This window comes from Chenopodium album, chromosome 17 (genome assembly GCF_948465745.1).
Source record: "Chenopodium album chromosome 17, dcCheAlbu1.1, whole genome shotgun sequence".
NCBI lineage: Eukaryota > Viridiplantae > Streptophyta > Magnoliopsida > Caryophyllales > Amaranthaceae > Chenopodium > Chenopodium album.
In genome coordinates this window covers 13,641,120-13,713,208 of record NC_137850.1, presented here as the reverse complement: position 1 = coordinate 13,713,208, position 72,089 = coordinate 13,641,120, and the positions used below count along the sequence as shown (strand labels likewise).

General features: G+C 37.1%; 2 long non-coding RNA genes across 4 annotated transcripts; both read right to left on the bottom strand.

The window, feature by feature from the left end:
- Positions 1-37,637: 37,637 nt before the first annotated feature.
- Positions 37,638-40,347, bottom strand: LOC145587623 (uncharacterized). The gene is made up of 2 exons (XR_014101328.1): positions 39,685-40,347; positions 37,638-37,919 (listed from the first exon to the last, which is right to left on the bottom strand). It is a non-coding gene; the product is annotated as an uncharacterized LOC145587623 (long non-coding RNA).
- A 5,540-nt stretch (positions 40,348-45,887) lies between these two features.
- LOC145589510 (uncharacterized) lies at positions 45,888-59,255 on the bottom strand. Of its 3 annotated transcripts, none has more exons than XR_014101700.1 (6): positions 58,725-59,255; positions 56,079-57,387; positions 55,678-55,802; positions 55,275-55,350; positions 54,883-54,978; positions 45,888-46,094 (listed from the first exon to the last, which is right to left on the bottom strand). It is a non-coding gene; the product is annotated as an uncharacterized LOC145589510 (long non-coding RNA). The 3 variants fall into 3 exon arrangements; XR_014101701.1 differs by having other exon boundaries at positions 56,079-56,385; XR_014101699.1 differs by having other exon boundaries at positions 56,079-59,255.
- Positions 59,256-72,089: the final 12,834 nt, after the last annotated feature.

Genomic DNA, 72,089 nt, shown 5'->3' with positions numbered 1-72,089 from the left:
TCTGTCAAACCTTTAATCCTTAGATAAGTGAGTTTGAGTTTGTAAGTAATAAAGTAGATACAAAATAAGTAGTAGTAAATAAAATCTCTTAAAGTAAATACAAATGAACTTACATGAGATTCGAACCCACATCTTTTATTCATTTGCACAATGTTCTAACTCTTGAGCTAGTAGGCAAGTGTATATAAAGTTAACAATAATAAAATGAGTAAAAACAACATCAGAAACTTTAAAATCAGTTGCTAAGACCAGATGAAATTTCCAGTTCACAAGCCTTGGAGGCTCCAGAGAGACGAGTGATCCATGTTTCATCAAAATCTATAAATGGAAACTTAAGACGGTATAGACCTTCAATTGGATACAGATCTCTTATTGCTGCCTCGTATATCTTTAGCCGAAAATGAGAATTGTAAAACTTTCTCAGTAGCAATCACAACTAAGTAATGAGCATTAGGAGATATTGTAGTCCTACAAGAGAGTATAGGAAGTCTTACACTTCAGGCATACCTTGTTTTGTCAGATAATAATATGCATTCAAATGCATTATTACTGAAGCATCTAAGCACGTGCTACCAGAAACAACTTCCTCTCATAAAACCCACACAAATCAAAGACTCAAGGCCAGGCAAAATAAAGTCATCAACAAGACATGATAGTTTTTATTGAAGTTAACAATAATAAAATGAGCAAAGACAAGATCATACCTTCTTCCCAAGCATCACAAGCCCCAAAGTAACTTCAGGAGTAGTGTTGGTTACAAACAGAACATCACATATTCTGCTAGTTACAAGTCCTTTTTGAAATCTTGAGTGACATGAGTGTGTGCAACAACAACAATAAAGCCATCAATATGACAATCTAACTGACAGTCCCATATAGCTGCAATGAAATTTGCAATACATTTGCTGTTTCTACCAAACAATAGCCTTATACAACAACTTTACAACGACCATTAACCAGCAGCATGACATAAGTATACACTGGGTTGTTCAAAGTATATGGACTTAAACCATAAACATCTTAGTTAAACTGTCCCAACATCTGATAGCAACTCGTTGTTGCCACAAAGCAATGCCATGGCATCAATCAAGATGAAACTACCCGAACTTCCATCCACGACTCAACTCTGAAAAATCGCTATAATTTATTTGTCTTATAAGAATTAATGAGACAAAAAGCGAGAATGAACATCCCAATTTCTGCAAAATTATTAGATAATATCCCATCCCTACGACCCTACCATCTAGTTTTAGCTTATTATAAGCTGCAATATGATATAACCACTCAAGCATCCAACAATAAAATCAAAATCAATAAAAACTCTATAATAAACAAGAATGATCAGAGAGACAGGGACAAATTCAATTGAAAACCAAATTAAACACAAAAAAAATCGATTAAAACCCTTATTTTAGAACATCAAATAAAACCTCTAAAATAAATCAAATTCAAAGAAACCAAACAAATAGCTTACTTGACGAAGAGATCAGCAAGGTGTAAAGAAAAGATGTAGTAAAAAACATAAATCAATCAAACAATAAATAGCAAAAATCCCTAAATTCAAACTTGAATTAATTATAACCAATTTCGAAAGCAAAACTTAAATTCAAGAAAACTAAAAAGAAGGTAAAATTGGTATAAACCACCTTTTTTTCCGACTTTTTTGAAAAAAAACACCTTTTAAGTTTTTTTTTTTTAACTAAACCACCTTTTAAGTACCTAAATTTTTTATTGCACCACCCCTATTTCAAATCTAACATATTGTATCTCAACCATCCACTTCCAAATCATCAACCATAGCAAATCTTTCCCTTCCATCTCAACCATCCACTTCAATTACCTCAATTTAGGTTTTGAGAATAAACAAATACTACAATTTAATTTTTGTAGCAAAATTAAGTTTGGTTTTTTAGAGCTTTACTCAATTTAGTTATGCATATATATAAAGGGGAGGGTCAAATGTTTTTGGAGGTGAAAAAAATACATGATTTAGGAGCGAAAGTCACAAGTTGTGGGCCCCTTTGACGTTTTTAGTTAATTTTTTGTCATAATTTGAAATAGGGGTGGTGCAATTAAAAATTTAGATACTTAAAAGGTGGTTTAATTAAAAAAAAAAACATAAAAGGTGGTTTTTTCAAAAAAGTTGAACATAAAAGGTAGTTTTTACCAATTTTACCTAAAAAGAACTACAAATTCGCAGAATTTAATTATTCCTAAAAAAACCCTAATTGAATAAATACAAGAGAATAAAAAAATACACAAAATCAAAATTAATACCTCTTCAGATTCGATAGATAACAGAAAATCGAAGAAAGTTGATGAAAAAATCGAATAACTTGAGGAAATCAATTTGCGAAGTCGAAAAGTCAATGAGCGAATTCGAAGGAAATATCTTCCTTCACATAATTGGAAGGAGGAAAGAGAAAGTCCAAAGAAGAGAGAGAAAGAAAATGAAGTGGGCTATGATTCGGAACTATAGACACCTGATTATGTCTCCCCAAAAACCAAACCCAGTGATGAGTACCTTTCATGTCATTGAATATCGACTAAGGTGAAATGTTGAAGAGTCTTGTGAATTTTTCTGTTTTCTAAAATATTTTAATAAAAAATTCATATTTCGAAAGTCATTCATTTTGTATCCTATTTATGAAAAACACCAAATTCAGTTTATTTTGGTCCATAATGTAGGTCCAATAATTATGTACTTGTATGGGGCTTGAAAAGACCTTTCCAACGATATTTTATAAGCCCAATTCCGAGTTATGACGAGGAAGTTATGGCCAAAATACTAAACTGGGTCCTATAAGGAGGGTGTGCCCATCGTAGGGGATCCTTCTCCTCTATGCCCATGGTCCTTTAAAATCCTAGGACTTTAAACTTGTTAGGGTGTATTAGGATTTGAATTCCTGACTTTTTGGGGACCTTGAATTAGAGTTGATCCTATCATTATGCTTTTCTGTAAGAAACTAGTAAGGAGTCGCCAATGAGTTTTAGGAAAACTCATAAACCTCGTTCATGTCTTTCTCCCAAGTACAGTTCAAGGCATATTTTGCACGAATCATAAGTTTACCCATGCCCAAATTGGTCTGCTTGTACCAGAAATGAGTTCGGGAGCGAGGGTACTAAAATAGTGTTCCCTTTAGGGGGGAATCGCTATTTTAGCTCTAGTGCGGCATGTACTAGCTCTTCCTTTTTCACAATTTCATCACCAAACAATATATGAAACGTGATACCTAAAACTAAATTAATTGATTTTATTTACAAGCATTAATCACATAGGAATTACATTGCAAAAGTCGTTATTCTTTATTTAATCAATATTCGTGAAAGTAATAATAAATAAACAAAGATTCGCCTTGGCTTAGGTGATCAATCAACAATTAATTATTCAATTTTTACTCTTTGATTAACGAAAGAATACTATGTGAAATTAATTAATTAAAATTTTATTTTAAGTGACCAAGCAACACTAATAATTGATTAAAGGTGATTTAAATAAGAAAAGAAAAGGTGATTGATCTAAGTGCTCGGGAATTTACCACTTTTCCTTTCTAGATCTTCATTTAGAACATTTATGGACTCCTTCTTGTTCGGGAACCTCCACCATAATAACATGTAATAAAGGCGGGTGAGTGTTTAGGACAAGAGGGTTGATAGTACACAAGTTTACAAATTTTATACCAGTATTTCGGGTTAATTTCCGTTCGTTTAAGCCTTGTATTAAGCCCCTATTTATAGGGAAAGAGTGTGTTTAGGGTTTCGAGTGTCCTGCCGCAATAGGTGTCGCGCGCATCTGAATGGGTTGCTCGCGCCTGCTCTGTTGCAAGTGATTTCGGTGCGCTGCTACGAGTAGCGCAACAAAACGCCTTGCGCGCGATATTACGGTAAGATTCAATTTTATATTTTTATGAAATTTTGAATCTTCCGTGAACGCATCACTAGAGGATGTGTTGGGTGTCACGTGAAACCTTATGCGTTGCGCACGCCAGACCAGCGCGACTCATTGAGATGCACGTGGATTTTTCTGCGGCAGCTTTAATTTTTAACCTAGGCGCCTCTAAGTCCGTCAAAATTAGGTTTTAACTTTGGGTTTAAGCCTAATTACTGTTTATTGGTCTTTAATTCATTTTGTTTTGGGTTAGGCTAGTTGTTTTGTATTCTTGTTGCTTAATCGGTTGTCCATAAGTATTCTTCACATTGATCGAGCATAAAGATGGTTTTATTTTCGTCATAGCACTTCCAGTTGGGTCAGGAGGCCAAAAGTAGATGTCTATATTTAGTCCCCACTTTGATCGAGTCTTGAATAAACGAGAATCAAAGTAGCCAAGGAAATAAATCAAAGACTTATTTTGCGAAGTTCCCTAAGACTAGAGAATTTTTCGGTAGTGTTAAGGATGTCAAAGCTATCCTTGATTCGCTAAGTGTTTGAGACAAGTAGCTATTAAGGCTAGAAAAAGTATTTTCTAAACTTAACGCGCTAAAAAATCTAGATTGATCCTTTGCAAATGTAGAACACTTTTACAATTAAAGGTTGTCCTAATTGATGTCACGTCATGAGAAGATATCGGTTTAAAAAAGAGTAAAGAGGATGATATCTTCTCAATTATGGCATTGTTGATCTAAAGTCCCTCGATATGTCGTTGAAACTTTAGTCCATGATTTTAACAAGTTAAAAGATGATAAAAAGAGAGGTGTTTCGGCGTTCGGAGCCTAACACGTGAATAGAGGTTTTGACATTGGCTTGCCAAAACAAAGTGTTCGGGGTCCACAAGATAGAAATACATGTCTCAGGACTGGAGGCATATATCCAAATCTAGTGAGAGAGAAGAAAATCGCCGACTCTCTCAGCACTTTTGTCCACAAGATGAAAACATGCGTCTTAGGACTGGGGGCATGTGTCTAAATAGGTGCAACTTCGACATGTCGCTCTTTATACAGGGGGTGGACTTACACCCTAACTGTCCGGTAAGCTAGTAAGCTCACTAACTATTGTATTTGCTTCCAATCGAGAATGTGTCTGTTCACAATGGTTCGGCGTGCCAGTCGACTCATAAAGCTAACGCCTAAATTTGAAAAGAAGTCCTACCGTTTTTGTTATGAGAGAAAGATCACGTTGTTGGGGAAGAGGATGCAATTTTACGCAGCACCTACGCCATACAATTTTACGCTGTACGATAGGCCATACAATTTTACGCTGTACGATACGCCATTCTTTTTGCTGTAGACGCCAAAAATATATGAAAAGAACGTGACATTTCTAAAGTCAATACAGTAAAATTACAAACATGTCTATGGGAGCTTTTACGTAAAGCACCACCACGGAACGTTTTAAGACACACTCACGAAAAACGTCCAAAACGTATGCTTAGGTCAGGCACAAAGCACGGTGTGCATGCAGGATGATGTAAAAAACTATCAAAGAAGAAAATAAACTACAAGATGTGAAGTAAATTAAAAGATTTTGATAATTTGCACGTCATTTCGTCTAACAACGATAAAAACCATTAGGAATAAATCGAAACTGATCGAAATCAAAATACCGGTCTTTTAATTGACCAGTATCCCCGCGCAACTCAATGGATCGTGCTGGCCGGGCGCGCGCATCATTCTGAATTGCGCTGGGATGTCACGCGCAACAGATTCAGTTGTGTGCGACTCTTGAGTTAGTAAAAGAAATCGTGAAGCACGATTTTCATTTTCCCTCTCTCTCCTTCCCTTTTCGCCATTTTCGACTCTTTCTCTCTCTACAAATCTCAAAATTATTTGCTTTTTGAGGCTAAAGGAATTAGATCTCGTCCTCTATTCATATTTGCCACAATCCAATGTATGTTTTTGGTAGTTTTATTTAGTTTTTTGGCTGAATTTCGAGGAAAATCGAACCGTAAAACCCCAAATTTCTAATTTGCGGGTTTTTTATTTGGCTCATCATTCTTGAAATTGTTTGTTCCATGTTGTTATGCTATGATTAAGGAGTGTTTTGCGACAAATTTCATGAAAAATGGTTGAGTATTGAACCTTATATGAGCATTTCTTTGTTTAAGTGCGTTCTTGGTATTTTTCTTCGAATTGTAGTTCGAATTTGTTGCTTTTTCTTTGCTCATTTGGTTATACATGTTGATTATGAAGTGAATTATAGTATTAGAACTACAATTCCTTTCATGAATCATGTTTGGGAAAATTTTGAATACAAAAAATGGCGCAAAGTATATACTTTATCTTGTTTTTTCCATGTTCGAACCTCAAGATTCTCTGGTAGACGATAATTATGTTTATGTTATTATTATTCACCTAAAAATAATTGATTATTTGAGATTTATGAATATAATTTCTAGGATGGCTTTTATGGGTGTTAAAAGTGACAGGATAAAGTCATATCTCCTAATCAAAAGAATTATCTAAGTCCTCTAACTAATGTAGATAGGGAAGTAGGGTCAAACCACAGGGAAACAAGTCAATTTATTCCTAATTAATTAAAATAATTTAAATTATTAAGTAACCAATTTATTGTTATGAAAAGAATTAAACTAAGAAGATTAAAGTATAGGGAGAAATCAAATAATAAAAGCCTAGGGTATAGGTTCACCAATAAACAATATTCCAGGGTAAAACATATAATTAATCATCAATGCAATAATTAATCAGATCATAAAGGGCTTTCGCTACGTATTTCAATCACAGAATTAATCTACGGGTATTAAATCGCATCTCTCGAATCTTGACTTAACCATTTATAAATTAACCAGCCTATTGAAACTAAGCCTAAACATCAATTCTCATCTCTCGAATCTCGAATCAATATTGTATAACTCATACAATTAAACCAGGCCTAATCTAATTGTATAGCATTAAATCAATCAATTGGAAATTAATCAAGCATTGACAATTAACAATAATAAATTACCCCTTCATATTATTTATGGATCCCCACAACCCTAGAAAATAATATACTCACACATAATTAAATCTAAACTAATCAAAGCAATTAAACAAAACATGATGAATAAAAGCAAATAAATTAATGAAAATAAAAGGGAAGAAATTGTTACCAAAATTAACGGAAATAATGAATTGTATAAAAACCAAGAGTTGTAGAGAGAGAAACAAGAGAGAAGTCTAAGGTTAAGAGAGAACTTTAGCTAATGAAAGAGATAATTGTATCAAGACTAAACAAAACATATATTATACAAAGCTTAAAAATCCTAATTAGAAAGTAAAATCGTCAGAAATCCTCTAAGAAACACGCGCCCGGTCGGGCGCGCTGTTTTCTAAGGGGGTGCTTCTATCGCGCCCGGTCGGGTGCGAGACAGGTCGACGGGCTGCTACTTGTTCTCCACCCCACCCGGTCGGGTACGCCTCAGGGCGAGGGCTCACCGATCGGGCGGTCTGTCTTTGGCATCTCTTGGACTCTCGTTTGGGCTAATAACTTGGCCCAAATGCTAATTTCCTCTTTGGGGCTTTAATCACTCGGTCCAATGCCTCGTTTTCTTCTATGTCGAGTCCTTAATCACCGGTTTGATGATTCTAACTGGCCTTGGGCTATGAAAGATGGTCGTGCTTCTCCAATGCTCGTATTGGTTCCAAATAAATCCGAAAAAATGCTCCAAAATCTACAATTTCCTACAAAACACTACCAAAACTACGAAAACACTAGAAAACACATATTAGAAAATACTCCTAATTATGACCAAGGGACGGGGGTAAATCACTATAGACATATCAAACTCCCCCAAGCCAAACCTTTGCTTGTCCCAAAGCATAGAGCTCATCAATGAACTAATAAAACATACTTCCCCCCACATTAATCAAAATAAAACATAACCAATTCAAAGCAAATCCAATAAGTATGCATCTGTAGACACCTAAAAATATCTCCCCGAAACTAAACTCAATGATGAACAACCTTTCACCGCCATTATTGGTCGGGTTGAGTATTTAATCCCGGGAGTGCTTAAAGTCCATGTTCAATCAAACTCAGTTCACAAAATAGTCAACGGATCAGTCCTAATGTTTGGTCAAAGCATAATCCAATTTGTATTTTGGTCCGAACCTTTTTAATCCATTTCATATGATTTATTAATTGAGCCCGATTAATGAATAATAAACATAAATAACACGAAATTATGAAACGACACTTGAAAATGCTAAGCATAATTAGGTTAAAAAATGAATTTGGACGCATTTCGAGAAAAGCAGTGCACCGTGACACTGCGCCACGTGCCACGCCACGGTGGAAGTTGCCGCGCCATGGCAGTTTCTGCCGTGTCACGGTACCCATGCCGCGTTACGGGATCTTCCCGTGTTTTCTCCGCGTCTGTACCTGCAGAAGCTTTATCATTTTAGGGCAAAAATTGCACCCCGACACGGTATTCTATACCGTATCACGGCACTTATTGCCGTGTCGCGGCAACCACTTCCGTGTCACGGTGCCCTAAAATTAGGGTTTTATCTTTTTAGGGTTCCATATGTTCCCTCTACTCATTTTCTCTATAAATATGACCCTCATTTCTGCAGTTCGGGGCATCAAATAATTTCTATTCTCTCTTCTATGCTCTAGCCTAAACACTAGCCTGCCTTATTCTTTCACAATACTTCCCCTAAGCACTCCAAGGAGTCCATACTTTACCCGAGGTTCCATCCTTAAACCAAGGCGCGAAAGGTAAAACTGTTTGAGGGTTTGGCCCCAAATCAACTTAATTTAATTTAATTTTAATTATTGTTTTATTGATTTCCTTGAAGTTACTAACGCGCTTATTATTTTGTAGTTGCAAGCAAACAAAATCAAAGTAAGGAATCATGTTCCTTTTATTTCTATTATTATTCTAACGATTGTTATTATGCTTGTCATATATTAATTGTTGTATTATTGTTAAATTGCTTCCAATATTAATGTTTATTTTATTGATCACCATATTGCATGTTTATAGGGAATATGTAATTGAAAATCACGCCTAATAAGATAATTTGGACGATCGGTTTAGGATCCTTTTTAATCTTGTTATTAAATCAAGTGATCACAAATATTTTAGAATTATATGTTGCATTAATATTCAACCAATTTAGCATAATAATAGTTTGGAGCAAATTGAATCTTTGTTTGTATGCCTTTGAGATCGTAGAAATAACTTTTCACTATAAGAATCGAGTAGAGGCCAATACGGGCGATTGTGACTCCATGACTCACTTCGTACCGTCATCCCCGATCCTCCATTCGTGGTTCCGAAACATATGGAGTTAGTAATCTCATGGATTATGAATGGGGTGTAACCTTCACGGGTCAATTGTTGTTGCCTATCGTTGTCCTTTATCGTGGTTGCCTTTTATGATCCATGAACGGTTTACAAGTTCCTTAAAAACTTGTTGGCAGCTCCCTACTTTCCTTGTCCCTAATTGTATATGTCAATTCCTACTTCCTATGAGTGCCAAGCATATTCACACATGCTTAACGTAGGCGCACTTCAAACGACGCCTACAGTATCAAAACCAACCAATCAAAACCATCCAATCACTCATCCTCCCTAACAATTGTCAAATAGTGCAAACCACAAGAGCATATAGAATTCAAGACTAGTGCTCACACACTCAACTCTCTTTTTTATGTGGCGGGTATCAAATGTATCCGATTGCTCTCCATCCCAACCCCTTTATGTGAACAATGCCCTCCCAACTCACAACACTCGTGTGTTTGAAAGACATGCACTCAACCTAAATAGTCGACTCGAAATATATCAAATCATTCTTTGCATTGATAAGAAACTAATTTCACATTCACACAACTCTATGCACAAAGGTCGGAAGGTCTTTAAAACATGTAATGTAAGGCTTAGGGTAAAGGGTAGGAAATATTTGGGAAAATGTGAGAGTAAAGCCACGCATGCTTAAAGGAGCCATAATCCTAATAAACCAAGGTCAAAAATAAGTAATGACCAATCATCTCCAACATAACTCAACACTACAATTCATCAAACATCCAATCATATCGAGAACAATAATTCCCATTACTTACAATTACACTCATAAAAATACAACAATGGAAACTTGAGTGAATAAACAAACTTTGACTCTTCAACTTGATTTTTTTTCTTTTGCTTTCAAAATTTTTTCTTTTGAACAACCTTCACTTTGAACAATCTTTCTGCTCTTTTTTTTTTCCTCCTTTTTTTTTCTTTTGAAGTTCACTTTTTTTTTTCTTTTCTTGAACTTCTCTTTTTTTTTCACTATCATGCTTTATTTTTTTTGTCAAGAAATTAAACTTTCAAAATCATCAAAAATAAACCACAATAAAGAACAAATAACTTCTCAATACCACCCCAAATTGTGCTAATAAATAGCACACCACAAAGTCCCTCACCTCACTCACTAATAGCTCCCCCAAACCAAGCTTGGGACTAGTAACCAATGGGGAAAATTCGGCTTGTAATATGGTTAATAATAAAAAACAAAAAGTCAAGGAAACCACATGGGTAGCAAGAAGGGAACAAATGTATCTAGATTCATCTGAAGGCTACCTAAAAGAACAAATGCCTTCTTCCTCCTCAATGTGCATAATAATGAGTCATATAAACACTACTCAAAGTTGCAAACCAATACTCAAATTCATTGACATACCAGGAACTAACACACATTCCTAACTAAATTAATTAGTCAAGCGCTATATTCACAAGTAGTTGGGCAAAATTGACTCATGTTAACGCATCCAAGCAATCAAACATCAAATCATAGCTAGCCTATCTGCAATACTCATCATCATATACCAAGAATCCAAACAATTTTCATGTATGGGCCACAGGGCATGATTTATCATTCATTGGCTCGTGTTTTTGTATTTTTTTTATTTTTCTAATTTTTTTTTGTATTTTTCATTTTTTTTCAAAGCAATAAAATCTATACTAGAAAACAATAAATCTATAATAAACACACCAAAAATAAAAAAATGAAAAATAGAAAAAGAAAGAAACCTTACCTCAAAGTCCCCTAAGCCAAAATTCGACAATTTCCTCATTGACTCGGAATTAGCCTAGCACGACTAAGCATCACCTGGTATTAGAAAGAGAAAAGATATAGAGGAAAAAGAAAAAGAAAAAGTTCAAGATATAGAAAAAGAAAAATAAAACGGGGGGAAAGGGGGGAGGCGTGCCCGGTTGGGCTGCCTTTTGCCTGGTCGGGCGATTAGGGGCAAATTGTATTCGCTATTCTCTCGCCCAGTCGGGCGGCTGTGAATAATCGCTGAGCTTGCAAGGTAGAACTGCTGTCATCACTGATTCTGGTTCTAAAGAAGCTTCTAAATCACTAGAATCATATGGGGAGTCTCTAGGAATATCACCCCCTGAACCCGCCAGTATTTACCTGAATAGATTCTTTTGTCTATGAAAAGAGCGCCTTGATCTCAAGATCGAATGGAATGTAACCTTATCTAGAACACCTAGGCATAAATAAGGAACTAGGCGACAAATATGAGAACTGTCCCAAAGAACTCACGTTCTTTGGGGCGAGGGAGAATAATCTAGACTACAAAAACAATTAGAAATAAAAATAAAACCGTATCCCTGGAAATGGCGCAAAATTTTGACAGGATAAAGTCGTATCTCCAAATCAAAAGAATTACCTAAGTCATCTAACTAAAGTAGATAGGGAAGTAGGGTCGAACCACAGGGAAACAAGTCAATTTATTCCTAATTAATTAATATAATCTAAATTATTAAGTAACCAATTTATTGTTATGAAAAGAATTAAACTAAGGAGATTAAAGTATAGGGAGAAATCAAATAATAAAAGCCTAAGGTATAGGTTCACCAATAAACAATATTCCAGGGTAAAACATATAATCAATCATCAATGCAATAATTAATCAGATCATGAAGGGCTTTCACCACGTATTACAATCACAGAATTAATCTACCGGTATTAAATCGCATCTCTCGAATATTAACTTAACCATTTATAAATTAACCAGCCAATTGAAACTAAGCCTAAACATCAATTCACATCTCTCGAATCTCGAATTAATATTGCATAATTCATACAATTAAACAAGGCCTAATCTAATTGCATAGCCTTAAATCAATCAATAGGAAATTAATCAAATATTGACAATTAACAATAATAAATTACCCCTTCATATTATTTATGGATCCCCACAACCCTAGAAAGTAATCTACTCACACATAATTGAATCTAAACTAATCAAAGCAATTAAACAAAAATTGATGAATAAAAGCAAATAAATTAATGAAAATAAAAGGGAAGAAATTGTTACCAAAAATAACGGAAATAATGAATTGTATAAAAACCAAGAGTTGTAGAGAGAGAAACAAGATAGAAGTCTAAGGTTAAGAGAGAATTTTAGCTAATGAAAGAGATAATTGTATCAAGACTAAACAAAACGTATTTATACAAAGCTTAAAAATCCTAATTAGAAACTAAGTAAAATCGTCGGAAAATCCTCTAAGAAACACGCGCTCGGTCGGGCGGTGCATCGCCCGGTCGGGCGCGCCGTTTTCTAAGGGGGTGCTTCTATCATACCTGTTCGGGCGCGAGACAGGGCGACGGGCTGCTACTTGTTCTACGCCCCGCCCATCAGGCACGCCTCAAGGCAAGGGCTCACCGATCAGGCAGTCTGTCTTGGGCATCTCTTGGACTCTCGTTTGGGCTAATAACTTGGCCCAAACGCTAATTTCCCCTTTGCGGCTTTAATCACCCGTTCCAATGCCTCATTTTCTTCTAAGTCGAGCCCTTAATCACTGGTTTGATGATTCTAACCGGCCTTGGGCTATGAAAGATGGTCATGCTTCTCCAATGCTCGTAGTGGTTCTAAATAAATCCGGGAAAATTCTCCAAATTTGCATACTCCTACAAAACACTATCAAAACTACGAAAACACTAGAAAACACATATTAGTAATAAAAGTGGCTCTAAAGAGCCAAAAAATACTCCTAATTATGACCAAAGGATGGGGGTAAATCACTATATAAAATAGACATATCAAACTCCCCCAAGCCAAACCTTTGCTTGTCCCAAAGCATAGAGCTCATCAATGAACAAATAAAACATACTTCACCCTAAATCAATCAAAATCAAACATTACCAATTCAAGGTAAATCCATCAAGTATGCATCAAAACTAACCAATCAAAACCATCCAATCACTCATCCTCCCTAATTATTCTTAAATAGAGCAAACCACAAGAGCATATAGAAATCAAGACTAGTGCTCACACACTCAACTCTCATTAATTTGGCGGATATAAAATGTATCAAATCGCTCTCCATCCTAACCCCTTTATGTGAACAATGCCTTCCGAACTCACAACACTCGTGTGTTTGAACGACATGCACTCAACCTAAATAGTCGACTCGAAATATATCAAATCATTCTTTGCATTGATAAGCAACTAATTTCACATTCACACAACTCTATGCACAAAGTTCGAAAGGTGTTTAAAGCTTGTAATGTAAGGCTTAGGGTAAAGGGTAGGAAATATTTGGGAAAATGTGAGAGTAGAGCCATGCTTAAAGGAGCCATAATCCTAATAAATTAAGGTAAAAAATAAGTAATGACCAATCATCTCCAACATAACTCAACACTACAAAAATTTATCAAACATCCAATCATATCAAGAACAATAACTCCCATTACTTACCGTTTCATTCATCAAAATACAACAATGTAAACTTGAGTGAATAAACAAACTTTGACTTTTCAACTTGATTTTTTTCTTTTACTTTCAAAATTTTTATTTTGAACAAATTTCACTTAGAACATTTTATCATTGAAAATTTTCTTTCTTTTTGCTCTTTTTTTTTTCCTCCTTTTTTTTTACTTTTGAAGTTCACTTTTTCTTTTCTTGAACTTCTCTTTTTTTTTTCACTATCATGCTTTAACTTTTTTCTCAAGAAATTAAACTTTTAAAATCATAAAAAAATAAACCACAATCAAGAACAAATAACTTCTCAATACCACCCCAAATTGTGCAAATAAATAACACACCAAAAACTCCCTCACCTCACTCACTAATAGCTCCCCCAAGCCAAGCTTAGGACTAGTAACTATAGGTGTCGTTCGAAGCATGCCTACGTTAGCATGTGGTGAATATGCTTGGCACTCATTGGAAGTGGGAATTGACATAATATGATTAGGGACAAGGAAATTAGGGAGCCACCAACAAGTTTTTAAGGAACTTGTAAATCGTTCACGGATCATAAAAGGCAACCACGATAAAGGGACAACGAAAGGCAACAACGATTGACCCGTGAAGGTTACACCCCATTCATAATCCATGTGATTAATAACTCCATATGATTCGGAACCACGAAAGGAGGATAGGGGATGATGGTACAGAGTCATGGAGTCACATTCGCCCGTATTGGCCTCTACTCGATTCTTATTTTGAAAAGTGATTCCTGCGATCTAAAAGGCATACAAACAAAATATTCAATTCGCTCCAAACTATTATTATGCTAAATTGGTTAATATTAATACACACATAATTCTAAAATATTTGTGATCACTTAATTAAACAACAAGATTAAAAAGGAACCTAAAACGGTTGTCCAAATTATCTTATTGGGCGTGATTTTCGATTACATATTCTCTTTAAACATGCAATATGGTTATCATAACAACAATAGAATAAACATTAACATTGGAAGCAATTTAACCATAGTATCATTAGTCAAATCAAATAATAAACCTAATCATGATACTAGCAACAAAGAATAAAATAAGAGTAATTAAGTAAATTAATTACTCACATTCCGCGTGTTCCTTTAAATTGCTACATCATGAATAAATTGTTAGTAAATTCAATAAAAATATAAATCAAATGGAAATTAAATGAAATTAAAAGTGGAGTTGATTTGGTCCAAACCCTCAATTAATTATACCTTTCACGCCTTGGTTTAGCGACGGAACCTCGGGTCAAGTATGGACTCCTTGGAGTGCTTAGGGGAAGTATTATGGAAGAATAAGGAGGCTAGTGTTTAGGCTAAAGAGGGAGAAGAGAATAATTTTTGGTGTAAGGAGAAAGAGAATGGTTTTTGGTGCCCCGAAACTAGAGAAATCATGTTTGTATTTATAGAGGAAATGAACAGGGGGATGCACGGAACCCTAGAAGTGAAGCATCACGAAGAAAAAACCCCAGAAAAGCACCGTGACACGGTGTTGTCCACTGTGGCACGGTATAGTACACCGTGTCATGGTGTACCGTATATCTAAAAATGGGTCCAAATTCATAAGCGCGTGTCACGGTGAAAAATACCATGTCACGGTACCAGGCGCCGTGCCACGTCAGCATACCCTGTGATGAGGCAATTTCTGTTGCCCGGTAATTCCAGTTTTTACGCGTTTTTAAAACTATGATAATTTTTGATCCGTAACTCGGAATAAGGCATATAATATATCATTGGATAGCTTACGAAGTCTACTTTCGAACCCAACTAGAGGCAGGTCAAAATCATTTGTAGAGTTTAATATATGGCCGTTTTAGTGAAAGGGTGTCGGTTTTTTGCCGAGTTTAGTATTTTGCTCATATCTTTTTCGTTTTAAATCGGAATTGGGCTTATGATATATCATTGGAAAGCTTATTTCAAGGCCTATCCAAAAAATAATATTTGGATCAAAATTATAAGGCCAAATAATCAGTTTCTCTCGGTTTGGTGATGTGGACACGGAAAGTGGAAAGTAAGTTATGGTTTAGCAAAATGGGCTAAGAATTGGGTTGGTTTTTAAAATGTATTGGATTGAATATGGATTTAAGCACTCCAAGATTAAATACTCGACCTGACCAATAATGGCGGTGAAAGGTTGTTCATCATCGAGTTTGGTTTCGGAGAGACATTTTTAGGTGTCTATAGAAGCCCCCACTTTGACTGAATTTGTAGAAACGTCAGGTTCAAAAACGATAGTCAAAGTAGTCGATTGGGATGGAGAATGATTTAAGACGTTCTGCGATCCTAAATCACTCTTTATACGCCTATACTTGCAAAAAAATGTTAGTTCCACAGACAAAAGAGTAAAGGGATAGAATGCTTATTCGACACCATTGTATCGGTGGCAAATGAGATTGGTAGCTTTTTATGCTTGAAGAAATCCATCGGATGAAGATTTTTGTGATTAATCACTGAATTCTTCGCCTTGAGAGGTGGCAACGACCGACAATTTTCCATGATTGAGGAAAAATTTGTCTGATGATGAGATTACAAGTCCCTGTGTATCGAGAACCTTGCCCCGTGAATCGTCTTCGCTTGGGAGATGATCGCTAAAAATGATGATGGTTCGATTGTCCCCAAACATGGACCGTAGATGGTTCGATTGTCCTCAAATGTGGGTTGTAGATTGTTCGATTGTCCCCGAACGTGGGCAGTAGATGGTTCGCTTGTCCTCAAACGTGGGCTGTAAATGGTTCGTTTGTCCCCGAACATGGGCTGTAGATGGTTCGCTTGTCCTCGAATGTGGGCTGTAAATGGTTCGCTTGTCCCCGAACATGGGCTGTAGATGGTTCGCTTGTCCTCGAACGTGGGTTGTAGATGGTTCTCTTGTCCCCGAACATGGGCTGTAAATGGTTCACTTATCCCTGAACGTTGGCTGTAAATGGTTCGCTTGTCCCCGAACGTGGGCTGTAGATGGTTCGCTTGTCCTCGAATGTGGGCCGTAGATGGTTCGTTTTTCCCTGAACATGGGTTGTAGATGGTTCGCTTATCCTCGAACGTGGGCTGTAGATGAGACCTGCAAAATGAAATCTACCAAGGGACTCGCATATACTATGATTGACTTGACCAACTAACTTGATCAAGCTTGACTTGACAAGACATGACATTTGTATGACTTATGGTTGTGTGTGTATTGAGTGAGTGTGTGCAATGACACAAGCAACTGATAATGCAAAAGGCAAAAAAAATTTCCATCATTTTTGTCATGAGTGATGGGTACCGACTTTCTCTCGAGAAAGAAAGACTTTAAAAATGAAGTTTTGTTTTTGAACTTCCCTTGATGAAAAAATTTTGAAAAAGTTTTTGAACTTCCTCAAAATAAAAGACATGAAAAGGGGAAGAAGTTTTAAACTTCCTTGTCGAGCAAATAGATAAAAGCAAGGTAAATCACATGAATATTCTATTTGTCGCATTGAATTGCTTATCTTGAAGATAATGTATGCATGATGAATGTTCTTAGGCCAGGAGGCTAAGGACAATTACATCATGTGACACGATAAATAAATGAACTTAGGTCATGGAGCTAAGCATTATATATGGTGTAAAGAAATGATCTTGAACGTCACTTAGGTTTAGAAGCTAAGCACGCATATAGATGAAGTGATTGTTGAGTATTGCATAATGAATGTTGCTTAGGTCAAGGAGCTAAGCACGATATGCTTTGTATGATTACAAATCATTGATATATAAATGTTGCTAAGCACATTATGCGATGCGTGAAACAATGAACATTGCTTAGGTCAGGAAGCTAAGCAAGTATATAATGTTTCTTCTAATGAATGTTGTCTTGAAAGATGATGAAGCATGCGCAGTAGGGAAACAAGAATTCATGATAAAGGGTTACTAAGGGAGAGATGATATGGCTATGTATGTTTCAAAGAAGTGTGTGAAAGTGATACTAAGGTGAGGTTGCAAAGGCTATGGTGATGGAAAAAGATGTGAGAAGAGTCGAGATGGTGACTCTTTAAGCTAGGTAAGCTAAGTGACATGGATTCAAGCCCCCAAGTCTATCTCTATATGGGTAGAGATAAGAATTGGAAATGACTCGATCATGCATGGATATGAATATGAATGTGGCCGCACCTCAATGTGAGGTTGCCTACGTATCCGTTAGGAATCAGGCCGAACGTAGCTCTAACCGAACTTTGCACAAGTGTATGTACACCTCAAAGAGGTATTTTGAGGGTTGTAACATGGTTAAGCTAATGGTTTGAATAAGAAAAAAGGATAAGGCCCAAGACCCGAGAAAAGCCCCCAAGATGTGTAATTGTGAATTTGAAATTTATTTGAACTTTGCAAGTTTTATTTTTTCACTTTTTTTTGTTTTTTTTAATGTTTTTTTAATTTTTTATTTGAATCAATGTGGGAAATCCCGGATCATGCGGTCCATCATTCATTAGCATTCATGTTTCTCAGGCATAGTACCAAGCACTCGATGAGAGATGCAATTCGAGACGTGTTCATATCAAAGACATTGGAACACTTGCCCTTAGACATTGTTTTATTTTACTTTGCTTTTTTTGTTTTTATTTGAAATTGCCTTTTGAATGTTACACAAATTACACACCTTCCCATCCCAGGGTTAGGTGAATGTGGGTTGAATAAATAAGGTCAATCATTAGATGAAGCTCAAAGTGGTTGATGAAGAACTAGAATGTATGTTTGAATGGTTAATGGGAATAATGGTAGGTGCCTCAAGTCATTGGTGTACCTTGTGTTTCATTCGGCAATTGATTTTTTTTTTTATAACAAAGACATGATCGAGATATAAAGGAATAATGCTCATATTATTGATGGAAATGGTGAATAAACAAACACAATGATCAAATAACAGAAATGGAAATCTATGCTAGACTTGAATGGGGAAAGGGGATTGAATGAAAAAAAAATCATGAAATCTTGCACGAAGGGCTCGCTATGCGCTTGTCTTCATTGTTGTTTATCATCTCTAGCCGCCTGGAGGGACAAGAAGTTTCTTGGCATCAACTAGATCTTGAATAACGTCCTTCAAACTCCAATATTGCTCAGTAGTGTGGCCCCTTCCTTAATGGAACTTGCAGTGGGCATTGGGATTCCACTTAGTGCTCCTTTCTTCAGGTTTAGGCTCTGGAAATGGTCCAATAGGTGTGATCAAGCCTTGACCGTAAAGGCGATCAAACGCCGCATCATAAGTCATTCCTAAAGGAGTTTATGTTCTCCTTTTCTTAGGCAATGGAGCATCAAGAGCTAACACTTCATTGAGATCGACTTGGCTTATATTGTTGGTAGTATTTTCGTGCTTAGAAGACGAAGAAGGAAGGTTGTTCTTCTTGTTTTTCCAAGTGTTTTTATTGTTACTATCAGCAGTCTTTATTAACGAGTCCTCGATATTGATGCCAATGTCATATACAGCTCCGAAAGTGTTCAAGGGGAGAATTTTGAGATGTTGCCTGTACTTGTAAGTTAGGTTCTGGATGAAGAGGCGAACCATCTCTCTTTCTTTGGGAGGATCTAGCAAGAGTGCAGCCGTTTCCCTCCACCTGTTCAGATAAGCGGTGAAGCCTTTATTCTCTTTTTGTTTGAGAATGGAGAGTTCACGTTCAGAAGTTCTAGTTTGAATGTTACACTTGTAACGATTTATGAAACTGTCGGTGACATCTTGCCAAGTTGTAGTATGCTTGGCATCTAGGGAATAAAACCATTGTTGGCAAACATGCTCTAAGAAGAGAGGGAACACTGTAGGGAAGAGTGTTACGTCCAATCCCTTGAGAGCCATGGTTGCAGAGAACACCTTTAAATGGAATATTGGGTTGTTAATAGGCTTGAACTTTGGAATATCAGTAGTGGAAAATTTTTCAGGGATCCTGTCCTTCAAATCCAAAGGAGTGGGAGGCTGTTCCACATAAGTGAAATCCTTCGTAATCTTGCTCATCTGTTCTTTCAATTTGTCAAGGGTAGCAACAGTGATCTTGTTTTGTTCCATGGTGGTGACCCTAGTGGTAAGGCTTTGCATCATGGCATACAGTGCCTCGATAGATTTGTTGATGTTATCAATATCTTCCTTAGTGGCCATTGGAACGAACTGAAAGTAGTTTGAAGGTGATGAGTAATGTGGAGATGGCGAAGTTTTCTTTGAATGCCTCTTAGATCCAAGAGATTGTTGCGGTAATGACTCAAACCATATTAATCTACCCCTGCTCCTTGACCAAGTACTGTGAAATAAAACAATTCACTTAATTTTTTGACTCATTACACAAGATAGGAAAGGAAGGGGAAAAACTATACATTTGAAAACAGGTGAGAAGAACTCCACTCATTTTTTATTATGACGAAAAACAGGTGCATGAACCTAGTATACGATCATAAACGACATGGTGCATGACTCGAGTCAGAAAATAAAGAAAGTGTGTGGACTATTACTAGACTCGTGAGTGAATAAGTGATTTTATAACACTCGTGGTATGATCGCATGGCTAGACATGTAAACAGTAACCAAAATGACTGACGCAAGGACTCAATAAACACGGAAGACTAAAAAATGAGCCGACTGGACTAAACCCTGACTGCCTTGACATGGTGCTAATTGTCGTGGCGCGGTAATCAGCTCAAGGTTCTGTTTTGTGCATTTTTCTAGTTTTTGTCAGTTTTAGAGTTTGCGCTAATTACTAAATGAGTACGGTCCATTGGCATTCGTTAGTCATAAAATAAACCACCATAGACAACGAAAGATGGTTAATGTTAGGATCAAAACGATCAAATATATACACATAGGGCACGTAGGCACAATGATGCAAAGAAGAGTTCGCAACCTAAGGTCAAGTTCTATGATCCACTATGGTCAAGTTTATTTGGTGTCAAAAGGGTACCATGGTTAAGAGTTTGGACACGTTAGCAAGCCAGCCTTCGTTGAGGGTGTATGCCAACGGGCGGCTCCACAAGTTCGTGATAAATCGAACTCGACTCCATGGTTTGGTTGAATTTAATAACTCAGATGAACCCTTATTGCCATGAGCGTTTTTAGGTCGATAGAGCTTAAATTCCCCGGGCCTAAGACGTATGTAAAACACACACGTTTTTTCAGAAAAATCGAAGGAAGCTAATAATGAGAAAAAGAACAGAACCACTGGAAGAATTTTACAAGCACCGTGTCACGGTGGAAAATGCAGCGACATGGTGGAAAACACCGCAACACGGTACAGTACACCGCGTCACGGTGTTTTGTACCGTGTCACGGGGCCTCTTCCGTTACACGGTGTTTGTAAAATTCAAGCAGTGCCTTGTTTTCTTCAATCGTGATCAGGTTATCTAATTTTTCCTACGGGCGAACCTAAAAGACGTTAAAAACGTCAATTTAAATGCAAAAATGCCAATTTAATCACAGGAATACGATTCAAGAATCTTTCAAGTCTCATCCATCCATCTTAATTAAATACCGATCACTCAAATCGATAAATAACCAAGAATCCTCCCCAGTGGAGTCGCCAAATTGTAGGCGTCGTTCGAAGCGCGCCTACGTTAGCATGTGGTGAATATGCTTGGCACTCATAGGAAGTGGGAATTGACATAATACGATTAGGGACAAGGAAAGTAGGGAGCCGCCAACAAGTTTGTAAGGAACTTGTAAACCGTTCACGGATCATAAAAGACAACGATAAAGGGACAACGAATTGAAAGGCAAAAACGATTGACCCGTGAAATTTACACCTAATTCATAATCCATGAGATTACTAACTCCATATGGTTCAGAACCACGAAAGGAGGATCGGGGATGATGGTACGAAGTGAGTCATGGAGTCACATTCGCCCGTATTGGCCTTTACTCGATTCTTATTGTGAAAAGTGATTCTTGCGATCTAAAAGGCATACAAACAATATATTCAATTCACTCCAAACTATTATTATGCTAAATTGGTTAAATATTAATGCACACATAATTCTAAAATATTTGTGATCACTTAATTAAACAACAAGATTAAAACAGAACCTAAACCGGTTATCCAAATTATCTTATTGGGCGTGATTTTAGATTACATATTCTCTTTAAACATGCAATATGGTGATCATAATAACAATATAATAAACATTAATATTGGAAGCAATTTAACCATAATATCATTAGTCAAATCAAATAATAAACCTAATCATGATACTAGCAATAAAGAATAAAATAAGAGTAATTAAGTGAATTAATTATTCACATTCCTCGCGTTCCTTTAAATTGCTACATCATAAATAAATTTTTAGTAACTTCAATAAAAAATATAAATCAAATGAAAATTAAATTAAATTAAAAGTAGAGTTGATTTGGTCAAAACCCTCAATTAATTATACCGTTCACGCCTTGGTTTAAGGATGGAACCTTGGCTCAAGTATGGACTCTTTGGAGTGTTTAGGGGAAGTATTATGGAAGAATAAGGAGGCTAGTGTTTAGGCTAAAAAGGGAGAAGAGAATGATTTTTGGTGTAAGGAGAGAGAGAATGATTTTTTGTCCCCTGAAACTGGAGAAATCAGGTTTGTATTTATGAAGTAAATGAACAGGGGGATGCGCGGAACCCTATAAGTGAAGCGCCGCAAAGAAAAAACCCTAGAAAAGCACCGTGACACGGCGCTAGGCACTATGACACGGTGCTGTCCACCGTAGCACGGCATAGTACACCGTGTTGCGGTGTACAGTATGTCAAAAAATGGGTCCAAATTCATAAGCACGTGAGAAAAAAAACAGGAAAGCACCATGACATGGTGAAAAATACCGTGTCACGGTACCAGGTGCCGTGCCACGTCAGCATACCCTGCGACGCGGCAATTTAGCTGTTGCGCTTAATTCCAGTTTTTTACGCGTTTTTAAAACTATGATAACTTTTGATCCATAACTCGGAATAAGGCACATAATATATCATTGGAAAGATTATCAAGTCTAAATTTCAACCCAATTAAAATCAGGTCAAAATAATTTGTAGAGTTTAAGATATGGCCGTTTTTGTTAAAGGGTGTAGGTTTTGGGTCGAGTTTAGTATTTTGCTCATATCTTCTTCGTTTTAAATCGGAATTGGGCTTCTGACATATCATTGGAAAGAATATTTAAAGGCCTATCCAACCAAATAATATTTGGATCAAAATAATAAGGCCAAAAAATCAGTTTCTCTCGGTTTGGTAATGTGGACACGAAAAGTGGAAAGTAAGTTATGGTTTAGCAAAATGGGCTAAGAATTGGGTTGGTTTTTAATATATATTGGATTGAATATGGACTTACGCACTCCAAGATTAAATACTTAACCTGAACAATAATGGCGGTGGAAGGTTGTTCATCATCGGGTTTGGTTTCGAGGAGACATTTTTAGGTGTCTACAGAAGCCCCCAGTTTGACTGAGTTTGTAGAAAAATCAAGTTCGAAAACGATAGTCAAAGTAATTGACGGGGAAGGAGCTCACCCCACTCACTAATAGCTCCCTCACCACAATCACTAATAGCTCCCCCAAGCCATGCTTTGGACTAGTAACCAATGGGGCAAATTCGGCTTGTAATGTGGTTAATAAACAACAAAAAGTCAAGGCAACAACATGGGTAGCAAGAAGGGAACAAATGTATCTAGATTCATCTGAAGGCTACCTAAAAGAACAAATGCCTTCGTCCTCCTCAATGTGCATAATAATGAGTCATATAAACACTACTCAAAGTTGCAAACCAAGACTCAAATTCATTGACATACCAAGAACTAACACACATTCCTAACTAAATCAACTAGTCAGGCACTATATTCACAAGTAGTTGGACAAAATTGACTCATGTTAAGGCATCCAAGCAATCAAACATCAAATCATAGCTAGCCTATCCGCAATGCTCATCATCATATACCAAGAATCAAAACAATTTTCATATATGGGGCACAGGGAAGCATGATTTATCATTCATTGGATCGTGTTTTTGTATTTTTTTTTTTATTTTTCTAATTTTTTTGTATTTTTCATTTTTTTCAAAGCAATAAAATCTAAACTAGAAAACAATAAATCTATACTAAACACACCTAAAACAAGAAAACGAAAAATAGAAAAAGAAAAAAACCTTACCTCAAACTCCCCCAAGCCAAAATCAGACAATGTCCTCATTGACTTGGTAATTAGCCCAGCACGGCAAAGCATCACCTGGTATTAGAAAGTGAAAAGGTATGGAGGAAAAAGAAAAAGAAAAATAAAACGGGGGGAAAGGGGGGAGGTGTGCCCAGTCAGGCCGCCTTTCGCCCGGTCGGGAATTAGGGGCAAATTGTATTCACTATTCTCGCACCCGGGTAGGGCGGCTGCGAATAATCGCTGAGCTTACGTGGTAAAACTGCTATCACCTCTGATTCTGGTTCTATAGAAGCTCCAAATCACTAGAATCAGATGGAGAGTCTCTTGGAATATCACCCCCTAAACCCTCCAGTATATACCCGTATAGATTCTTTTGTCTATGAAAAGAGCGCTCGATCTCAGGATCGAATGGAATGTAACCTTATCTGGAACACCTAGGCATAAACAAGGAACTAGACAACAAATATGAGAACTGTCCCAAAGAACTCACGTTCTCTGGGACGAGAGAGAATAATCTAGACTAAAAAAACAATCAGAAATAAAAATAAAATTGTTTCCCCTGCACCGGCGCCAAATTTTGACAGGATAAAGTCGTATCTCCAAATAAAAATAATTACCTAAGTCATCTAACTAAAGTAGATAGGGAAGTAGGGTCGAACCACAGGGAAACAAGTCAATTTATTCCTAATTAATTAAAATAATCTAAATTATTAAGTAACCAATTTATTGTTATGAAAAGAATTAAACTAAGGAGATTAAAGTATAGGGAGAAATCAAATAATAAAAGCCTAAGGTATAGGTTCACCAATAAACAATATTCCAGGGTAAAACATATAATCAATCATCAATGCAATAATTAATTAGATCATAAACGGCTTTCGCTACGTATTACAGTCACAGAATTAATCTACCGGTATTAAATCGCATCTCTCGAATCTTGACGTAACCATTTATAAATTAACCTGCTGCCTATTGAAAATAAACCTAAACATCAATTCTCATCTCTCGAATCTCGAATCAATATTGCATAACTCATACAATTAAACCAGGCCTAATCTAATTGCATAGCATTAAATCAATCAATAGGAAATCAATCAAGCATTGACAATTAACAATAATAAATTACCCCTTCATATTATTTATGGATCCCCACAACCCTAGAAAGTAATCTACTCACACATAATTAAATCTTAACTAATCAAAGCAATTAAACAAAACATGATGAATAAAAGCAAATAAATTATTAAAAATAAAAGGGAAGAAATTGTTACCAAAATTAACGAAAATAATGAATTGTATAAATCCAAGAGTTGTAGAGAGAGAAACAAGAGAGAAGTATAAGGTTAAGAGAGAATTTAGCTAATGAAAGAGATAATTGTATCAAGACTAAACAAAACGTATTTATACAAAGCTTAAAATTCTTAATTAGGAACTAAGTAAAATCGTCGAAAAATTCTGTATGAAACACGCGCCTGGTTGGGCGGTGCATCGCCCGGTCGGGCGCGCCTTTTTCTTCGGGGGTACTTCTCTCGCGCCCGGTCAAGCGCTAGACAAGGCGACGGGCTGCTACTTGTTCTTCCGCCCCATCCGGTCGGGCATGCCTCTAGGTGAGGGCTCACCGATCGGGCGGTCTATCTTGGGCATCTCTTGGACTCTCATTTGGCCTAATAACTTGGCCTAAACGCTAATTTCCTCTTTGGGGCTTTAATCACTCGGTCCAATGCCTCGTTTTCTTCTAAGTCGAGCCCTTAATCACCGGTTTTATGATTCTAACCGTCCATGGGCAATGAAAGATGGTCATGCTTCTCCAATGCTCATAGTGGTTCCAAATAATCCGAGAAAGTGCTCCAAATCTGCAATTTCCTACAAAACACTACCAAAACTACGAAAATACTAGAAAATACATATAAGTAATAAAAGTGGCTCTAAAGAACAAAAACCACTCCTAATTATGATTAAGGGACGAGGGTAAATCACTATATAAAATAGACATATTAAAAAGACCCCATTTACTGAGTTTAACTACAGGTATCGTAGCCCCCAAGCATGGGTGGCATTTGATTTTTGTGCTTTTCCCTCTCGACAGTCGTTATGCACCCGAAATGGTTCTAAGACACACATATTAGTTCCTTAGGAAAGTATACTAATAACGAATTTTATCGATTATAGTATGGACTCCCCTCCATTTGTCAATGATGAGGAGGATTAAGGAAGACCAGTGCCTAACGAGGCGATTCGCCCTCGAAAGAGGATGATGCGCCCTCATGAGGAGGTTCGAGAGCGACGCGTAGGGGCTGATCGACGTCGTTCTGAGGATGTGGTTTAGGAGGCTCCTCCCAACTGGGACCCTCGGGTCCTAAGGAGGGACCCAGACCATCACGTTTCGATCCGGAGCTGGCGTGGCATAGTGAGTTCTTTTGCGCCTCCGTTTTTTTATCATTTCTCTCTCTTTTTTGAAAGGTCATAACCATATTTTCTTATACATTTTCTTTAGAGCGAGCCTAGCATGCGTCTGTATGGCTCAGGTGACTTGAGGGGTCGTTTTGAGAGTTTACCCAACATGGTAAAGGAGGTAGTGGAGCTTTTGGGGATTAGTCCCCAGCTGGCAGTTCTTCGAGATTTATCGAGTCAGCCTACGTCATCAGCTTTCCTTCGCGGGTTACTGTAGTTTTAGTGGGATTCCACCAACACTTTCCATTCCTCGTGGGGGAAGATGACGGTTACCCCTTACGATTTCTCTATGATCACGGATTTTCCTTTCGGAGGTGAGCCTGTGGTTATGGAGACCTGAAGGGGTTAGACGAGAGACTACATGACCTTGTAGGGGACCGTCTTGTGGCGGCCCTCCATATGTACATGTAGTCTTGTCCGTAATCAGTTCTTGCCGACGAGTTATCGGCTGACGAGGTTGATCGGCAGTGTACTCTTGAGCAACTGGCTCGGATATACATTGCCCACGTTCTTTCCATCACTATTCTGAGTGATCGAGGAAAGTGTTTCGCTATTGGGTTACTTATTTACCTTAGGAATTTGGGGCAAGTGGGTAACTTGAGTTGGGCGGAGGTGTCGTATGCCCGTATGCTTATAGTTATGCGAAAGGCGACCTGGGTGATGGATTCTGCGGCACCTACTGAGGTGCCTTGGATCTCCATTTGTGGCATGGTCGTATCCTTAAGGTGCGTTTTTACCTTAATCTTTTGTTTCTTTTAATCACCATTTTGGCTCTTTTGATCACGGTGTGTTTTTTTTAGGCTTGGGGGTACTCGTACCTACCTTTCCTAGACCCCAAGATACTTGGGGAGGCTCTTTTTCCTATCGGCCATTGCTTGGTCACAGTAAAGAAGAAGCGAGCTACTACAGCCGGCGACTTTTGCTAGAGGATTCTTTCGGCGACTCGTGCATCGGTGAGTGTGATTTTGGCAACACACATATGTATATTTCTTTTCGAGTGACTTTCTCATATGGTTGTGTTCTGTAGATCGATCTTCGTCCTTGGAGTTTGATCGTCGGGGTCCCTAAGGCCGTTCAAGCAAGCGCAGTTTGCTGCCGTTTTCGAGCCCTCTATCGGGGACTTTCTGTGCTCTAGAGGACAGATGCTTGGTTTTAAGGCGAGCGTGTTCTCTGGCAGTTTTCGTCCGAGGAGCCTTTGGTTCCTGCGGATCCTCCGATCCGGATGCTACATCCGGATCTGCTGTCTACCGAGGATCGAGCTTAGGCGATCCTTGGTTATCCAGCGGAGCAGTTAGTGCCACTGGATATATCTTACCTAGCGTTTTTTGCATCCAGGCTATCTCCTTTTCCAGCTTTCTACCCGGTAAGCATTTTTCTTTTCTTTTTTCTTTCTTTATCTATTGTTCGGAACTTTGACTCCTTTTATTTTATATTATTAACGAGTCGAGCTGGGTGGTTGGGTGCCTCCTATGGCGGAGGTGACGTATATTGACGCTTTGGGTCGGTAATTCGCGAGACACTTCCTGCGGCGGAGGATAAGGACATACCGTTTGTACCAGAGACGGTTGAGTCGGTATGTTTATTCTATACATGTATACCTTTTTTTCATATATCATATACATTTTTTATAACTGTCCTTTGTTGTTATTATTTTTGGAACAGGTTCAGCGGGAGACCGTGAACGGCATGGTGAGGACTTACGTGCTTTCCGAGCTGCTTATCTGAGAGCCCTCGTGGCTTTGTCATGCCGTGATCGTCGGATGGTCGCGGTAAGTCTAGTTTATTTTCTTATCAAAGTTATTACACATACGTGTATTAATCTTTGTTTTGGAATTTGCATGATGTACAACAGCCTTTTGGGAGCCGCCGAGCATCTTGACATCCATTATTACATTTTTTTTCCTTATTGTAGGGAATATTTCAAGCATCCAACACTTGAGCCCCACTATGATCATACACTTAAGCATGGTGGTGTCCAAAGGGAATTGGAAGCTAGAGCAAAAGAGTCGCCAACAAGTTTTAAGAACTTGTAAACCGTTCACAGGGTGAAGGTTACACACCTTCACGATACATGAGATCGCTAACTCCATAGTGGTCCTGAACCATGACTGGATATTCGGGGATGAAGTTACAAATTCAACCTAAAAGAGATTGAACCTACCCTAAAAATAGGCCTCTACTTTGTTCTTCTCGTATTCATGTGCGTTTTCTGTCTACCATCCAATCAATATATTAATCCTAAACCTATTTAATCTATGTTGGTTAAATATTGCTGCACAAATAAATCTATTATTGGCGATCACATGAATTAAAATCATATTAGCCTAAATAAAATTATTAATTATCTTATTAAGCGTGATTTCAAGTACAAATTCCCTTTAAACCTGCAAGAGAGGGCGTGATCAAGCAATAACAATAATATCAAGCAACATAATAATGTTGATACAACAAATCATCATCGTCATAATAATCTCATCAAAGCATAATAATATTAGCAAGATCCTAGGCATGATACTAATAAGAGTACTAACAAACCCTAGCAGGTCACTAAATAATAAACATCAAAGCTTTATCCTTAATATGATACTAACAAGATAGAAGAAATAGGAAGCAACCTCAACATGATCCCAAATACATACATGATATTAGAAATATTAGTTATTACACTAAACATGATACTAGGAATCATAAATACATCCTAACATGATACTAGAAATTAAAATAATCTAAGCATGATTCCTAAAGAAATAGAGCAAGATAAAAAGTATCGCGGCGCGATAGGATTATCGCGGCCAAATAAAAAATAATTTTTTTATGGATTTTGTTTTTATCATAACTTTTGATCCAAAATTCCAAATAACGCATATAATATGTAGTTTGAAATATCTTGAAGTCTTCTTTCTAACCCAATTAGAATCAGATTAAAATCTTCTGTAGAATAAAAGATATGGCCGAAATGGTGGAAGGGTGTCAGTTTTGGATAGAGTTTTGTATTTCTTTCATATCTTTTTCGTTATAGCTCGAAATTAATATTATAATATACCATTGGAAAGATAATTTCAAGTGATGTCCAACAATTAAAGATTTGGATAAAAATTATGAGTCAAAGAGATTATATCTGACTGTCTTTGAATGTCTTTTCATTTTGAATAGAATTAGGACTTTCAAAAAGAGAAGTTTTATTCAATTTCAGATTCTTTAATCTTATCTTTTCAAAAATGACAATTAATATATTTTAGAAACTTATAAAAGCTTCTAATTAATCCTAATTGGTGTAGGAATATAATTAAGATTAATGGACCCTCCACATGATCATTGGGTTGCACATAAAACTCGTTTTAGGCCCAGTTTAGTATTTTGGCCATAACTTCCTCGTTATAACTCGGTATTGGGCTTATAATATATCGTTGGAAAGAACTTTTCAAGCCCCATCTAAATACACAATTATTGGACCCATATTATGGACCACAATAAACTGGATTGGACGTTTTTTATAAATAGGATACGAAATGAATGATTTTCGAAAACAAAAATGAATTATTTTTATTTAAAACAGGGGAATCACGAGACTCTTTCAACATTTCACCTTACTCGATATTCAATGGCGTGAAAAGGGGTACTCATCACTGGGTTTGGTTTTTGGGGAGACACAATCAGGTGTCTGCAGAAGCCTCCACTTTGACTAAGTTGGGAGAAACGTAAGTTTCAAAAACAAAAGTTAAAGTAGCGATAGGGACGGAGAATGATTCAGAACGTTCTGCAATCCTAAATCATTCTTGTAACACCGATACCTGCAAAATATCATTAGTTAAACAAATAAAAGAGTAAAGAAACGCGTATCTTGCACCATCGAGTACACATCTCTGGAGTAACCGATTTGTTGCTGCATTTTGTTGTGACGACCTCCACAGTGCCTCGTGAATGCCATCTGAAGGTAATAGTGCCTCTCTATCTTCATTTGATGTTACAACCTTCCACATGCTAGGGAACATCTTCGAAGACCGCTGCTTGTAGCCATCTTCAATTTTGTTGTGACAATCTTCCACATCACAGGGAACATCATCGAAGATCGTTGCTTATAGCTATCTTCAGTTGTGTTGTGACAACCTTCCACATCCTAAGGAACATCGTCGAAGTCTACTACATCACGAGCTATTTTCTCGAATCAAGGTGAAAACCTTCACAATCACAATGAATGTCGTCGAAGACCGCCTCATCACGAACCGTTCTTCTCAAATCTAGGTGACAACCGCCACAATCTTAGCGAACGTTGTTGAAGATCGCCCATCTCGTGCTATCTTCTCAAATCTAGGTGACAACCCCCACCATCTTAGCAAAAGCCGTCAAAGATCGCCTATCTCGTGCTATATTCTAAAATCTAGGTGACAACCCCTACAATCTTAGCGAAAGCCGTTGAAAATTTCCCATCTCGTGCTATCTTCTCAAATCTAGGTGACAACCCCCACAATCTTAGCGAAAGCCATCGAAGATCGCCCATCTTGTGCTGTCTTCTCAAATCTGGGTGACAACCCCCACAATCTTAGCGAAAGCTGTCGAAAGTCGCTTCATCTCAAACCGCCCTTCTCGAATCAAATGATAACCTTCACAATCATAGCGAAAGCTACCGAAGACCGCTTCATCTCGAGCCGCCCTTCTCAAATCAAATGATAACCATCCCAATCATAGCGAAAGCTACCAAAGACCGCTTCATCATCGACCGCCCTTCTCAAATCAAAGCGAGAGACCCTTTAATTTTAGAGTCTCCTGTCGAAGGCCTCTTCATCTCGAGTCTTCAAATATTCTTGTCTTTACTCCTAGAAGTAATTGACTTTTTCATCTTTGGAAAATTTATCTTAAGAACCATATTTAAGATTCTTAAAGTCTTCAAATTGATTTTTGTAGAAATCTTCCATCCTAGGAATTCTTAGTGATTATCTTAATCATTTTTCAAATGCACTTAATCAATATCCAATCGATTATTTGATCGTCATCAGGCCGATCATCAATCAAGTTGTAATCGGGCAATTACTAATCAAATATCCATCAATTGCTCAAAAGGATCAAATTCTCATCAAGAGGCTTAAATGGATTAGTCACGGACCAACCAACCAAGTTGTGACACCACTGAAGGCTTACACAGGCGAAATTAGATCCACCGCGTAGCGACAGGTCTATCGGGCTGCGTCATAGTGTATCGCTCTTCTTTAGGGAGCATTGTGCTGCGTTGTTTGTGCTGCAATGTGCTTGAATCAAAGTCAACTTTTTCTTCTCGTTTAGCTTTACTGTAGTTGTTGTCGTCTTTTGTTCATTTGTGCTCAATCAAATCACCTCTTAGTGTACCTGCATCTATATTTTTAGACTATAAGACTTTGTCGATGCTTTTCTTAGGGTTGACGTGAGGCTCGGTGCTATTTGACTCATTATGTGACTCAATGTGCTTTAAATCCACTTGACTCACGACTTGTCATGACTCAAGGTGCAAACTCAACTCGATGATGACTCAACTCAATGTGATATGACATGACTCGACGTACACGAATCGTGTGTTCACTGTATTGTGTGATCGTGCGACTCGAAAATGCAGAATAAACAAAAAATTTCCAACATTTTTGTGGAGAGTACCGAATTTCTTCCAAAAAAGAAAGACGCGAAAAGGAAGAAGTGAAGTGTTTGTGTGTTTGTGGTGCATGTTGAATGAGCTTAGTCAAATGTATGCGTTGATCATTGTATCTCATGGTGCAAGGATTGTAGCATCCTAGGCTATCTTAATTGATGACTCAATGATGAAAGTATTTGGGAAACTTAGGCACGGAGGCTAAGTACTTCATACTTTGTGATGTAATGATGATTATGATAATCAGTGATTTTGGTATGACAGCGCATGCTTCAAAGTTGTGTTAAGATTTCATGACCAAGGGGTTCCTAAAGGAAGGATTATTTGGTCAAGTATCTGTGATATGTGTGAAAGTGACACTAAAGTTAGGCTGCAAGGGCTAAGTGTGTGGAAAAGTATTTTGAGAAGAGCCAAAAAATGGTGACTCTTAGGCTGGGTAGGCTAATGAAGTAGGGATCAAGCACCCAAATCTGGCTTTAAATGGATAGGGATTAGCATTGGAGATCCTTTGATATGATCAAGCATAACATGAATATGAATGTGAATGCATTTTTATTACGGCTGCACCCCAATGTGAGGTGGCTTACTTATCCATTAGGAATCAGGCCGAACGTAGCTCTAACCAAACCTCGCACAAGTGTGTGTATACCTCAAAGAGGTCTTTGAAGGGTTGTAACGTGGTTAGGCTAAAGGTTGAAGAAGAAAGGGGATAAAGGCTCAAGACCCTAGATAAGCCCCCAAGGTGTGCAACCTTGCTTTTGAATCTTTGTATTTGTATGCTTGAGGTTTTCTCACTTTTGAACTCTCTTTTGTTTTTGCATTTATTTTTAACTTTTTTTTTTTTGCTTTGGCATTTTTTTTTTATTTGAATAAGTGTGGGAAATCCCGATCATGCGGTCTATCACTCACTTGGCATTCATGTTTCTCAGGCACAGTACCGAGCACTCGATAAGAGGCGCAATCTGAGACGTGTTCATATCAAAGACATGTTCACGATCCATGAGATCGCTAACTCCATAGTGGTCCTGAACCATGACTGGATATTCGGGGATGAAGGTACAAATTCAACCTAAAAGAGATTGAACCTGCCCTAAAAATAGGCCTCTACTTTGTTCTTCTCGTATTCATGTGCGTTTTCTATCTAACATGCAATCAATATATTAATCCTAAACCTGTTAAATCTATGTTGGTTAAATATTGCTGCAGAAATAAATCTATTATTGGCAATCACATGAATTAAAATCATATTAGCCTAAATAAAATTATTAATTATCTTATTAAGCGTGATTTCAAGTACAAATTCCCTTTAAAACTGCAAGAGAGGGCGTGATCAAGCAATAACAATAATATCAAGCAACATAATTAATGTTGATACAACAAATCATCATCGTCATAATAATCTCATCAAAGCATAATAATATTAGCAAGATCCTAGGCATGATACTAATAAGAGTAATAACAACCCCTAGCATGTCACTAAATAATAAAGATCAAAGCTTTATCCCTAATATGATACGAACAAGATAGAAGAAATAGGAAGCAACCTCAACATGATACCAAAAACATACATGATATTAGAAATATTAGTTATTACACTAAACATGATACTACGAATCATAAAGATCCTAACATGATACTAGAAATTAAAATAATCTAAGCATGATTCCTAAAGAAATAGAGCAATAAAACTACTTACTTTGTTGCCTCGTATCTCTTTCTATCAAAACAATACACATGTATAGTAACTTCAATGAAAATATTAAATCAAACAATTAATTTAAATAATTGAAATTGGGATTTGGGACCAAACCCTCAAAAATTATCAACCTTTCACGTCTAGGGCAAGACAACTTTGAGCTTGGCTAGGTGTGTCTAATTAAGTCTCGTGATGGACGTATGGTGCTTTTGAAAAAGGCAAGGCATAGAAATCAAGAGAGAGAGATGATTATTGTTGGTTGTTGACGATTGTTGTTGGTGATTGAAAACGGGGAAATATCGACCTTATTTATAGAAAAAAAAATTGTCCATAAACGATAGAAAAGAGTTAGAATTTGAATCAGAATAAAATTCCTTTTGACGCGGTAAGATAAAATGTATCCCGGCGCGATAAAAAACAGTTTTTTGTGGATTTTTTTTATCACAACTTTTGATCCAGAAGTCCAAATAAGGCATATAATATGTCGTTGAAAAGCTGTTGAAGTCTACTTTCTAATCCAATTAAAATCAGACTAAAATCGTTTGTAGAATAAAAGATATGGCCGAAATAGTGGAAGGGTGTCAGTTTTTGATAGAGTTTCGTATTTCTTTCATATCGTTTTCGTTATAGCTCGGAATTAATATTATAATATATCATTGGAAAAATAATTTCAACACCTGTCCAACCATTTAAGATTTGGATATTAATAATAAGGCACAAAGATAATATCTGACTGTCTTTCAACGTCTTTCATTTCCAATAGAATAAGGACTTTCAAAAAGTGGAGGTTTATTCAATTTCAATTTCTTTAATCTTATCTTTTCAAAAATGATAATTAAGATCTTTTAGAAACTTATAGAAACTTCTAATTAATCCTAATTGGTTTAGGAATATAATTAATATTAATGGACCCTCTCAAGATCATTGGGTCGCACATAAAACTTATTTTAGGCCTTGTTTAGTATATTGGCCATAAATTCCTCGTTATAACTCGGAATTGGGCTTATAATATATCGTTGGAAAGCTCTTTTCAAGCCCCATCCAACTACACAGTTATTAGACCCGTATTATGGACCAAACCAAACTGGATTGGACGTTTTTCATAAATAGGATACGAAATGAATGATTTTCGAAAACATAAATGAATTATTTTTATTTAAAACAGGGGAATCACGAGACTCTTTCAACATTTCACCTTACTCGACATTCAATGACGTGAAAAGTACTCATCACTGGGTTTGGTTTTTGGGGAGAGACAATCAAGTGTCTACACTTACTGAAATGTATATGTACATTGTTATATATATTTTTTTATTGTTGTACATATGACACTTTTTTGTATATATCGTTTCTCTTCTTTTTTTTTAACATAAGTGTGTTTTTTTATATATATATTTTTAAAAAAAAAGTATTTCCAAGGGAGGAAAAGGGTTCCCGACTTATCCCCCTCAAAAAAAAATAGCGAAACTAAAAAGAAGATAATAATAATCAAACAAAGGAAAAAAGTAGAAAAAGGAACTAAAAAAGAAATAATAAAAAAAATTAGGAAAAGGAAAAAAGGAAATAAAATAAATAATTAAAATAAATAAACAAAGAAAGGAAACAACAATAACAAAGGAAAGCGTATGGACTAGTCATAAGATTTTGTTGATATTCCATTATTTGGTAATCCGAAATATGAAAATAACCCAATAATCATGTCGCGACAGAACAGGTCGCGCGCAATTGTATGGGTTGCGAGCGACTGTCGCGCGCATGTAATTTGGTTGTGCGCGGCTAGCGCGCGCAACTCATGAGATGCGCGCGCCACTTGCGGGTGAACTTTCCTTTGGGCGAAAGTTGCCGAAAAACTGCCCCGTTTGGGTCTATTTAAACATGGTTTCGTGTAGGCTTTTGATCATCTCACATTCATTCGTTAATAGAAAGGAAATCAAATCGCTCTCTTTTCTGTTCTCTCTTTATTTTATTTTTTTTTTAACAATGGTGAAAACTTTTGATCAACTTTTGAAACAATGGGTCACTTCCCTTTCAAATGAGGAAAAATTAGCTTTTAAAATATACCATCTTGACCCTTTATTAAGTTATATGCAACTCAATATAAATTTTTATTTTCTTCATGCTGCGGTTAATCATTGGGACTCAAACCATCATCTTTTTCTTTTTTAGGGGGATGAAATTGTCCCATTACCTGGTGAGTTTGAGGCTCTACTAGGCTTCCCTGCAAATACTCTCCCTGTGACGTATGCCCCTACCTTGTCAGATTCGAAACCTACGTTTCAACGATTCTTTAGCTTGAACGACAATGATATGGCCAAAATTGGGACAGAAGAGGGGGTGAATTTAATTCAATTTATTGAACAGTTCGTCGCTCCTCGTGATAACTTGACTAAGAAACATTTTAAAATTCGTGCTTTGTGTTTTTGTCTTGTTGTCAATTGTTTACTTAGGATAGACAAAGAACATGGGGATTATTTAATGGTGTCCATAGTGGAGTAATTAGAGGGATGTCATTCACTCACTCCCTTAGCTCTAGCGGAAACTGTACTTTGCTTGAACCTTCTTAGAGGAGATCCAAATGAGAACGGTTTCACAACGAGTCCACTCCTATTACACATACGTTTTTTTTCGTCGTAAATCAGCGCAACTCTGGAAGTTGTAGATAGCGCTGGTCTAACCAGCGCAATCTACCAGGATGCGCATGGGTGGCGCGCGCAACCTTCTTTCTTGGGCACGCCACCTACTGTCGTAATGCCGCAAGCTAATTTTTTTTCTTCTCTTTTTTTTTTAGATTTGGCTCATGGAGCGCTTGCGGATTGTTGATCAGCCACAAAATCTTAAGGCTAACGGAGTGAGAACGTTCCCTGGTCGTCGTATTTTTTACAAACATAAGAATGAAAAAGAATGGACGTCTTTTTTCTGTCACGGGGTTCCCAACATACGCTTTGTGATTCCTTGGTGGAACATAAGTAGTATGATCGGGAATAGTTTCAATTATCCCTATATTAGGCTTTTAGGCCTTTCTAGTACTACATATATTTTTCCTTGCAGGGTAACGAGACAGTATGGGATGAAGCAAATTATTCCCCCACATGATTGTGATGCTCTAAAAGATGTGAATTATAAGGCCGAACAGATCCCACGTTGGATAGAATATTGGTCTAGTCTCCCTAAGTGGGTGGTGCAAAATCCTACGGCAAGCATAGTATTATCTTCCTTTTACAAAGCTTGGATAAATGCAGCGGACAAGAGAGAGTTAAACAAGGCTCGTCAACAAAGTCAAGCCACCTTAGCTCGCAATCCACCCAAGCCTTCAATGCAATTGGCCACAACTACTCCTCCTAGTAGTCAAAACAAAGAAGTGAGAAGAAAATTAGACTTCCCCTCATCACCTAAGGCTCGTTCAAGAGAATCCAAAAGGAAGATTGCTCCTAAACCCGCACAACAAGGAATAAAGATTAAAGAGCCTTCATCAAATCCCCGTAAGAAGACTCCGTCAAATGCTAAAAACAAGGGAAAAAGAGTTGAAAGGGCCCCTATACCCATATTGAAGAACAATGTTTGGGTCAAAAAGAAGGGAGAAGGGGAGCTCTAAGGTCGCCGAAAGTACTGCAATGGAAACTACTCCTCCTTCAAATGTGGCGATTGAGGATATAGTAAAACCTTAGGGTGTTACACAATATTAGTAGCTTAATTTTTTTAATAAAGTGTAATCACACTATAACAAAATGACCTTTGTGCCACGGATAAAATCGTGGCACAAGTTTAAAATTTCCGTGGCTATGCAATTTAGCCACGAGAATTTTTAAATTTACACCCGTGGCACTAGAGGCCGTGGCTAGAAATTTGCCACGGGAAAATAGATGTCGTGGCAAATTTTGATATTTATGCCACAAGTATTCCCGTGGAAAAAAATTCTCTTGCCACAAACACTAATGTGGCTAACAAATTATTTGCCACACATTTTACCGTGTCTAACAAACTTTGTTGCCACAAATATTATTGTAGCTAATAAGATTTTTTTCTCAAATTTTACCCTGGGTGGTGAACTTTGTTGCCATAAATATTAATGGCCAATAAGGCTAAAATATTTTTTTAAAAAATTTTAATTTGTATTAATTTAAATTAGTGTAGAAACACAATAAGACATACATATACACAAAAGTTACAAAAATATGTAATCTGTGTTTATAATACACTAAAAACTAGATTATTACAATCTACAACTATGTTCGTGTACTCTTTAGCCTAACATAATCTGTTGTGCTGAAATGGATAAGGCAAGAACGCATCAATTCGTTGCTGCTGTGCGGAGTGTCAAAACCAGTATAGGAGATCTCACATATGTGAGCATTTTAGTGAAACATGATGTGCTGCTGGATGACATTGAGCCCTTCTGACTCGTCATTGAAGTCCTATAACATCAAACAAAAAAAAGCGTTAGCCCATCCGAATAACAACTGTAGCTCTTAAACAACCAACAATGACTATGCAAGGGATTTATAACAAAGACAACAACTTTTATAGCGAAAGGCCGACAGCAAAAGATGCAGCATCAGCATCGACTACATCAGCAACAATAACTACAGTGGCTAGCTTGGCTGGATTAGCAGTGACAATGTTATGCATTCGCAATAATTGATTCTGTAATAAAGTGAGAAGAAATAAAATCACTATTATAAGTTTGACTCAAGAAGCAGCAATAGGGGAAGACTGCAGGGTAGCAAGCAGCGAAGGGGCAAAGACAGCAGCAGCTTGTGTGGGGGAGGAAAGATACTAGAGCAGCAGGCAAGTGAGGTGGAAAGTAATAGCAGCCAGCAGGGGAAAAAAATGAAAAAGAATTAGATTACAGTCCAAGATTACTGTACTCCAAGTGAAACTAAAATTTACTAATCACAGGACAACAAATCTCCCTTATTTTGCAGCAAATGTTCGTCAAAATTAACAATAATATATACAAACCAAGATATATAAATGTATCTGCAAAATATACCCAGCAACAACAAAGCTCATAAGACAATCTATAAGACAATTGGGCATAATCATAATAAAGCTGCAATATATACCACAATAAAGCTCATAAGACAATCTATAAGACAATGGGGCATAATCATAAAGCTGCAATATATATCACAACAAAGCCAATCAACATTACAAGACTGAAACACAAGAAAGAAAAACTTAATAAAGCAAGTTGTCCTACAACTTTCACAGATTTCGTAATCTCATTCAAGGTCCTTAGAATTACTTTTTTTATATAGGAGATGCATGCAATACTACAATGACAGTTATTCAGATTGTAGCACAATAATTAAATTTTTATAAATCATAACAACCAGTATCAAATGAAACAAACTGAGTTAGAACAGTGCCTGTTCTTTTTTCTGTCATCCTGTTAAGATTTAAAATCATACAACCTTCCCATAAGGATATCGCTGTCCATTATTGTACAACCTTTCCACAAGAACATCCTTTCTTATACAACAAAGTACCCCATGATAAGCTTACCTGATAAACATTTTTTACCCCTTACATACCAATAATTTTTTACTGTCTTAAACCAAAAAAGAAGAAAATAATCATTTTAATTGCAAGATTTGCAACTTAAGAGGAAACCTTTGAAGAAAATGTATACAAACCATCACAGATTCTAAATTAACAATTCAACCTCAAAGCAATTCAGGCCTATGAGTATACGACAGTGAACAAATTCAACAAAGTCCAACCTTTGAATTGCATATTCACAGTGCATCACTATTACAGGAGGACCCTAATTCAACAAGAATGTAAAAAACAATCGAGAAAAAGCGAGCTGCAACGGATGATAAACCAAATAACTTAAACCATTACTTTGATTTAGCAATAGAAATGTATCCCTTCATTTGTAAGTAGAAAACAACAATACAAAAAAATAACAACTCGATAATAAAAACTAGTAAGCTCATAATTCATACCCACCCAAGTTCCAATTTCATCAATAACATAAAAATGTCAGTAAATTTAAAAAAATAGCAAACTTGCAAACAAATATACACCAATTTGATATAAAACCCAAAAATAATACTAATTAAATGCAATTTATTACCTTTCCCACATCCCTAATCCCCAATTTCTTTAAAACCCAAGTAAACCCATTTTGAAAAATTAATTAAAAAAAAAAAAAGATGAGAAAAAATTTACCTTCAGGAGAGGGTGAAACTTGAGGTATATGGGTGAAAGACCGCCGTTTATCAGTGGAGTAAGCGGCCATAGGATCGGTGTGATAATCAAATTGCGGCGGCGGAGAAGCATCTGCTACGGCAGCATCGAAATCCCAAGCCTCGGACCTACCCACGTTGTTGCGAACCCAACCCATCCAGCCCTAACCCCCTACCCATGCCTCGTCGGCGAAAACTTAGTCTCACCCAACCCTGCCTCCGTCGGCGAAAACAACATCAATAGTTGTATCTAATTGCATTGCTCTTAGTCTCTATCTTCTCTTCTCTTATTCCTCCATGATAATGGAAGATGATGGAGATTTTAGGGGGAATTACACGGATTTTGGGTGACAACTGGGGGCTTTGAGTTTTGGTTGATTGAGAAGCCTAATTGATTGAGAAATTTGGGGTTTTACGAGTTTAACTAGAAATTGTGGTGGAGAAAATGCAGATATAGTGCTGGCGTTATTTTATTTTTATTTTATGAAAGATCGTTGAGTACTTGAGTGTGCTTCAGTGTTTTTTCTTTTTAATTCTTTTTTTAAAAAAAGAAATCTTTTTTGTTTGACAAATTATTTAACAAATATTAAAATATTTGATAATAATTAAGCATACTGATCTACATAGAAAAATTCAAGTGTCTTTTATAAATAGATCATACATAAAAGCAAAGTGTAAAAAAAATGTTGAACATCTTATATCATGGGTTTTAATTATTTCATTTTAATTAGATGTACGCATCGAATTTTTAAAAAACTAGTGAATTCTTTTGGTGTGATATATACTTGTTGTCGTTATTGTGCAGGAAAAAAAATCAATCATTAGGATCTAATCCGAAATATAATTCGGTTTTCAATTAATCCGATCCGAATTTCTCTCTCAATCCAATCTTAATTAAAATTCAATTATTTGGATCCTCTCCGAAAATCCAAATTATAATATATAATTTTTTAGTGCCTAATACGATTATAAAAATTAAGCTTTAATATAAATACAAGTCTTTAAAATCATGATTAAAATAAATAATTCAACATCAAGTCATTAATTAATTAATACAAAATCTCCCTAATGTATTTTATGTAGTAGTAAGTATTTGAGCTAAACTTCAAAAAACAAAGAAATCCATATTTATACAAGCTTAATTTTACAATTCGGTTTTGGTTTGGATTGGATCCAATTAGGGTTAATCCAATCTAAATCATCCAATCCGAATTTTTAAAAAATCTCAATCAGATCCGATCCGAATTGATAATTCGGATTGGATTGGATTGGATTTCGGTTTTAATCCAAATTATGGACACCCCTATCAATCATATCTACAAAGAAAATTTAAATGTGTTTTAGAAATAAAAAAATATACGACCGACCTCTAATTTGTATTATGTTTAACATTTTACACTGTATCAATTTGTGCCTATAGTATTTTAAATATCTTTAAGTTTAAAAGTAAAGAAAAATGAAGTAACATGTCCAATTCATGGCATCTAATTTAATTGTCAAGTAAGTATATATTCTTAGTAAAGTTATTGTATGTTATGATTTCCTCCTTTTATTTGGCATGAGTATATCTAGCTACAAAAAATTTTATAATGTACCAAAAATCGTGCATAAGAGTATGCTTGTAACGAAAAAATTATTACTTGTGACAGTAGTGTAGATTTGCCAAAGAAAAAAAAACTACTCTCGCCCCAATTGTAAAGTTTGTCATGGGAAAAGAGCTACTTATGGCACAAATGTAAAGTTTGCCACGGGAAAAGCGCTATTCGTGGCACAAGTGTGGTATTTGCCACGGAGGTCAGCAAGATGATCCGTCTGTTGCTTGGATTTGACTATCATGTCATCAATGTACGCCTTTACATTCCTCCCAATTTGATTAATGAAGACAGTATTAATCATTCGTTGGAAAGTAGCAGGCGCATTCTTCAAGCCAAACGGCATCACAGTATAGTAGAATAACCCCTGATCAGTGAAGAAAGACGTCTTCTCTTGATCTTTTTTCCACAGAGGTATCTGGTGGAAGCCTGATTAGGCATCCATAAAACTCATCAAGGCACGCCCGGCTGTAGAGTCGACCAGACTGTCGATCTTTGGAAGCGAGTAGATGTCCTTTGGACATGCCTTGTTCAAGTTAGTGTAATCTACACACATGCGCCAAGTGCCATTCGGCTTCTTCACAAGCACAATGTTTGCAACCCAATCAGGGAAGTTACGTGGCCGAATAAACCCAGCGTCTAACATCTTTTTGACCTCGGTTGTTGCCGCCTGACTTCTCTCCTCACCGTGATTTCTTTTCTTTTGCCAGATGGGCTTCTTTTTAGAATCCACGGCGAGTTTGTGGACAGCGAGATCCAGGCTAATGCTTGGCATCTCTTCCACTTTAAAGGTAAAGATGTCTTTGAATTCATTCAGCAGAATGTGCAAGTCTGCACCCAACCTTTCAAAGGCAGCCGTCCCCAACTTAACAGTTCGCTCTGGACAGCTGTCATCCAGAGGAATATTAACATGATCGCCGGCTGGCTGGGGATGGAGTTTATCTGACCGTTCCTCGGTCAGTGATTGCTATTTCTTCTCTTTCTTCACCTCCACCAGCTAATCAGCTTTTCATTTCATTCCATCTGCTGGTGGGGCTGGGTCAGAGTCCTTAACATCGTCAAGGTCTATTGGCTGCTTCACATGACCGGCTTCTGCAGCGTTGGTTTGACGTCTGAGAGGTAACACTCCCTTGCCGTCTTCTGATCCCCGTTCAGCGAGCGAATAGAGCCATCATCCTTTTCATATTTTAGAAACGTGAGAGCTGGGATGATGAAGGCCTTGTACTCATTCAGAGTAGGTCGGCCTAGAATAATGTTATAGGCGGTCAGCTCTTCGACCACCAAAAACCGGACGATCATATGTCGCCCTTTTGCCTTCTCCCCCTTGTCAGCCAGATGGTCTAACGTCCGCTTGGGGCTATAGCAGTCATTGGTGTCATGGCCAACTTCCTCATGGAAGTGACAATATTTATTTTTGTTCCGCGACTAGACGGAACTCTTCATTAGATTCGGCTTCTCAATGGTCAGCCGGTCCCTTATCTCCATGAGGATAGAGTAGCAGTCTTTATTAAACTCATACTTTGGGACGTATGATTTGAATTATTTCTTTTTCTTCTAGGTCGGCTGATCAAATTCATCAACCGCCCAGACTTCTTTTCTCTTTTTGCTCTCTTCAGCTTTCTAAGCCGACTGAGCTGACTGACTCTCTGTTTGTTTGTCAGACTTTTTGGAGTCTGACTGATGGCTAGACGAGCAGAGGTCAGTGGCTTGAGTAAAGCTCTCCGCCTCTATCAACGCCTCTTGGAGGGTAAAGACCCTCTTCCGGATGAGGTCAAACTTAAAGGTTAACCCATCCTTCAGAACCTTGAAGAAGTCTGTATAAGCTACCTCGTCAGACAACCCTTGTGTCTGGATTCTCTCCAGATTGAACCACCTGACGTAAGAGCAGAGTCCTTCTCTCTATCCCTGCCGTATGGTGCTCAAGTCGAGACTTGTTTTGTTGGTAGGGATGTTCATTGAGAAGTTGGAGGCAAACAGGAAGGCAAGCCTCTTGAAACTATCAATTCATCCGGTTGGCAAGTTGCCAAACCATTGTTGGGCTATGCCTTTCAAGATAGCCAGGAAGCATCGGCACCACATAGCATCCTCTAACCCTTGCATGTGCATAAGGTTGGTATAGGCCATGAGGTGGTCCTTAGGGTTGGTGGTACCATCATAGGAACCAACCAAGACATTCTTAACCTTGGCCGGTTGTGCCGCCTCGATTATTTCCTTGGTGAACGCAAAGGTTTGTTCACCAAGTCTGAGCAGACGGAGCTTCCAGTCCAGGGGTTGGACATTGTGTTCCGCCTAACCTTTGAAGAGGGCCAGCTGCATGAATGGTGGGACATACTGCCCATATGGCATCTGAGGCACATACGGGACTGCCCCAATCATCTGAGGGCCAGTATGGACGGACTTGCTGCTTGTATGGCTCTCATGCAAGGATTGAGAATTCCTTACGGATGTATTTTTGAAGCTGTCCGGAAAGCTTGATGTAGAGGCTGACTTAGACAGCTGCTGGCTCCGATTGTGCTCGATGATGTGTCGAGCATCGAAGAAGGTTTTCTTGCTGCCATCCAGCTGAACAGCTCAGATGACCTTCCTTTTTCCCGTTAGGGGCAGAAGGATCTTGGACCAGTCAATGGCAGGCGTAGTCTTCTCCTTTGGATGTGGAGTAGGCTGCCTGTCTCTGACTGACTTTCTCCTCTCAACTTGAGGAGTCTTTTGGCCGACTAACCCTTGCTAGAGCCAGTCGTCCTCTTGTTGATCAGGTCCTTAATTTCACTCTTGAAACTTGTCATGAATTTTTTATGAGCTCGTCTCGGGTGACTGGAGCCTAACCCTGTGCCGCCTGGATGTTCCCAGGTGGTGGTCCAGCAGACTTACTGGTACCAGCTTCATTGTTGCCCCGTTCCAGCTTATCTCTGAGACAGAGGCGCTTTGAGATGAGTGACCCATTAGGGGCCACAAAAGTTTCGACCTCACAGTCGTTATTTGAATCATTGTCAGCATGGACCTCTCCATCGGCAGTAGGCCGGTTGGGTTCTGGTGGCGGTAAAGACTCTTGAACCATCTTAGAGGTACTCTCCCCACAAACGGCGCCAAATGTTTTGGGTGTTTTTGTCCCTCGGGAGAGTTATAGCTCGAAGATTAGTCCGACATGCTCTATACCTACAAAAGACGGAGACTTCGGTTGGTAGGAGCTCCGCCTCCGACGATCAAGTTAGAACATGTTGGAGAATGTAAAAAGTGCGAAAAGCTAAAAGTGAGATCTTCTCGGATTCTGAGATCAGGTGTTTTCTCAAATGTGAGAGAATGTAGGGTAGGTTGTAATAAATGAATTGTAAATGTCCCTAAAATGGAGGAAATCTCCTTATTTATAGGGTCATAGGAAAAAGTGCCCTTCATTAGGTCAGGATGACCTAATAGGCTGCGCCGTTTTGCGGCGCTCTTGAGAATTAGGCCTTGAAATCCGCAATTCTTTATGTTATCTGAGGCTAACACGTGTCAGCTGTTGAGTGGCCCATATTAGACCTATCCAAGGCTGACACGTGTCCCTCTCTGATTAGGCCACGTATCTAGGGTATTTTTACCCTAAACAACTATCTGGATGAATACAAGATTATAGTATAAGGAAAGGTTAAAAAATTATGTGCAAGGTTAGCCCAAAACAGATTATATAAGAAAAGATATTCACCTGGTCATGTTGACATGTAGTGGAATGGCTATGGATTAATATGCACATTTCCATGAAGGACCTAAGCCTGAGCAAGCGAGAAAAAAAGTAGCATCTTATCAGTAATAAAAGCTTTCTCTGCAAAATAAGTTTCTCTTTAGTGCTTTCATACACATTATTATTAACATCATTTAACACTTTGAGTCCATAAGCCATACTTGTGTAGTTATAGGGTTCTCAATTAAGGAGATAAATACTGAAGAAGAATTTCAAATACTACACTGTTGGTATCATTAATTATCAACATATAAGAATCCTACTAAAAGACAAAGATGTCGTATTAGCAATGTGTTCAAATTCTAATTTCAAACTTAAACCCAGTTTTTCAATTATATGTTAAACAATTTGTGACATCATAACAATAATATAATAGCGTGCAACATTTCAATCAAAGAAAAAAAAGACTTTCCCTAAGTAACTGCTGACCATAGCAGACATTTCTATCTTCTGCATATATTATTCAGATTTAAATTTGGTTTAGTTCTTCGCTGAGCAAATTTCCCTTGACATATCTGATACGGTTATAAGGTAAGCAAGTAAAAAGCGAATAATTTTTCTAGCAGGACATCATGAACCCCTTCCATGCATTATTAAAATGATGGCAAGAATCAGGAATGCTACTCCGTAAGTATTTATCAATTTAGTGAAGTAGGTGGAATATTAATGATCATACAACCATAGAAAAAATCATGACCAAATTTACTTATATCCAAGCTCCTTCAAGTTTTCATTCCAGCCTTTAAGAAGCTTATCTAGAAGAGCATGAGATAAAGAGCTAATCTGGAAAACATTTGTTGAGCTTAATACCATCTCTAAGAATATAACTCCAACACTCCACATATCATATGTGCCAAAAAAAAAAAAAAAAATAAAAAAAAAAAAAAATAAAAAATTATTATAGATGCATCTGAAAAACAATGTAATGAATTTATGTGCATCATTGGGCTATTCCAATATCGAGTGTTGTAATTAACATAAAGGCATGAACATGTAAGTTGACAAATATTAAATTGCTTCCAGGAGCATAGACTTCCACTTCAGCTATTTAGGAAATGCATACTTGGGATTTCTGCTTGTAGGTACCTGAAACCAACTTACATTCAATAAAGCTTCTAAGGGAGTGAATTCAAATGTCTATTAAGCTCTATATTGAAAAAAAGTATAAATATGTAAGCCATAACACTAGAAACTGCAGTAGTGTATATTTCTGACTACAATTCTTACTAAGTCACAAAACCCCTTAAATATAGGATTGATAACATACGGATAATATAATCTTTTATATTTTCTCTCAAAATAACACATAGTTCAACACAAAAATAGTGGAAGAATGAAGATATGCAATTCACATGTGATATTAATGCAGTTGGTAAGGATAAATCGGCCTTTGATATAATAAAAGAACATATCAAATAATTCACATAATAATAACTCAAATTATGTAGTAATTTGTTACAAAATGACTAACATTTAAACACTACTATCTAGATTCTGGAAATCTGTATCACAATAACTTAATAAGAAAGTTAGATTTAGTGTTTTTTCTATATGATGTAGCAACTCCCCTTCCCTCTAGTTTATTAGGTTTATAAATGGTAGTAATGAAAACAATATCTAATTAAGCTTAGTAGCACCTACAACAACTAATATATTTAGGATGAGAAATAGATTCCCTCTAGTCTCAAAGAAATATTAATATATGGTCCTCACTAGGAAGGGAAGAGAAAGCATTAATAAAAATACATATAACCTATGAACTTTAGAAACCATACATGAACTATAACAGTGAACAACATTTCTAATCTTAATTGAAAATTAACTAAAAAGAATTGCAAAGGTTTCAAGTTTGGCAAGTACCTAGACATGCCTTTAAAATGTTTAAAGCCGTATAAACACCTCATGGTGAAGTCATCAATTGCACAATTTTCATATTACCAAAGTATGACAAACTAACACACCAAAGACCGGTCAAATATCATTTTTAAACAATGATTGCTGGAGTTCACATAAAGATTAGACAGACAAATCAACTTCCAACGAATTTTGATTGAGCACACCCAAACTAAAACTAAAAATAACAATGATATAATCAAACAATACTAGAATATTTTGTCAAATCCAAATCTCTGAGTAAAGCCTTTAGCTATAAGCCTTGCCTAGTGTCTCTTAATATAACCATTAGCTTTTAAATTTATATCCTTCAACATTTTCCCAAAACAAATTGTTAATGATCATTGTACCAGCAAGATTATGTTTTCTTTGACCTCTAGGAAATCATCTTTTATGTAGAGGAGTACACACAATATCACACCTACATCATACAAAATTATGCATTACAGTAAACTATCTGAAATAGAGAGTAACTCTAATTGTTGTGTAATTCCACCAAATAGAGAGTAAGAGAGTACAAGAGAGAAGAGAGAAAGATTAACAACCAATAATAATTAGCAGGTTCAAATACTCAATGGCTTTTCTTTAAGTCATCAATAGTTCAAAAATCAGCAATGTATCACCCTTTTTTTCTACAAATATAGATAACAAGCTAAGCATAAGCAACTAAAAATATCTAAACCTACCCAAAAAAATTTAAAGCCCACATCACAAATTAGAGGCCTAATATATTCACTCAAAGATTGTATTTTCTGCATGTTCTTGTACTTTATATTTCTGCCTGCTGGGCTTGTCCAGCTTAACTTGAATTCTTTTGCCTTTCTAACTGTTTCTGCTGAATGTTTCTTGATCTTGGTGGGTGAAGGTTCAGCTTTGTGAATGTTATAGCTTTTGGCTGAATGTTTTCTCTGTCTTGGTGGGCAGAGCTTCATCCTGTTAGTATAAGCATTTAATAACTTTTTTGTTATTTTGTTTATTGCTTAATTTGTTGCCAATGTGCTTGCTCAGTTCTGCTGCCGAGTCATGGTATAGCAATACCTAAACCTTAACTCAGTAACACCCTCGTTATACTAGGTAAAACCTCGTAGGTTGGGTTTACCTGTTGTGTTTGCTTTCGTTGCTCACTAACTTGGCTGTATAGGGCTTCATTAGTTTTTTGCCCTTTACTGTACTTGGTGGGAACTGTTAGGTTTACTCCTCTCATCTCTTTGTGACGGAGGCTTGATGCTATGTCACCCACTTAATTTTTAGGGACTTATTCGTATGTCATCCAGCTTACTTGGCTGTGGCTTGTTTGTGCGTCACTCAACTTATTTGGCTGTGACTTATTCGTGTGTCGTTCAGCTTGTTTGGCTGCGACTTATTGCTCATGCTCCTTACTTATCTTTCGTAAGGGCTCATTGCTAATCTACCTCTTCTCTTCCCATAGACAAGGTTGGTAGGGTGGAACCAAGAGAACCTTGGTGATACCCGCTTAGCCTGTTCTTTTGCTATTTGTTCGATCCTCTCTGCTCAAGTTGAACGCCAGGCTTCCTCCTCAGGCGTCCCCAAGGTGGTGCTGTTTTACTTGAGTAAGTAGGTGAAACATAGGGGACTGTGGTTGTTACGAGTGTAACGATGTCTTGTTGCATCTTATTTTGATGCTTTGTGCTTTGACTTTTATGTATATATGGTGTTTTCTGCATGTTAATGCGTGATTCCAAAGCATATTTTATCAAATAAACACGTTTAGGCGAACTCAATAGTATACTCCTCATGTAAAGGCTTGTATTTCATTGAATTTAAATGGCTTAAATTGCCTTGATTAACACAGCATAATTTTAAACAAAGTTTTTGCATAACTTAAACAAAGTTTTTCAGTTTCTACTTAGCCACATGCCCTTTAAACAAAATATTTCTTCAACACATCTGCGTTGAAACTATTCCTTAAGACCGACCTTCTTGATTTGCGAGGAGGAAAGCACTTGGCCCCACCTGCTCATGGATAAGGAAAGGGCCTTCCCAATTGGCTGAAAGCTTTCCATGCTGGTTTCCTCTTCCCATTGCTGCACTCCTTTTGAGAACCAAGTCCTCAGGTAGTATTTCCCGGTGCTTGACTCTTTTATTGAAGGCTTTTGAGATTCTACTCTTCTGGCTGCCAGCTTAAGGGCCGCTTTAAGCCACATCTCTGGAAGGAAATCTAGCTCTTTCAGCAGACGCTTCTCATTCCCGCTTATAGTGCTGAATTCTCAAGCTGGAGATTTATACTTCCACTGGAACTACAGCGTCTGCCCCATGAGCTAGGGTGAATGGACTCTTCTCAGTAGACTTTTTCTCTGTTATCCTGTTTGCCCACAATACCTCTGGGACTAGGTCAGCCTAGAGGCCTTTATGCTCTTCTAACTTTCTTTGGAAGGCTACTAGGATCAGCTTGTTTGCTGCTTGGCCATTGCTTTGCGGGTGGCAGACTGAGGCGCTTGCATACTTGGTACCCATCTCTTCTAGGTAATCCTTGATTGTATCATAGTCGAACTGGCACCCATGGTTAAAGACTATACACTGTGGTACCCCAAATCTTGTAATGATGTTCTTTCATATAAACGTTCTTACTTGGGAAGCTTTTATGTACTTTGTGGGTTCAGCTTCAATCCACTTGGTGAAATAATCCACTGCTACTATGAGATATTTCCTAACCACTGACCTAGTGGTGAAAGGTCCTAATATGTCCATTCCCCACTTGCCAAACGGGATCGGGCTGAGAATTGGGGTAAGATCGTTTGCTGGTTGATTTATGACTGGAGCATACTTTTGGCACTTTTCACATTTCTTGACGTATGCTAAGGCATCTTGTGTCAAGGTTGGCCAGTATGCTCCTCTACGCAGCACTTCAACTCCGCCAATATGGTTGGCGCAGATTCCTGAGTGTGCTTCTTCCATAATTTTTTCTTGTTCCCACTCTGGAATACACCTCAGTAATGGCTTGGAGAAGCCATTTTTGTTCAACTCACCATTCATCACCACATACCAATTGGCATCCTTTTTAACTTTCTTAGCCTGTGCCTCGTCACTAGGTAGCGAGCCATGTACTTTATAGGATAATATATCTGAGAACCATGCTTGCTGCTGCCTGGTACAATTCACCTGTTAGCTTTCTGCAATGCTGCTTTCCTCCAAGACTTCTACCATGACGGTCCTTATGAGGCTTTGGAGAGTATAACTAGCAAACTTTGATAACGCATCAGCTTGAGAATTTTCAGCTCTGGGGACCAAATCTATCTGAAAATGCATTAATTGGGCTACTAATTCCTTCACCTTGGTTGTGTACTTTAGCATTGTAGGCTCTCTAGCCTCATATTCCCCCTTGAGCTGGCTGGCTACCAGCTGAAAGTCAGTCTGCAGGTGCACTTTCTTGGCACCTGCTGCGATACTCATCCTCAGGCCTGCTAGAGTTGCTTCATATTCTGCCTCGTTGTTCGATGCTTTGAACTTGAACTTAATGGCATACTCGAATACATTGCCCTCTGGCAATGTTATTATTATTCCTGCTCCGCTTTCTGTTTGAGCTGAAGATCCATCCACTGCCACCTTCTATATTCCGACCTCGTCCTCTTTCTCTTCGTAAGAGGTTTCCACTATGAGGTCAGCTAGGGCTTGAGCTTTAATGGCTGCCCTAGGCTTAACCTCGAATTCATAATTAGAGAGTTATATTGCCCACTTCAGGAGTCTGCCCGAACCGTCCATTTTCTGCAAGGCTTTTTCCAGTGGGTGATTTGAAAGGATTTGAATTGTGTGTGCATCAAAATAGGGCTTTAGCTTTCTTGCCATTGTCACCACTGCAAAGGCTAGCTTCTCTAAGCGGGTATCTTTGTTCAACATCTGTCAGCACGTGACTTACAAAGTATACTGGTTTCTACTGTTTCTGCCTTTCGACTATGAGGATTGACCCAATTGTCTGCAGTGAGGCGGAAATGTACAATTGGAGTTTTTCGCTCTGCTCCGGGCTGATCATGGTTGGGAGCCTGGTTAAGTTCTCCTTGATCCCTTCAAAAGCTTCTTTTTCTGCTTTACCCCACTTAAATTCTTTATTTCCTTTCAACAGCTGATAGAATGGTAAAGCTTTATCAGCTAACTTGCTGATGAACCGGGTCAGCGCTACCATTCTCCCTATTAGCCGCATAATATCTTTGGTGCACTTAGGCTCTGGGAGGCTGAGGATTGCCTCCACTTTCTCTGGGTTAGCATCGATTCCCCTTTCGCTGACCAGGAAGCCTAGAAACTTCCTAGAGCTCACTCCGAAAACGCATTTCTTTAGGCAAATGTCTCTACTAAATTCATGATGTGCCCTGCCTGCGTGACGCTTTTGATAATTGATTTATTAACGTACACCTCAACATTTTGCCCCTTCTGGTGCATGAGCACCCTGTCTATTGTTTTTTAGAACGTAGCCCCTGTATTCTTCAACCCGAAGGGCATGGCTATGTAGTTGTACACCCCACCCCCTTCAGTGATGAACGTAGTCTTCTGCCTGTCTGGTTTGTGCAGGTTGATCTGGTGATACCCCTGAGAAGGCATCCATGAAGCTCAGCAGGGCATGACCGTTAGTTGAGTCTACCAACTAATCAATTCACGGCAGCGGGTAGTAGTCTTTTGGACATGCTTTGTTGAGATCTGTGAAATCAACGCACATCCTCCACTGACCATTTGTCTTTTTGACCATGACCACGTTGGCTAACCACTCCGGATAATCACAAGACTCAATAAACTTATCTTCCAGCAGCTTGTCCACCGAAGCTTCGTTTTTTCTGTTTGACTGGTCTGATGTCTTCTTTCACATTCACCATGTGAACCATAACCTCTGGGTCAATTCCTGGCATTTCATCCGCTGAAAATGCAAAGATGTCCTCATTTGGTCTCAGCAGTTCTATGAGGTGCACCTCTACTCCAGGGTCAATGTCTTTTCCAATTTTCACTGTCATTGAGCTATCGCTCTCTATGAGCTCAACTGTTATATGCTCCTCCCTGGGTAACGGCCTAGCTACCTCTTCTTTTGAGGGCTCAAAATTCTCCATTGCAAGCTTCTGCTCGTCTTTCTCCTTATGGTACTCTTCTCACTGCCTTTTTTTTTTTTACTTCCTCTCTGGCTCTAAGCCAGGCTGTTGCCTAGTCCTGGCTGGCTGCTTCAAGGCTGTGATATAGCATTGTTGGGCTGTTTTTTAGTTTCCCCTGAGCTTTGCAGATCTTCCATCATTGGCTGTGTATGCCATGGCGAGATGATAAGTGGAGACCACTCCACCTATCTTATGGATGAACGGCCTTCCCATGATCACATTGTAAGGTGACGAGGAGTATGTTACTAAGAATTCAGCTCGGACATCACACCGCCTAGACCCCTCTCCAACGCGGATTGACAGTTCTATTATGCCCACAAGGACCAATCCGGATCCATTGAACTCGGTGACTTCGTAGTTCACTCTATTCAGGTTTCTCTTATCTAGTTTTAGTTCTTTGAATGTGCTGATGTATATTATTTTAGCTAAGCTGCCACCGTCAATTAGTACTCTATCCACGTCCCAGTTTGCAATTCTCATTGTGACTACCAGGGAGTCGTCATGAGGGTAGATTATGTCTTTCTGATCGTATTTGTCGAATATGGCTCGCGGCTGCGGGGGAAGTGGCGGCCATCTGTGCCTTTCATTGTAACCTATTTAATGGATCATTGCTCGTTAGTCGGCTCTTGCCCTGTTTACGATTCCTCCGTGCCCCGGTCCATTATTGATTACATGCACCCTGCCCTCTGGCCTACTGTCTCGATCTCTGCCCTCACTTGGGCCCCTATGACCTCCTCTACAGTCATAGTCAGACCTATCCTCTTCCCTTCGCCTAGAGGAGTCAGAATGTTGCTTGAACTGGCTCAAGTAACCTCTCCGGACCAAGTCCTCAATGTTATCCTTCAAATGTGTACACTCATCGGTGGTATGCCCATGGTCCTTATGAGAGTCACACCACTAGCTAGGGTCACGAATTCTGTTCACTATCCTAGGTGGCCTCTGCCATTTATCATCAGCTTTGTTCACGCTGAAGATATGGGACCTAGAATGAGTGAGCGGAGTATATTGATCGAACCTTCCAGCCTTGGCTCCACGCTTCTGGTCTGATCTTCTTACTCCCACTGCCCTGTCTGTATCCCTGCGACCTTGTTCAGCTCTGCTGGGTTGGTCCACCCTGGCTATATTTTCTACCCGGGTGACCACAGCCCGCTTGACTGGGTCACTTGGTGCTTTTCTGTTCAGCATGGCTCTGTCCGTTTCGTCTGCTTTTATGAACTCGTGCGCTTTGCCCAACGCTTCAGCCAGCGTTTTGAGGTTCTTTCGTCCCATGTACACTCTAAATGGTGAGCCCGACAGCAAACCGCTCTGCATTGCCAGCAGCGCTACCTTCTGACTCATATTAGGGATGGTGGTTTCTTCTTTGTTGAACCTGGTAATGAACTCTCGCAGGGGCTCATACTTTCCTTGAACCAACAACATCAGCTCGGTGGTCATTTTTGTACGATCCACCAGCGTGACCAAGTGTTCCATGAACATTCTCTTCAACTGATTTTAGGAATAAACAGATCCTTTCGGGATGGCTCCATACCATTTGGCAGCCAGCCCTTCTAAGGTGGTGGGAACGCTTTACACCAGACTAAGTCTATCATAGTGTATAATACCATGTGATTCTCAAATGCTAAGACAAGATTCTTAGGTGTTGTGGTACCATTGTACTTACAACTAGGCATCTTGATTTTCTCCATCGGCTCTTCCAAAATCTCCTTGCAAAATGGGTATCATCTGGAATCACCTGGATTCGCGCTCGCTTCTCCCTGTCCAGACTCAGTCCTTGCTCAGAGGCCGGTGACCTGCTGCGAATGACTCGAGTCTCCGGGCTGCCCTTATCCTAGGCTGCCTCCTCCACACTCCACTCTCGATTCAGGTTTCGAGCTTCCAGTTTCAGCACCTTCTTTCTCAGCTAGACTAGCTCTTTTTGCTCCGGGGTGAGAGTCTCAAGCGTTACCTTCTTCGCAGCTACATCTATAGTTGCAGCTAGTGGTGGAAAGCTCGTTCCCTTAAAATTGGTGAGGACTACTGTCATGGTTGGTAATTGCTCCTTGCTGCACTTAGATAGGTTCTACAGGATGGCTGGCATGTTGATAGGCTGGGGTCTCTGGATTATTGGTGTTTGGATAATGGGTTCATTGATCGCGCCTGTCATTGGCATTCCGAACTTAAAGGAAGAACTAGATCCTACCGGATCTACTGGTTTCATCACCGCTTTGATCGCAGCTAACGTCGACCCAATAGGATTAGTTTTCTGAGATTTTAATGAATTTTCTAACGAAAATAATCATGAACTAGGCTTAGCTTAGATCTTTTAATTAGGGTGGTTGCTTGAATTTATTTGGTAAAAAACAAAACACACACGATATGAATATTATTAATCTTTCATTGAGTAGATTGTAACTATCTCGGCGTACACAAACGAGATCTCTCACAACTAATATTCAATATTCAATTAGGGTAATATAGGTAATTCATTGCTGGTGAGTTTAAGACTATATATACATATATACATATATATATATATATATATATATATATATATATATATATATATATATATATATATATATATATATATATATGTATGTATATTTACTAATAAGTTTCACGGTGTCCATTGTAATAGAGAAGGGGGGAAAAAAAACTACGTACACATATTGAAAAAGCATTCATAATATTCACTTTAACAATCTAAGAAATATTAAACTAATAAGAAGTATAAACATAATGATTTGTCTACCAATTGGTTGTAACTTCCTAAATCAACTAGCAAAGTAGAGAATGTGGCGTGCCAACTCAGCTATCAGTTCATCAATTTGCTCCGTGCTATAATTAGGCCATAAACAATAATCAAAGAAATAGTTAATTTTTAATACTAACATAAAACATTACAATAAATTTACCATTTCTGGAATTTGTGGTTGGTTATGAGCAATGATATCTCGCATGAACCTTAAGACATATTAACCACAATCTACACCATTAGCCCGATGAGGACACTGCATACAAATAAATAAAATAAATAGAGCGGAAAGACATAACAATGATTCCAACTTACTTATTAAAGACAAGCTATAAGAGATTTGGGTTGGATTATTATCATACGGAGTAAGGCAATTAGCCACTAATGACTATCTTTTTTAAAAAAAATTTAGATTCACCATTTGTTTCTTTTTTTTTTTTTTTTTTTTTTTGGTTTTAGATATCACATAATTTTAAACAAACACAAAAAATGCACTCTGAAAGCTAGATATTACAATTTTATCGACATGAAAGTGATTATGCAAATAAGTACCTGAATTTTGGACCAAGTTGTACTTTTCTTCACCTTCTTACTTCCTACAACTTGATTTTGATATATAAGTAATGCCCTATCAAATGGGAACATATTTTTATGTTAAAAAGAAAAGGAAAATATAAATATTGTCAAACATATGGATAAAAAAAGTCATAATAACATTTTAATAATCAAGCTTATTACGTCTCCACAGCGCTACGTAAATCATCTTCAATAGGACAATTTTCCTTTCATAACGGGTCCAAATAATAGACAACATCAGTTTTCGGATCAATCACACATAATATTCAATGGTGCCTACGCATTGAGTTCATGATAGTAAGTCATATTTAGTAACCAATATATGCATAAATTTCAAAATGGACATGCAATATATGTAAGATATTAAGATTACACTAACCCAGTATTGTATGGTTCCAAATAAACTTTTTCTTTCCTTGTAATCCCCCTGAAGTGCATTAACAATATTATGTGCTCGATTTACACGATTCTCCTGAATCTTTTCTTCATGTCTACTTTGCACCACTAAAGATATTGAGGATGGACATAAAACCCAAATTTAGTTTAAATACCTAAACACATTATTAAGCATAATATTATTAATAAATTAAACATATCTAAAGCTTTGATTTCAAATTTTTTTTTGTAAAAAAAAAAACAATGTAAGCCTGATGATCATTATCATCTCATATCACCTTATTTTTCCTTCATTTAATGATTTATAAATTACTATTTTTTAACAATTAAAAAAAAATCATGGTAATATTTTTCAACAGCAAGGAAAATAGTAGATTGACTTACATGATATATGCAGACATGTGGCAGGCACCTATTTTTTCTTGGGCAATTATTTGAAAAATCTCTTCCTTGCCCATATAAATTTGTTCAGATTGATTCACTATTGCTTCTTCCATATGAATCATTATCTGCTCGTCTTTTTTCATTCTTTTAACATACATAAATGCCAATCTTAATTCATGGGGTAGGATATCAGCATTAATAACCACTTCCCTATCAACTGTTGTGAGCTTAGTCTTTGATGTTATTTGCTCTTCTTTTGCCAAGATTGAGCAACTTCTTTTTCTTTGACTTTTGGTGTTATTGGAATCTATATCATTCTCCCCAATAATTAAATATGTAAACAAAAACACTCATATTAGATAATGTCATGAAAATTGTAAATCATCCAAGCTGAAGACAAATGACTAAGTAAAGTATGTGTGTTTATATAGTAACACTACTACAAAAAGCCCCTATCGAGTCGCCTCTAAACCATCTTACACATCGCTTCAAGGGCCACACTACAGACACAATAGGTACCCCCTTACGTGTCGCCTATGAGGTGACGCGTTAGGTTGGTTTATGAGTCGCTTTTTTCATTACAGATGACGCGTTAGGTTGCTTTATGAGTCGCCTTTTCAATTAAAGGTGATGCATTAGGTATATTTTATGAGTCCCCTGCTTTTTTTGAGGAGACGCGTAAAGTAATTTTATGAAAAGTGTAATTCTTCAATAGCAATGCGCAAAATACTATTTTTTTTATTTCCTCATTAAATTCACACTTACTACTATATATAATTACAACCTGTGTAGGACTTTTAACCTACATCTATGTGCAATAGCACATTGCTCTACCATTTGAGCTAATAGGCTTTAAAAAACTTCAATGACAAAACTTCTAGAAATAAAACTAGTCTTATATATACTAGCATGCACAACATTCAGTAGCACATATTTTAAAAAATCTTAATTAATATTGCCATAGAATAATTTAAACGAGTCATGTCCAAATTAAAGCACTCACATATGTTATGTAAAACAATTAAACGAGCAAAAAATTGTAGCAATAAACTTTAGCACAAACAAGGACAAGAAAACACAACAAACAATCTTGGTTACAAGAATTCAGACATTCAATCACATATCAAAGTTCGATTGTCGTAACAGTACATGTACAATAAATATCAAATCAAATGCTCAAGCTTTTATAAAAAGAGCTAAAAAAATACTCATTGTGCACCCAAAAAGCAAAAATAATTTCTAAAGTGGCACACCCACAATTAAATTTAGCCACCACCTTATCACTCACATTCTCAAGTGATATCTCCACCTACGAAATTCAATAAACAACAGTAGTTGTTAAGACAAAACTTATAGGCGTATGCAAAGGAAGAACAAACTTATTGTAAAAATCCACATCCTCTAAAGGGTAAGGTGCACAACAAATAAAATGACAGAAAAACTGAAAAAACCCCATAGAGTGTATGGGAAAGAGGGCATATAATACAAATTATAAGCAAAGGTAGGGAAATTAGACACAATAAACTAATAAAAGAACTCAAATATGAGACTATAATGCTAAAAATACAATGAATCAGATTGATTACCATTAGTGTATAGCCGAAATTCAAGGTAAAACAAAACCTGCAAGGTACTATGAATAAAGGCCAAAACTTGTAAAGTAAAAAATTCAAATAAGGCTTTGAAATTTCAATGAGAGGTCCAGAGAGCACATTCCAATAAAATAGAGGCAAGACTAGAACCAAAGCATAAACAAAAGGGTATTAATACTATTGGAAAAACCCAATCACTAAAACAACAGGTAGGGAGCAAGTTCCAAAGTGGAACTAAGGTGAGATATATAAATACAATAAAAGAACCTAAAAAGTGAAGATAAACAAACCACAGATTGGAAGTATAATCACCAAAATTAGTATGACAAATCTCCAAAAGGGAGGTGAGTAGCAACAGTAGCATACAACCAGTAAGAAGGACAAGGCAATAGATGGAAATCATGGAATCAATAGTAGTAATCAAATATAGAAAAGGCAAAAGTAAGTGAGACAAACAAATTTCAATAAAGCAACACAACAACCTAAACAATAGAAAAACAACAAAATCATAAAACTTTTACGAGTTTTCATACCCCAAGTTCCAGAGAGGAACAAAGGTCAAGAGGAATTCAACAACACTACTTCAAATAAATAAATTAACACCAACAAGTAATAGAAACAGCAAATAAATTAAACGGTTGGTGTTTGGGTTTTGGGTTAATAGGAAAAATTTGTAGAGAAACCAATCAGGGATAATCAGATAAAAAAGGAGGTAAAAGCTCAATAAAAATTGAAAGATCCAATGAAATGATGAAGGAGAGAAACAAAGAGAGGGGATACTAATTGTTAAGGTACCAAAAAACAAGAACAAATTAAACGCCTCAAAATTCATTGAATGGCTTCAGTTAGACAACAAAATTACAATGTAAATCATCAAATTTTGAACAGGGTATTCCTCAAATATTGTAAACCCAATTCATGGAACACTGAAAATATAATTTGAAAGTAAGGACTCTAGTCAAGAGGAATCAATTACTTGGTATTAAAAAACCTAAAAATAATAAATCAATAAATTAGGTGAAAAAAATTGGGTAAAAAACACTGAAACCTTAACCTTAGCATGCTCAAGTGCTCAAACGAAATTAGAGGGAGGTACGCTGCGGTTGAAGGAGGTGGAAGCGTCGCGGTTGTTGGAGGAGGTGGTAGCCACTGCTGCTATTGGAGGAGTGGAAGTCGCCGCTAAGGTTGGAGGAGGTGCAAGTCAGATCCATACTCTTCACAACTCGTATACTTAGATCTGAACTAAAAAAAAAATCTACATATTGCAGATATAATTAACATTAAAAGATGGGTATTTGAAGAACTCATCATGCCCAGAAAAAAAAAACAACCGAAACTCTAAAAATCGAAGCACCATTATCGCCACCATCGCAACCACTAGTGAATAAGGAGAGAGAAGAAAGGTGAGAGTGGGCCAACGGTGGTGATGGGGGCAGTGGCTGAGTAAAGAATGAAAGAGAATGGCAATAGCGATCAGAGATATGGGAGCAAAGAGATAGAGAGAGGGTGACTGGGTGAGAAAGGCAAGAGAAAATGAAGAGAGAGGGAGAGAACGCAAGAGAGTGAGGTACCCATGTGAGAAGATAAAAATAAAAATAAAAACAAAACTTAGCATAGGTGTCGCCAGTAATAGTAAAAGACTATATGTGACTCGTAAAGTAATACTTTATGAGTCACACATAATGAAAGACGGGACGCGTATAGTTTACGTGTCGCCTGTTATAGTATAGGTGACGTCTATGACTTTCAACTCATTTTTAGGTGTCTTTTATCTATCCTTATGTGTCACATACTCTGTAAGAGGCGACTCTAAAACCTTACGCGTCACCTATTAATTTGAGTCGACTCTAAAAGAGCGACTCCATAGGGTGTTTTTATAGTAGTGTAATAGAATAACACCAAAGATAATTAACCTTTGCATTGATTTGCCCGGGGACTGATCTTGACTTTAATGCAGTTGATGTAGTCTGCAAGCTTGGAAAGGCAGTAACTTGGTTCTGTAAATTTAAATATATACATACAATATTAGTAATAGGTTAATAGTTTAACCATTCCTATGCTGATCTGATATATTTTTACAAAATTAAGAATGTGTAAAATAAAATAATGTGATTATTGTACATCTTTTTTTGAACCCTTGGTGCAACTAGTTTGTTTTGCCTTTGATGTAGGCTGTGTTGGGGTCTGCATTTTACAAGTTTGTATCAGAAGAAATTAGATAGTTTTTATAGTTTATAATCTGCATTTTTGGTACATATATGGGTTACATGATTGACAAACCTTTCCGGCAATAATCACTAAATGGCAAAGCCAACCAACATGTGTTCCTAGAGCTTCATTTAGAGTATAAGCTTCGTCTTTAAGAGGTACCGTAGAAAATCTTGTTTCTCATTAATGTACTCAACAGACACTCTAACTTGGTTGGACAATAGTGGTACACCATGTACAACACGTGCAACATTTGGGATGTTATGCACCTTGCCTGTAGCAACAACGCGATAACTTGGGTATGAGAATGCTAGTTCACATGCAGTCAAGCCCTATATCATCATAGATTTCAATTTAATTAGACACATGACAAATAATCTTTATAATCTATTAAAGGAAACGGTGGATTCAGTAAAAAAAATTCAGCATAGTATATTAGCATGTATGTTTATCAGTATATAGATGAGTTCACGATATACCTCTGGAAATTTGATAGGACTATTGCAACTTGGAGTGAGATCCTCCTCATTCTCTTTGGAAATGATAGTATCACAAATAATTATCTTCTTGGAGTGAGTTCCCGAATTTACTAACGATCTCAACTCCCTTAACTCATTTAACATAGCCATCACCATTGATTTTAAATCCTTTACCTCATCTTATGATTCGTTAGGATTTTTTAAGCTCCCAAAATAATTTGTGATATTGACACCAGAACCAACACCCCTTACACGACCTCCATGCTCTACCTTATTTCCTAAAGCCTTGAAGAGCACATCCTCACGCTTAGAATCTAGAAACTCGCCATTAGCAACACGCTTTTCTAGCATATCGTACATAACAGTCGATTAAAAACAATATAAATAGAAAAATTAAAAACATGTCAAATTTCTTGAGTATAAAAGACATTCCTGTATTTCAAGAGCTCAACATAATTTCTTAGGCTAGTTATAGGAGGAACAGAAGTTGGGTTATGATAGTGAATAATTAAAAGAGGTGTGAAAACACTTACAATTTTCTCTGCAACTTCTTGAGCTTTCTCAATAACTTTCCCAGTTTTTTTGTCACTTCTTTAGCCTTCCACATAGATGCTCGTGGTATAGAAGTCATTGGATTATCAATTGAAGCCAAATCAGCTAAATGCATGAAAAAGGTCATGATCGCCATTTTACGGTATTACATTTGAGCAAAACTAAAATGCATGAAATGTATTATAAAATATAGCTTGAAAAACTCCATGATTAACCATCCTACACTAAATTACTCACTCTAGCAAAGGCAAAATGCTAGATATAAAGAGAAGGCATGCTTTATAGCTAAAATCTCAACATTGAAAAGACAAAGGTGAAACTAATGCAAAGGAAGTGAATGATTTTCTTGTGGAAATAGAGATTTATATAACACTTTGGGTTTACAACTTACCATATCTTGCTCTAAGAGAGCACATCCTCTATGGGAACGCTTTTGAGGATATTTGTTTTTCTTTGCTCTGTGTCGATTATCCTCGCTAGTTTTCTGTCCAATATGATTCTGATCAGTAAGTGCAATCTATAGGATGTATATGCTATAAATAATAATTAGAATCTAGCTTGAGCAATTTACCTTAAATTCATCAGACAATCGACTACTTAAAAAAGACTCCCAATCAGATTTCTTAATGAATGGATATAACTTAGGTGGCTCATCATGTACATTCCATGGTTATCGCAGAGCCAATTTCTGGTTAAAAAGCGCCTAAATTCCTCATCTTGTCTGCTGCTTTAGAAATGATCCATTTTTTCTTTTGTTCGGGAATGTTAAATGTTTTCTATTATAAAAGGAAAAAAAAACAAAAATCACTAAATCAAATTAATTTTAAAAAAATTAGTAAGGAACTGATTAATACTGCAAAATCATAATATAAGAGAACATTATTACCAAGACATCTTCCCAAATTGCATTTTTCAAAGCATAAGGAACTCAATCCCAATATTCATAATTGATAGGAATTGTGCTTCGTGTTGTGGCTCCTAAATAACTTGACATGATCACACTATTATTTCCAATAGGTTGGCCTTTTGAGTTCCACTGTACTGGGAATACCATTTTTCTATTCTTGGCTCGAATAACCTTCTTCATGCTTGTTGCACTTCGCTTAGTTGTTGTTGGTCTATTTCTTTTAAAAGAAGCATTTGTACAATTAGCATCCTGCTGACTGGATCCCATTTCCTATAAAATTTAAGTGGAAAAATAGCAGTGAAAGGAGACTATGAATAATTCAACAGAATACTGTAACATTTAGTGGTAGCTACTAATAGGTGGATACAATCAAAAGATACATTGCTGAGAAAATTAAAGATCATAAACATATACTTCCCAAAGCTGTATAATTCATTAGTTGTAACTAAACTAAATGTACCTGAACTAAAAGACCATAAAGGCAATACAGATTAAAACACACACACTAGTAAATTCGGAAAAGAGAAACCTGGTGATAATAGGTAATAAAAAAATCAAAATACAGAGTAGGTTACTGGTGTCCATAAAGGAAGCAAATATATGGAAATAAAAAACATAGCATCACACTAAATTTTAAATCCAGAATTTTAGTTAATTCATCAGTTTCACAAATGTGCAAATGTAACTAAAACTCTAATGTATCATTATACTATTGAAAAAAATCTAGAAAAAAAATAAAGTTTCCAACTACTCGTTGTCTCTTCCATCTTTTTAGATCTTGCACTTCTTTCGAAGGGGTTGCATCCAATTCTTCTTTAATGCCCCACCTCGATGTCTCTTACTTTGTCTAAGCCATATCCCTTCAGAATGTACATTACTATTTAAGTGTACAATTACTATTTACTTATGAAATTAAGTGTACAATGAACTAACCTCTAGTGATTAACAACGGTGACACTTCAGCTTGTTTAGCACACCAAAATTGTGCTAAATGCTCTTTTTGCTTTATTTACATTATTTCTGACTTTGCCATATCTTGGAACTTCAAAAGTAGTCAAGTCAGCTTGATCATCCCAAGTTCCAATCTTAATTTCTCAAATCTTTCTCTGTTCAAGGGCTTGGTTAGAATATCAGCTATTTGATTTTCGGTTTGACAAAATTCTAACTTAATATTCCCTTGCTCCACATTGTATAAGCGAGTAGTTGGATGAATTGGATCTTAACGAGGTTCCTAATACAAAATTCTAACTTAATATTCCCTTGCTCCACATTGTATAAGGGGTTGCTCCACAATCTTAGAAGGAACTTGAAAAGGGAACACATATGTTGTGGATCTTAACGAGGTTCCTAATAGCAGTCTAACATGTCTCAGTGTTATTGAGGATGATCCTCTATTATGGCACAAGAGATTTGGTCATGCAAGTTTTTCTTTACTTGATAAACTGAGATCTAAAGAATTAGTGGAAGGACTTCCTTGCATTAAGTTCCTATATGATAAGGTATGTGATGCTTGTGTTAGAGGAAAACAGACTCGAGTTTCTTTTAAATCCAAAAAGATGGTAAGCACCAAAAGGCCTTTGGAACTTATTCATATGGATCTATGTGGACCAATGAGAATCCAAAGTAGAAGTGGTAAGAAATATGTTATGGTAATAGTTGATGATTTCTCAAGGTATACTTGGGTATTCTTTCTTGTCAGTAAAGATGAAACGTTTGATGAATTTGTTGCGTTTGTAAAGAAAGAATAGAGAAGAACAGGTAATCCATTGGTACATCTCAGATCAGATCATGGTACAGAATTTAAAAATTCCAAGTTTGATGATTTCTATACAAAGCATGGAATGGATCATAACTTCTTAACACCAAGAACTCCACAGCAAAATGGAGTTGCGGAACGCAAGAATAGAAGCCTTGAAGACATGGCTAGAACAATGCTAATTTCAAGCAGACTGCCTAGGAACTTCTGGGCAGAGGCAGTGAACACAGCATGTTATATCATCAATAGAGTATCCGTTAGAGCCATCACCAACAAAACTCCCTATGAACTCATGAAAGGGAGAAAACCTAACATTTCTTACTTTAGATCTTTTGGTTGTAAATGCTTCGTTCACAATAATGGAAAAAGGAACTTGGGAAAGTTTGATGAAAGAAGTGATGAGGCGGTTTTCTTAGGATATGCCTCTAATAGTAAAGCCTATAGAGTTTATAATAAGAGAACAATGTGTGTTGAGGAATCTGTACATGTTATATTTGATGAAACTGAACAATTTATTGATGTACAGGATTGTGATGATGATTTTAAAATTGGTCTTGTGCGAAAACAGGATCTAGATGAGGAATCAGCATCATTGCAGAAGGAGCAAGCTGAAAATGAAGCAAATATAGAAGCAAATGAAGGACCTACATTGGAGAATGCAGCAGGAACTCCACAAGTTCTAGAACATAATATATTAAATGAAGAAGTTCCTACAGAAGTGCAAACTGAGAATCAAGTTGGAGTTCCTATTGAAGAACCAGTCAATAACAATGAAGAAAAACTGTATCCAATCAAGGACTTCACACCAAAGCCTTGGACATATCAGAAGTCACATTCAGTGGATGCAATCGTGAGCGATATCACAAAAGGAATTCAGACCAGATCTCAGCTTAGGAACTTCTGTGCATTTTATGCGTTCCTTTCCTCTATGGAACCTAAAAAATATGTTGAAGCTTTAACTGATGCCGACTGGATTAATGCTATGCAAGCTGAACTTAATGAGTTTGAAAGAAATAAAGTTTGGCATCTGGAACCTAGACCTGATAAGAAGAAGATAATTGGCTTAAAATGGGTGTTTAGGAACAAGCTAGATGAGCATGGTATTATCGTCAGGAACAAGGCTAGACTTGTTGTACAAGGTTTCAATCAACAAGAGGGAATCGACTATGAAGAAACATTTGCTCCTGTAGCCAGGTTAGAGGCTATACGCTTACTTATTGCTTTTGCTGCTTACATGGGATTTAGGCTGTACCAGATGGATGTTAAATGTGCGTTTTTAAATGGATTTCTTGATGAGGAAGTCTATGTGGAATAGCCTCCTGGATTTGAGAATTTAGAGTTCCCAAACCATGTCTACAAGCTTGACAAAGCTCTTTATGGGTTGAAGCAAGCTGCTAGAGCATGGTATGAAAGATTATCTAAGTTCCTTTTGAAAAATGGTTTTAAATGTGGTAAAATTGACAAAAATTTGTTTTTAAAATCAAATGGAACTGATATCCTAGTTGTACAGATTTATGTTGATGATATTTTGTTTGGTGCAACTAACGAATCTTTGTGCAAGTATTTTGCTGACCTAATGAGTGGAGAATTTGAAATGAGTATGATAGGTGAATTAAACTTCTTCCTTGGTTTGCAAATCAAACAAACTGAAGAAGGAATCATGATCCATCAACAAAAATATATTAAGGAACTAATCAAGAAATACAAGATGGACAATGCAAAAACCAATAAGACTCCTATGGGTATTGGAACTAGGTTGGATGAAGATATAACTGGAACTTGCATAGATCAAACTATGTATCGAGGTATGATTGGCTCTCTACTTTACTTAACAGCTAGTAGACCTGACATATCTTTTAGTATAGGTCTATGTGTCAGGTTCCAAGCAAATCCAAAGGAATCCCACTTGATAGCAGTAAAGAGAATACTTCGCTACTTGAAAGGAACTGATGACTTGAGTCTCTTCTATCCTAGAAGTGATTCATTTGAATTAAATGGTTTTACAGATGCTGACTATGTAGGTGATTTGGTTAATAGAAAAAGTACTTCAGGTATGGTACAGTTTTTAGGACCTTGTTTAGTTTCTTGGGGTTCCAAGAAGCAAAACACAGTTGCATTATCCACAGCTGAAGCTGAGTATGTGGCAGCAGCAGCATGTTGTTCACAAGTTTTATGGATAAAACAACAGGTTAGAGATTTTGGTATTATTTTTGAATGTGTTCTTATTTACTGTGATAATACTAGTGCTATTTGTATTTCAAAAGATCCAGTTCAACACTCAAAGGTAAAACATATCCACATTAGGCATCACTTTCTAAAAGACAATGTGGAGTAAGGGAATATTAAGTTAGAATTTTGTCAAACCGAAAATCAAATAGCTGATATTCTAACCAAGCCCTTGAACAGAGAAAGATTTGAGAAATTAAGATTGGAACTTGGGATGATTAAGTTGACTTGACTAAATTTGAAGTTCCAATATATGGAAAAGTTAGAAATAATGTAAATAAAGCAAAAAGAGCATTTAGCACAATTTTAGTGTGCTAAACATAGCTGAAGTGTCACCGTTGTTAATCACTAGAGGTTAGTTCATTGTACAGTTAATTTCATAAGTAAATAGTAATGTACATTGCATGTGTGTAAAAAGCGTGTTCCGAATTACATATTTTATTTTCAGAAAATAGTTTTGGAAATTAAAGGAATTTAGAAAGAAAAGAATCTTTGATAAAATATCCTGCTTAAATGAATTTGGAAAGTAAATTAAATTGTTCAATTAATGACTGTAAACTTATTAACTTCCTCACACCGTTTCATTTATTATAAAAAGCATCTTCACCCACCTTACATCATCACTGTCAAATCAAAATTACCCACTGTGAAAAATTTCTACAACCTTCCTAAAACCCTCAAGAAATCACCACGGTCATCATCACCTCCATTAGTTCTTCCAAAAGCTCTCAAAACATCCATAACTCTGAACAGGAAGAGATCTCTTCACTTCCTATTGTATCCTTCAAAGAACCACAAGCCGAACCTACTTCATCCTCTACTTCGCAAAACCCTAAGCCCACTAAAACAGAGGACATAACCTATGAATCAATTCTGCAAAAATTGAAAGAGTGGAAAGAGATGAAAGAGAAGATAAAGATTGTTGAAGAACACATCAAGGAGGTTGAGGATTTTGCTGAAAAAATGGAGGACTCAGAAAGAGAGAATTCTGAGAAGGAGGAAGATGAAGAAATCGCTGATCAAGCAGAGCTTGAGTCACAAGAGGGAAGGTATGTTGTTGGTCATCGCATAGATTTAACTTGGGGTAGAAAGGCTAGGTTCTTAGAATTTCTTGGTTTGATTAAGTTCCAAGGATAGGAATATCTGTTGTCTAAAGCTTCTGATAATTACTTATATCCAATTGCCATGACTGAGTTTTGTCAAAATTTTCAAGCAAAATTGGGAGTTATTTCTAGTGAAATTGATGGGGTAAGAGTTGAGTTTAATTTTGAAACCCTAGGTAGTATTCTGAAAACTCCGATTGGAGGGTATAAGACTTACATTAAAGGGAAGTCAAGTGTGAAGGTTGGAAATTACTTGAGTGGTGACATTGTTGAAGCCCTAGGAGGAAAAAGGGGGAAGAATGTAATGAGTCACAATAATCTAAGCCCATTGAACAAGCTGTTGTTCAATCTTGTCAAGAAAACTATTCTGCCTAGAACATCAAAGAAAGGTGAAGCATGTCTGATGGACGTGGCTGTAATTTTCTGTCTGTCTAGGAAGATGAAGGTCAATTTTCCCTCACTTATGTATCAGCATTTAGCACATTGTGTCCCTAGTAAAACTAAGGTGGGGTATGGAGCTATCCTATCTACAGTTTTTGAGAGCCTTGGAGTGGTTTTGAAAGGGAAATATGGTGGTTTATATGAGAAACCAGAGAATGTGATAAATGAAGAAACTCTGTAGGGACTTAGTTTGGAGGTGGTGAATGGGAAGATTCAGAAATTAGAGAAGGGAGAAGAAAAGAAAGAAAAAGGAACAGGAAAAAGGAAAGAAAAGGAAGAGGCTGAGCAGCCTGTGAGAAAGAGTAGGAGGCTATCAGCAAGCTCCTTCCCTCAAACCAGTATGAAGCAACCTCTTGAGTTGGATACTAATGAAAGGGAACTTGATGGGCAAGTTGCAAAGCTCACTGTGAGGTTGGTGTTGGCTGAAAAGCAGTTAAAGGAATCTGCTGGGAAGATTCAGAAGTTAGAAAAGTCTGTGCAGGGGCAAGACAAACTTCTGAAAGACCTGAGGCTGGAGTTTCAGCAGAAGATCAAGAGTCTTGAGGAAAGACTGGACACTTTTGCTGCTCAACAGAGAGAAGACAGCAAACAGATTCTGGAGTTCCTGAAGAGTTGATTCAGCAACCTTATTTTACCAGCCTTCATTATTAGCCTAGCCCTTTCCCATTTGCAGTCATGAACAATTTCAGTTTTAGTTTTTGAACAATATATTTTGGTTTGTAATAATTTTAACTAGCAGGATGATGATCTATTGGTTTTAATGAATGCTTTTGGAACTTTGCCTATACATGCATGTTTGTGTATATTAGAAAACTTATGCAGGGAAGTGGAACTAACTTAAGGGAAGTTAGCAGCGCTGCCTTCAGTTTCCCACACTCGATGAATTGCTTGTGGGGCTGTGGCTAGATGCTTAATAACTTGAAAAAGCAGGACTTTTTGATGATGCCAAAAGGGGGGAAAGAAAAAGCAAACTTGAAGGCTGAAGTTCTTCTGGGTTCCAGTTGAGAAAGTATCAGAACTTTCTTCTGATATGGTGCCAGTAGCTTAGTTTTATTTAGTGTTATTTTCTGTTCTGTTTATTTTTGTTTTTCTTGTTTTTGTTTTTAATTTCAGTTGTGTGTTTACTTTTTGTCAATAAACAAAAATCCAAAAATACGCCCTTCTATTTGTTTTAACTTTTCAAAAGAGTTTGCTTAAGTTTGTCATCATCAAAAAGGGGGAAATTGTTGAAGCTTAAAGGTTTTGATGATGATGAACTTAAACTAAAGCAAACTCAATTAATAAAGGTTTATAAGTGTTTGATTAGTACAGGTGAAGTTGACCTTGGAGGTGGAAAAGTAACTTAGGCTAAGAAGACATGAAGAGACCTTTGAAGAAAAGTCAAACAATATAGAAGAAGAGTTCTCTAACAAGAACTGAGTTCTTTAACAGGAATGTTCCCTAACAGGAACTTGGATGATGCATGTTGAAGACAGTAAGTTCTGGAAGGAACTTAGTCTGCGAAGTTCCAGTTAAAGACTGAAGAACGAGTGACAGCAGGAACTTGGTCCTGGTCTGCGTGAAGCCCAAGTAATTCAGTATTACAGAAACGTGGCACAACAATATTAATTTAGTTAAGATTTTATCTTCTAGATTTATTGTTAAATATGTTAAGTAGATATGCACGAAACTTATTAGAAGCATGACAAGATAATTGGCAAATTTAATTAAACGGAAAAAGATAAAAGAAAGATTTTAAGCAAAGATTTTCAAGATAATTTGTTTCTTAAAATCTGGTTTTATCAAAAGATATAATTCGTTTTGCTACAACTTATCTTATCTTATTTTCCGAAAAGATTCTCTCTTAAAAGATTTACATAAAACTTTACTTTGTGATTTAGTTGAATTAACTTATTTATCTTTTGAAAAACCCTACTTGCTATATGAGTTAATCTTGTATAAATAGTAGAGATCATATTTTCATAAGTTTTTGTGTGTTTTGCGTGAAGAAATCTCTAAGCTTAATTGGTGTAAGTTTGCCAAGCTTTAAACTTGTCATAATTGTTTCGGGTTTCGTGCATTGCTTGCCTAACATATTCTAGGTGTTATATTTTCTGTAATTAGTTGGGTTATTGGGTGTGTGTGTGTATGAAAAATATATTGCATACAGGTAAGAAAAAAAAGATTTGAGTGTAAAAGCTGTGAAATAGTACTGTGAGAGTACGAGAGAATTCAAGTTGGGAACTTGAGTTGGGTAGGATAGGGTCCTACTGTGTAGCAGGTTCTATTTGGAACTTGTGAGCAAAGGTCTGTCATATAATAGGTTTGTAACTTGGTGTTTGCCTTATTATAGTGGATTGGTTTTTATCTGGAAATCCCTTAGAAGGGTCAAGGTTTTACTTCCAGTTGGGCCCTGGAAGGTTTCCTCGTAAAATCATGTGTGTGTTGGAAAGTTCCTTTATGTTCTGTTTTATATTTCGAAAAAGTAGTCACTAGGAACTCACCTACAATTCACCCCCCCTCTTGTAGTGTTCGTTTCAACTAACAGGGGACTTAGTGTACCTGCATCTATATTTTGGACTATAGGACTTTGCTTATGTTTATAGTTATCTTTGGGTTGACCCAAGGTTTGGTGTTTTTGACTCATTATGATTAGTTTGACTTGAAGTTGACTCAAGGTTTAGTGTACTTCACTCTTTGCGTGACTTAATGTGTTTTGACACATGTGTGTAGACTCAACTCAACTCAATGTGTTTTGACACATAAGACTCGACATGACTCAAGGTGTACACTCGACTCAGTGATGGCTTGCTGTGTATGACTCGTGTGTGCAGAGTGTTGACTCAACTCAATGTGACGGTATGACATGACTTGTGTGTGCATTGTATTGTGATGGTGCTCGTGCAACTCGAAAATGCAAAAAAGCAAAAAAGGTTTTTGTCATTTTTGTGGAGGGTACCGACTTTCTCCCGAAAAGGAAAGATGTGAAAAGAAAGAAGTAAAGTGTTGGATCTTCCTTAAAAGGAAAGACGATGCGAAGAATTAAATCAAGTCATAATGCATGTTGAATGAGCTTAATCAAATGTATGTGTTGATGTTGTATCTCATGGTGCAAGGATTGTAACATCCTAAACTTTCTCAATTGATATCTCGATGATGAAAGTATTTGGGTAACTTAGGCATAGAGGCTAAGTACTTCATACTTTTTGATGCAATGATGATTTAAGTAATGAACGATTCTAAGATGACGAGGCATGATTCAAAGTTGTATCAAAATTTCATGACAAAAGGTTCCTAAAGGAAGGATTATTTAGCCATGTATGTGTGACCTGTGTGAGAGTGACACTGCGATTAGGTCGCAAAGGCTAAGGGTGTGGAAATATATTTTGAGAAGAGCCAAATAATGGTGACTCTTAGGCTGGGTAGGCTAATGAAGTAGGGGTCAAGCCCCCAACTCTAGCTCTAAATGGATAGGGATGAGCGTTAGAGATCCCTTGATATGATCATGTATGAATGTGAATGTGAATGGAAGCATTTTTATTACGACTGCACCCCAATGTGAGGTTGCCTACGTATCCGTTAGGAATCAGGCTGAACGTAGCTCTAGCATAACCTCGCACAAGTGTGTGTATACCTCAAATAGGTCTTTTGAAGGGTTGTAACGGGGTTAGGCTAAAGGTTGAAGAAGAAAAGGCTAAAGGCTCAAGACCCAAAATAAGGCCCCAAGGTGTGCAATTTTGTATGCTTGAGGTTTCTCTTTTTTGTACTTTCTCTCCTTTTTACTTTATTATTCTCTCTTTTATTTTTCTTTTCATATTTAAATCCTTATAAGTGTGGGCAATCTCGATCATGCGGTCTATCACTCATTTGGCATTCATGTTTCTTAGGCACGGTACCGAGCACACGATAAGAGACGCAATCTGAGACGTGTTCTTATCAATGACATATTCGTATCAAAGACATTGGAACACTTGCCCTTTTGTACACTTTTAAATTGTTATTTGATCTTTTGAATTTTTTCGTAAAAAAATACTCAAGCTTTTGTCTGTTTGAAAATTGCATAGATTGCACACCATCCCATTCCAAGGTTAGGTAGATGTAAGTTGAAGAGAGAAAAGACAATCGTTAGACGAGGCTCAAAGTGGTTTATCAAGAAAGGGATTGTAATTCAAAGGGTGAAGGTGATATGGCTACAAGGGTGCCTCGAATCATTAGAATACCTTGTTCTTAGTTCGGCATGAATATTTTTTTTTTTTTTTTTATGCAATGCAATGATCATATGTAAAGAAATAAATGCTCATTTTATTAAAATGGAAAGGGTAAAAAAACTCTAAGAAGTAAATCTAAGGAAAATGAAGGGTGCCTATGTTAGACTCATTAGGAAAGGAGAATCAAAAAAAGAAAAAGGTCATGAAGCCTTGTCTTTGAAGTCCGTCTTGTGTCTAGTGCTTTATCATCACTCGGTCTTCTTCCCCGCTGGAGGTATGGGAAGCTTGTTATTATCGATCAAATATTGGATGGCCTCTTTTAGCTTCCAACAACTCTCGATAGTATGTCCCCTACCTTAATGGTACTTGCAATGAGCGTAAGAATCCCAGTTGGGTGATCTATTTTTGAGTGTTGGATCTTGAAGAGGTCCTATAGGAGTGATGAGTCCCCTAGCATGGAGTCGATCGAAAACAGTGTCATAGCTCATCCAATAGGGGTGAACTCTTTCCTTAGTTGCTTTTTAGTTCTTTAGTTATCCATGGCTAAGAAATAATTAAGG